Genomic DNA, 71,436 nt, shown 5'->3' with positions numbered 1-71,436 from the left:
TCAAGGGAGCAAAGAGTGTTCTTCTGAGATTCTGACTTTAGTCCACCTAATTCTAAGTATTATTCTGCAATGAATGAATTAAAACCATCTGATTTAGTCATATTTGTACAATGTTCTTATTAGTAACTCCTTTGAATGTCCTGTTTCTTTTTATAATCACTTAGTAATGAGCCACCCCACTTAAAGTTTAAATGATAAACTCAGATGTCAAATGAGTAATGTAAAAGATTTGAGCATATACAATGGCTTTGTGTAATAGCTGGAAATTTCCCATTAGATTCTTCTCAATGAGCTCCCACCCTGAGTGGCTGTGGATGGCTTTAATTATTTGTTCAAGAATACAAGTCTATAAAATATAACTATGATGAAATGGAGTGAATGTTTTGAGGCAGTTAGAGACAAAGCCCTGCCTCTCCAGAACATGAAAGGCTTGGAATAAGTTGCCTGGGAAGGGCTAGCCAGTCACATTTCCCAGTGCGGAGCATTTCTGCAGCTGATTGTGCAACTCACCGGCTGCTTAGCACAGGCACCCAGAGCCCACGGGTGACTGGAGATGTAACTGTGAAGTGTCCTGGGGCCCAAGTGCTGCTCTACACCAGATTGTCCTCAGAAAAACTACTTTTGCTCAGGAGGAGATTCAAATCTAAAAGTTCCCACAAATATGAACCAGCTCAGGGGGAGGGATTCCATGCCCTGATCAAGCTCAGGGTGACCTCAGAGGACAGAGAGCAGTAAGCATAGGCCACTTCTGTTTGGGCAGTTTTGGGGTACACAGTTTCACTGCAGTAGGGAAGGGTTAAAATGGACAGAGGAGGCTTTCCACCAAGTGAGGGTATGAGCTCATTCCCTAAGTGCCTGCCTCCACTCCGGCACTGCAATGACACAGAAACAAGGAATAAAATCAAACCATCCTAGGATAAAGTGTGACCAGGCTGAAGGCAGAACCCAAATGCAGTCAAAGTGCCAGTGCTAGAGAAAGAGGGAGAGGACCCCAGTGCTCCAGGCCTGAGCTTCTCCACAAGACAGCCTCGTAGCTGGTGGGTGGACACACACCATGAGTTCAGAGAGAGGATGAGTGCGGGTGACCAGCAGAGACACCAAGGTCACTTTCCATATTGAGTAAAAGTTGTCTTTACTTCTCCTCTTCTCTTTCTTGTCCTTATCTAAACTTTTGTCCTGAGATATTGGAGTAACCTGGGCAGCAGTCGCCCTTCCTGTGCTGTCCTCAGGGATGCTCCACACGTGAATGCATCAGTGATTCCTGGGGGTCCAAATCAGCACCAGGAATCCCAGCCCCGTAAGTTACTGCATCACTGCCTGGAAGGAGTAAGGTCTCAGGCTCCACGCAGACCATGAGTGGGCAGGAGGGGGCTACACAGATGTCCTATGGGGTGTAAAAGAGGTATGGACACTTGTTGGACAAACGGGGTAAGTTTAGGTTACCAGAAATGCACAAGATGTGGAAGATATAGGAGTTAGCAGCAGTTGGATAATCAGTGCAGCCCAGCTTGCTTGGGTTAGTTCAGTGATCTATGAGGAGAGCAGGGCACAGTGGGAATGCCACAAAGAGGCTCGCTGTCCTCCGAATGCTTGTGTCCCTGAAATTCACATGCTGAAGCCCTCACACCCAAGGTGTCGGTTTAGGAGGGGGCGTTTGGGCGGGGATGAGAGATTAGTGCTCCTATAAGAGATCCCAGAGAGCTGCCTTCTTCCTGTGAGAAGACATCATCTTAGTCCCTCACCAGACACCACATCTGCTCGTACCTTGATCTTGCACTTCTGCCTTCCAGATGGGGAGAAATGTGAGAATTTTAATGTTGTTCTGAAGCCACTTGGTCCATGGCATTTTGCTGAGGCAGTCCAAATAGATGAAGACAGGCACTTACCTCAGTGTTGGGAATAAGAAGGAACTTGCTTACACTGAGCCTTGAAGGATTGAGGGGCTGGTGTACAGGTGAGCAAGCACAGGTGGAAGGGATGTGATCTGGAGAGAATACAACACCAGCAAGGCCCAGGCATCACAGGGCAAGCAGATTCATGCCCCAGGGAGTGCAGCAGTGTTCCGAGTGCAGGTGACTGCCCATGCTTCTGACTGTGCCCAAACATTATTCTAAGAGATCTGGAACATCTACCTGCTGATGAAGGATCAAAAAGGACCAGATACATCTGTTTTGAAAAGGAGAATGAATCTGGCAGTAGGTAGCATGGTGAGGGGGAACTTACTCGAGCAGCTCCTTCACCTGAGGCTTGAAGACAACTGGTATCATTGCGAATTAAGAGTTCATCTCATTTCTGGCTGTGTAGCATTGTCTGTAGTTTCTGGTCTCCCATATGGCCTCCCATTGATCACACTTACCTCACCTCTGTCAAGGGAGAGACTCCAATGTCCAGTCTCTTCATAAACATGGTGGCTGTGATTGTTTCCTTTCTTTCTCCTTTCTTTCTTTCTCCTCTCTCTCTCTCTCTTTCCTTCCTTCTTTCCTTCTTTCTTTTTTGTACCAGGGATCGAACTCAGGACCTTGTACTTGCAAGGCAGGTAAACCCCGGACCCCTATGGAGGTTGTGATTCTTTTGTTTCAAGAGTGTGAGCTTTGCAGCTAGACAGATCAGAGTCCCAGTGCAGGTTTTGTACCTTACTATCCCTATGACTTGGTCAGGTGGGTTAAACTTTTTGATTTCCTAACCTATACATTTTGAATGACAGTGCTCAGCTCTTTACATTGTTGTGAAGGTTAACTGGAAAATGTTAGCAATGAGAATCACTCAGTTAGTGCCCTGCCTTTGTGTCCTCCTCCTGTGTGAGTGATGAGCACCTGGGCAGTGTGATCTCAGGGCAAAGACAGAGGCACAGATTTGGGGAGACTAGAACTCAGGCTTGTTGGATTTACAGTGTCGCCCTCATCCCAGAAGATCCAAGGGAAGGCTTAGGGAAGTTAAGAATGCCTTTTTTTCTTGGCTGAGTTGAATCAGAGGGACCAGGAGATATCTGGTAAAGGACATTTAGTGTGTAATTAGAAGCACAAATCTCAGAAGGGAGCTTGTTCTGTTGATACAGATTTGAGAGTATACAAGTGAACTCCAAGGTGATAGGAATAGATGACAGTGCACAGGAGAAGTGAAGACAGAAAGAGCTGAGGACAGCTTCCTGGGACTGGCAAAGTGATCTCTGAGGAAGGCAGAAGAGCCAGCACAGAGGCAGGGAGGACAGCAGAGAGATGGGAGGGACCACACATAGGAAGATGAGAAGCATGGAGATGAGTAGGGAGGCCAGATATCCCTGAGTGGGAGGAGGAGGGACAGGGAGGCTGCAGGACCCCCAAATGAGAGATCTCAGCCTGGCAAGCTCTGTGGCCAGGCTACTGCAGTACCAGATTCTGGGTCCATTACTGGTGTGGGTTAAGCTGCTCTCTTCTTAATCTGGTGCAGCTGGCTGGGCTAAATTAATTCTCTTGTGGTTACTTTAGATTTCAGCAGGATCTATTAGACCTTTTGTGTGAAATATCCAAGCCTACCAAGCCACTGGTGATCAGTTTCTTGCTTTGGGGATTTGAGGAAATAGTTGTGGCCATGTGAATTTAACTCTCCAGCTTTCAGTGTGATAAAATGGGTAGTGTTCTTGTTTTTTGGCTTTAGCAGCTAATCAGCATGAATGACCTGTGCTGACTTTTGTTTTTTACCTCTTTTATAACAGCATCTTAACTTTGAGAGCCTGGAGCAGGAAGGCTGTTCTCACATCACACCTCAATTTTGCAGGGTGTGAATTGAACGGAAATTCTGTTAGGGGCAAAAATGGACTGCTTGAAACTTGGCAAATTTAAGCATGTCTGTAGCTTTCAGGGTGGCAAGGGCAGGCATGCCTGGCTCATGAAGGCAGAGAGCCCACACCTCTAACTGTTTTTGATTTCATGCAGGGGTCATGTTCACAAAACTTTGTGAGCTCATGTGCACTGCCAAAGCCTGAGAAGTGGTCACTGTGATCCCTCACATGGGAGCCTGGGCTCAGGAGGCAGGAGCTAGTCACTGTTTGAAGTATCTATCAGGAGGAATTCTCAACAACCAGAAGGGTAAGGGAGCTTGGTGCAGCTCATCCTAGAGTACATGTGTAGGTGTGTACTTGTACCCAAAGCATGTGGGCTGGGGCATCAGAGACTGTTGTCTGCATGCTGGTCTGTGCTGATAAGTCAATCACCTAAAATTTGACATCTTAGTCTCCTAATTTGATCTTTAAAGGTCTTACTAGCTCTACATGGGGATGAAAAATAGCTAGTGCCTTGGTTGAATAATTATTGGAAACTTGTAGTCAATTGCTAGGATTATTAATAGGAATGAAGAGAACATTTAGCTCAGCCCCTCTTGCATTCTGTTCATCTCTCCCTGCCCAAGTCTCATCCAAGGTTCTCACAGACAAGAAAGATACTCCTCCCCCTCCACTTGAGCCAGCGGCACTGCTGGACTGTGAGTTAACACAAACATGCACTGAAGAAGGCAGTCCCACGGTGCCGTCCCTATGTGCTCTGTGCTCAGTGATACCACCTGTTCATGGACATGTCCACCAGCTCAGGAACCTACATTCCTCATTAACCTGAAACTTCTTCCTTTCTTCTTTCCATAAGATGCAGTCTGAGCTGCTGTTGCATGGCTCCCAGTGCAGAGGACCAGGCTTCCAGGCTGCCATTCCACCACTCGCAGCCCCAAGGAATGGGCTTCTGGACCACCATTCCACTGCTCCCAGCACAGGGGAGGTGAGCCATGATGGCATCAACAGCACCCCCACCCATTGAAATGGGAAGACATGTAAACAAGTCTCAAAACCAGACTTCCAGATCAACTACAGCAACCCCAAAGGGAAAGGAGATGAAACACTCTGATACTCAATGACCTGGACTCCCTGAACTGGCAACAAAAGAGGATCTGAAAAAAATGAAGTCAGAAGTAATTTCTCAGATAACAGCAGAGATTGTGCACATAGTGCAAGACATGATTAATAAATCTAGAGGGAGGGCCAGAGATTTAGCTCAGTGGTTCTGCTGCCTGCCTCGCAAGCACAAGGACCTGAGTTTGATCTCTGGTATGAAAAACAAAACAAAAAAACCAAATAAATATGTATCAATCATAAATCAAGCAAGTGTGTGTCAAACTATAGTTTTGGGCTGGGGATTTAGTTCAGTGGTTTCGGGGTCTGTCTCACAAGCACAAAGTCCCAAGTTTTATCCCTGGTACCAAAAAACCCAAAAACCAAAAACCAAACAAAAAAAAAACCCCAAAACAATAAATCTAGAGGGGACACAAATAAAAAAAAAATAGAGGAACTGAGGAACATGATGGAATCCAAACATAGAAAACAAATGGAATCCATAAAACACATACAAACAAATTTCCAGGAGATTAAAAACTCCACTGAAAGTCTACACAGCAGAAAGACTCAATGTGAGGACAGAATTTCAGATATAGGACACAAGATTCCAATCAGTGACCAGGAAAAGAAAAATTGCTTCAAAATTGTAAGGGACCATGAGAAATCAATCAGGCAGCTGCTAGACGATGCAAAGAAGAATAACATAAGACTGATTGGAGTCAATGAAGGAACAGGAGAGAGTGCAGATGACATAAAAAAATCTGTTCACAGAAGTAATGGCAGAAAACTTCCCAAGCAGGGGAAAAGAAATTGACATACAGATAAATGAGGCATACAGGACTCCAACAAGCCTTGATCAAAAAAAAATGTACACATAGACATATAATTGTTAAGATTCCAGAAACCCAACAGAAGAACAAAGTTCTGAAAGCAGTTAGAGAAAAGAAACAAATCACATACAAAGGAAAGCCCATCAGAATCACAGCAGACTTCTCAATGCAAACCCTCAAGGCAAGGAGAGCTTGGAATGATGAATTCCAAGCCCTAAAGAAAAACAAACTCCAACCCAGATTGATGTACCTTGCAAACTATCTTTCAAAATGGATGGAGAAATAAGATACTTTTATGACAAGGAGCACCTTAGGAACTTCATGAATACCAAAACAGCACTCCAAAAAATTTTAGATAATATCCTAGGAACAGACAATGAGGATCACAACCCCAGGAAGCAGAGCAGAATGAATCCATTGGGTGTGACAAGAAATTAAATGTAAAGGGGGAGAATCCAACAAAAAGAAAAAGTCATGACAATGATAACTCAATATGCATCAGTTATAACCATCAATGTTAATGGTCTCAATTCACCAATCAAAAGAAATAGCCTGGCAGAATGGGTCAAGAAGTAAGATCCAACAATATGCTGCATACAAGAAACATACTTAATTCAAAAAGAAACTCATAGACTGAAAGTGAAAGGGTGGAAAACAATACTCCATGCAAGAGGAACCAGAAAAAAAGCAGGAGTAGCTATCCTCTTTGCAGATCAAGTGGATTTCAAACCCACACTGATTAAGAGAGGCAAAGAAGGACACTACATCCTTGTAAAGGGAACAATCTAAGAGGAAGAGATGACAATCATAAATATTTATGCACCAAACACTAGTGTGCCCAACTATATAAAACAAATATTAATGGACACGAAAAGTCATATAAGCACTAATCCAATAGTAGTGGGGGATCTCAATACCCCACTGTCACAAATAGATAGATCAACTAGACAAAAAATAAGTAATGAAATACTAGAACTCAATCTAACTCTTGAACAAATGAACTTAACAGATGTTTACAAAGGGTTCCACCCAACAAAATTAGAATATACATTCTTTTCAAGTGTGCATGGGTTGTTCTCCAAAATAGACCACATGCTTGCTCATAGAACACTTTTAAGTAAGAGCAAAGGGATTGAAGTTATCATCTGTATATTATCAGACAATAGTGTGAGGAAATTGGAGATCAATAGCAAAAGAAACAGCAACAATTTCATAAACACATGGAAATTGAACAACACACTTCTGAATAACCAAGGGGTCACAGAGGAAATTAAAGAAGACATCAGACAGTTCTTTCAATTAAATGACTATGTCAATACAACATATTGGAATCTAACGGACACAGTGAAAGCGGCCTTATGAGGGAAAGTCATAGCAGTGAACACTCATATTAGGAAAACAGAGCAAGCCCAATTAAACAACCTGATGCTGGACCTCAACCTTCTAGAAAAAGAAGAGCAGGACAAACCCAAAGCTCAGACAAGGGAGGAAATTATAAAGATCAGAGCAGAAATCAATTCAATGGAGACTAAGAGAACAAACAAAAAATTAATGAAGCCAAGAGTTTGTTCTTTGAAAGATTACCCAAAATTGACAAACCCTTAACAATCCTTATCAGTAAAAGGAAAGAAAAGTCCCAAATCCATGCAATTAAGAATGAAAAGGGTGAAATTACAACAGACCCAGCAGAAATCCAGAGGATCATCAGTACCTACTTCGAGAACCTATATGCCAAGATGGAAAACACAGAAGAAATGGATAGATTCCTAGATATGTATGATTTACCAAAGTTGAATGAAGAAGACCTAAAAATTCTAAACAACCCAGTATCAACCAATGAAATTGAAAACGTAAGTAAAACTTACCAACTAAGAAAAGCCTAGGTCCTGATGGCTTCACTGCTGAATTCTACAAGACATTTACAGAGGAACTACTGCCACTACTGTTTAAACTACTCAATGAAATTAAAAGGGAAGCAATACTCCCAAATTCATTCCTGGAAGCAAGCATCACCTTGATTCCCCAAAGCAGTGAAAGACCCAACCAAAAAAGAGAACTATAGGCCAATCTCATTAATGAACGTAGAGGCAAAAATTCTTAATAAGACACTGGCAAATAGAATGCAGAAGATCATCAAGAAGATCATACACCCTGACCAAGTGGGATTCATCCCAGGGATGCAGGGATGTCTCAACATGTACAAATCAATCAATGTAATACACTATCAATAGAGCCAAGGATAAAAACCATATGATCATCTCAATAGATGCAGAAAAAGCATTTGGCAAAATCCAACACACATTTATGATAAAAACCCTACAAAAATGGAATAGACAGTCTCTACTTCAATCTGATAAAAGCCATCTATGAAAAACCAACATCCAATCATACTAAATGGTCAAAAACAGAAATCCTTCACACTAAATGCAGGAACAAGACAAGGATGTCCACAGTCACCACTCTTAATCAATATAGTTTTGGAAACATTAGCCACAGCAATTAGACAAGAGAAAGAAATAAAAGGAATAAAGATAGAAAATGAACAACTCAAACTGCTATTATTTGCCAATGACATGATACTCCATATAGAAAACCCTAAGAACTCCACCAAAAGTCTTCGAGACTTAATAAAAAAATTCATTAGAGTAGCTGGATACAAGGTCAACACACAAACAGCTTTCAATAGCTTTCCTCTACATGAACAATAGACTCACTGAGACAGAAGTAGGGCAAACAATTCCTTTCACAATAGCATCCCCCAAACTGAAATATCTAGGAATCAACCTAACAAAAGAAATCAAAGACCTCTTCTCTGAAAACTATAGCATTCTGAAAAGAGAGATTTAAGATGATATCAGAAAATGGAAAGACATCCCCTGCTCCTGGGTAGGAAGGATCAATATAGTGAAAATGGCCATACTTCCAAAACTGCTATATAGATTCAATGCAATCCCAAACGAAATCCAAGTAGCATGCTTCATAGACCTTGAGAAAACCATCCAAAAATTCATTTCAAATAAGAAGAGACCTAGAATAGCAAAAGCAATTCTAGGCAACAGAGACATGGCAGGGAGTATCACAATCCCCGACTTGAAGCTATACTACAAAGCTACTGTGATAAGAACAGCATGTTACTGGCAAAGAAACAAATGTGAGGACCAGTGGAACAGATTGGAAGATGCTGAAACAACTCCAGATACACTCAGTCATCTCATCTTCGATAAAGGAGCCAAACACCCTCCCTGGAGGAAAGATAACCTCTTTAATAAATGGTGAAGGAAAAATTGGGTTTCAACTTGCCAAAGATTAAAACTAGACCTATTTCTCTCACCATGCACTAAACTAAAATCAAAATGGATTAAGGATCTAAATATTAAAATAGAAATGCTGAATCGCCTGGAACAGCAGTTAGGTAGAACTCTTGAAGACACTGGTGTAAGAAAAGATTTTATGAATAAAACCTCAGTTGCCAGTGAACTAGCACAAACAATCAACAAGTGGGATCTCTTCTTATTAATATGCTTTTGCACAGCTAGAGAAATCACCAACAGTGTGAAGAGACAACCCACAATGGGGGGAAAATTTTCACCTGCTGCTTCTCGGACAAAGGTCTACATCTGAAATGTATTAAGAACTTAAAAAATCAGACCTCCCAAATTTAAAGACCCTATCTGAAAATGGGCATCTGAAATGAACAGACATTTCTCAGACAAAGAAGTAGAAATAGCAAAGAAACATATGAAAAAATGTTCAACATCACTCGTCATTTGAGAGGTATAAATGAAAACAATGCTGAGATTCCACCTCACTCCAGAAAGAATGGCTGCTATCATGAAATCAACCAATAACAAATGCTAGTGGGGCTGTGGGGAAAGAGGAACATTCCTCCACTGCTGTTGGAAGTATAAACTGGTGCAACCCCTGAGGAAATCAGTATGAAGATACCTCAAGGAACTTGCACTGGAAGTCCCATTTGACCCAGCTCTTCCCTTGCTGGGTATCTTCCCCAAAGAATTAAAAGAATCATACAACAGTGATATATGTGCACCCATGTTCATAGCAGGACAATTTTTAATAGCTGAAATTTGGAAGCAGCCCAATTGCCCATCAATTGGAGATTGGATAAAGAAAATGTGGTTTTTAAAAATAAAATGGAGTGCTACTCAGCCATAAAAATGAGAAATTAGAGACATTTATAGCTAAATGGATGCACATTGAGGTAATACTCTTAAGTGAAATAAACAGGATATACCTGTAAATATTGAATAGTTTCTCTACTGTGAGAAACTGAAAGTGTAAATAAGGAATAAAAGGTATAATAGATAATGTGAAATAGGAAGAAAAGGGGCAAAGGGGAAGGGGAAGTAGGAGAGTTAGGGGAAATTAAAGAAGGGAGTGGAATGAATATGAGAAAAGGAAAAAATGGAAACAAAGTCTTTGTAAATAGGGAGGGGTGGAGGGGTTGAAGGGAGGCCAGGGGAAAGGGAAAAAATAAGAACCAAGAGAGATTATTTAAAGGTGCAAATTTCCAATGATGAAAATCATTATGTTGCATACCTAAAATGTACCAATAAAATAAAAAATTTTTTTAAAAAAGATGTAGTCTTTAGGATGATGCAGGAGGATCACAATTTTGAACCCAGACTGGACAACTTAGCAAGACTCTGTCTCAAAATAAAAGACAAAACAAAAGCAGGGGCTGGGGATGTAGCTCAGTAGAAAGGCCCTGGGTTTAATTCCAAGTACCACTCACAAAAGAAAACAATTTAAAAACCAACCTGTCGCTTCCTTTGTGACTCTGCTATCATTTGGATGTGTTCCTGAGGGCCCCTGTGCTGGAAGCCTGATCAAGATCAAAGCTATGGTAGAAGATAGTGGGACTTTCAGAGGTACAGCCCAGCAGGAACTGGTGGGGTTGCTGGGGTGCTTACTCCAGAAGATTTAATATTGTTCTTGAGGGACCCCAGTCAGTTTCTAGGATAGTGGGTTGTTTAGAGGAGTAGCACTGTCCCCATGATCTCACCATGTGGACTCTCTCAATCCCGCCCAACTCATAATGGAGCCAAGATATCCTCATCAGAGGCCAAATTCACAGGACCACCCAACCTTGGACTTTCATCCTTCAAAACATGAGGTAATTGAACCTCTTTTCTTTATGAAGTACCCAGACTCAGGTAATTTGCTATAGAAAAGGAAAAATGACTTATAATACATTACCCATCATTACTATGCCAAAAATGTCCCCTGAATATACTTACAAAATTTCGACCCTTCTCTCCAAATAAAGTACATTTTATGGGGTTGTGTGTTGTGGCAGTGGCAAACACTGCTTGTTATTGTATAGTGACATGGAAACTGAAGGACTTCATGATCCTCCTCCAGAGCAGAAGGGTGTGAAGTCTTTTATTGACCCTAGTAACTAGCTAGGTCGACACACAGTTCTCCTCGGCAACTACACACAAGAGGAGAGGCCGGCCATTTATGTGAGGTCAACTAAGTTCCATGCTTTCCACTTCCATATGTATCTACTACTGATATATTTAAGTGGACTATTAGTCACTTTTGAATAGCTAATGTTTGGCTTTGATAAGCAATTTTATCTACACCAAAGAGTGTGCCCTCTTCACCTGCCCAGCAGCCTCTCTCAGAACTGGTCCTCCTAATCTGTATCTTCTGGTCCTGGGGGACCTCCTATCCCAGCTTGCTCTTAAAAGCAGTGTGGTGAAGAAGCTTTATTTCAGTGTTTTGGATTAAACCAACCACATAGGAAATGACCAGATTTCAGGAGCCAGTTCATCTGATTCAGAATGGGCCCTAGGAGGCTGTGCTGGGCCTGGGAAGAGAGGATGGCATGAGCACTGGGCACATCTCCTCAGGAAGGGACCCAGGGTGGGAGTAACAAGCAACTGGCCTGTGCTTGACTCAAGATTAGGACTTTGGAGAATTCATACCTCTTATTCAGAAAAGCAAACTTACAGTAAAAGATGCATTATCATTAATCCCCCTCATTTTAAAGGCACTTATTCCATTGTTCTTATCACTTTCTGAAGCAATTCTAAAAGTCCTCTTTTTTGAGTGTTTTTATGAAGCATCATCAAAGATATGATGAATGCTGCTGCTGAGTACCATCCAGTAGAAAGGCAGGCTCATAAAAACATTACAGTGTGTCTTCATCCATCTTATTCACCAAATCTGGCACCTTCACCAAAGTCAAAATGACCATGAAAGGGAAACATTTTGAATGGATTAGGAACATCAAGGCAGCCATACAGCTCAACTAAAGATATTTGGTCACACCTCGGGCTGAAGGCATATTTTGCTGCAGTCATGGAATTTCTGTTTTCCTCTTGTCCTGTACCATGTCCTCTAGTCAAAGGAAAAGTACAAAAGCACAGACAAAGCACATGAGCAAATTATTAGAGAATAAAAACACTTGTTTTGTAAGTCTTGGCATGCTGATAAAGCAGGGAGTTGTTTTTAAATTGTTATTTGCTCTGTGGAAGAACCAGGCAGTGAGTGACAAGGCTATGCTCATCTGGGGACAAAACTTCTGTGTAGAGGCCTTGGGTGAGAAACACCACCACAGGGGGCTGTGCTGACCTCAGGCCTAGAGCAGCTGTGGAGCAGCTGAGGTCAGAGCTGGGGTGGGCTAATGGCAGCAGGCTACACTGCAGGGCCAGCGTTTCCCGAGGACCCAGCCACGGGTTGCTCTCCTTGTCCAGCCCTGTCATCCTCCGGAAGACAAACATGTCGCAACTGTGTTAAAAGTCTGTTCCATATTTAGTGAATGACAGCTCTATTCTACACTTTATCTCTGCAGTGCCCTGAGTCATGGATATGTCACAACACTGATGAATCAAAGTTTAACGAGCATGCCCTGCTGTGACTAGTTTTATACACTCTGAACTAGGTCCCTTAGCATCTGCTGCTGCTCCCTCTGGCACTTCCTGCCCTGTGATAACACGCTCGTCTCAACAGCTCTCAAGAGCCCCTGGGGTGGCAGGCACATCCCAAAGGCACATGATCCTTCAGGGTGAGTGAACCACAAGTGACTGGGCTCCGTACACATCGCTGATGCCAGGGCATATTGTTCAGCATCGATCAAAGGTGACCCGGAATGAAAATTTTCATTCTCCAAAACAGGATTAATTACATCTTGAGTCACACTGCCTACTTGATAACCTTGCAGGCCTGATGACTCCAGATATTCATGGGGAAGAGACTTTCCTTTGTCCTGGAAAGTGGGTGGAAAGCAATGGGCACATGATCTCTACATCCTTACTCAATGAATAAACTGGAAAGCGATGAGGAAATCAAGCAGAGCAGAAGAGTGCTGTTATCAGTGTCTCCCGGCTGGAAGTGGCTGACTTGCTTTCTCTTTCTGTCATGAAGGATGGGAGGTGACTCAATTCACTTCTGCCTCCCAGGAAGATACCTGTGCTCCCTGCGGGCCATGGGTCCCTCCACCCACAGGAGGAGATGGGTGTGATAGAGCTGCTCTCCTGTCCTGTCAGAAAATGTCCTGTCTTTGAAGCTTTAAGGTCCTGTCGTGTTGCATTTCACTCTGGCTGGGCGCTTTCCAGCAGAGGATGGGTGCAGCCCCCAGACGGTAGTGCAGGCAGCAGACGACACACTGGGAAACTGACAGGATCGGGAGGGTGCTGGATGGGGCCCATGCCATCCTAGAATGTTCTCCCTCCCCCCAGAACCTTCTCACTTGCAGATTCTCACTGCAGAAAGAAGGCAGAAATGTGCTGTGCCGAGGGACTAGAAGGCTGTCTGGAAAGGCAGTTGGGGTACTGCCTGCCTCTCCCCTCATTCCACAGCTGCTCAGCCTCCATACTCAGAGGACCTGGGCTCTAGCTTTCTCTCCCTGCTAAAGATCGCTGTGTGCCCATCAGCATTCTCTCCTCCCTGGGGAACGCAGGCCCAAATTACCTCAGGGCGTGACGCTGGCTGAATGTCAGCCCCAAAGGTCTTCAGGTCCTGACCCTGGGAGACTGGGACCATTGCCTTAGTGGGCAAAAGACCCTAAGAGTTGTGGCTGAAAGCACTTCCATCTGAGAGACGAGCCTGGGTGGTTGGCGTAGGCCATGAGTACAGTAACCTGGGCCTGGTGCAAGGGGCAGAGGCACCGTGGACAGCACAGAGAGCAGGCTGTGGCCACAGCAGCAAGGTGCCAAACTCTGTGCCTGAAGGCAGAGAAAGGGACCACAGAAACCAAGGAGCAGGGGGAGTGGGAAGATGAGAGGAAAGAGACTTCCCCACTTGACTGTGGGCCAGTGTGGGAGATTCTAGACTTCTGACCTCCAGAACAGTGTGAGAATAAATGTGCATGTTTTTAATGCCACTGAGTTTGTGGTGATCTGTTATAGCAGCCACAGAAGTCTCACACAGTTGGAGAGCAGCTGCTAAGACTCAAGACTGAAGATGCACATGGCTCATCACCAGGGTCTGACCCGCGAGATGGAAGTGGAAACGTGGTGTCCACTTCTAGAACATAGCCATAAAGAGATGGATCTGTGACTCTCCTCTCTTCTCCTTCCTGATGGGTGGAGCATAGGAATGTTCCCTGGGGTCCTAGCAGCTGTCTTGGACCATGAATTGAGATTGGAAATTGAATCGTTCCTGCTGGGTCAGGAGGCAGAGCATCTGAGAGCAAATACTGCATAGGGTCAGGCGGTCTGGCTGACGTGTTATGAAGAGAAGGAAGGAGCCGGAGCCAGCTTAGGCAAATGTTGTGTGGTCTTTCCTGTCATCAGTTTAGGCAAATGTTGTGTGGTCTTTCCTGTCATCCTGACCTAATCATGGTTAACAGAAAGTGATAATAATCGTGATAAATGTGTCTTCTTTACTCTTTTCTCTTGGGGATCCCAGCTATTAACGTTTGCCTCTCTTTTCTGCTAAGACCATTAGCACAATACTGATCATACACTGATGAAAAAAAAGAAGATAGCCTAAGTGGATGAACTGTAGTTGGTGCAGTTGACCAAAAACCTTTTCATGGTTTACATTCTAAAATTAAGTTCTAAGGATGGTTTACATTCTAAGACATTTTAAATCAAAGTGACTCTGGGATGTGTGATTCAGAGTTCAGGATAAAACTGGAAGAGCAATCCTGAAGAAATGTCCCCTGTGCACACTTCTATCTTCAAAGTTCCATGATAGTAGACTGCAAAAGGTTGTACATGGATCTTGCTCCTAAGTTCTTTTTATTTCTCAGTGCTCGTGATTGCCATTTAATTTTCATGTTCACTCTCACTTGTTAGTTTTGATGAGTCAAGGCAGGTGTTTTTCAGGACAAGTCTGAACTCTGTGCAGTCTTGGCGCATCCTGTCCTAGATGTTGGGCTGTGAAAATCTGTCCTCATAGCTGGGGCTCTCCAATGTGCTCTGGATAGCAGCTTCTCATTTTTGTGAAATTCCTGACTGGTATTTTAAAAGCACAATAGCAGTAGGAGTCAGAAAGTGTAGGCCTCCTTCAGGCTTGTATTCTGTTTTGTTTATGGGACAGAGATTTTGATGGCTTTTGTAAGTAGGCTTCCAAATACTTTTTCTTTGAGAGGCCTGTAGTGGGGGGCTGTGAGTGCTGGACTCTGGCCTGGTCACCCAGCACGTGTCCTTCTTGCTTAGCATGAAAGAGGATCAGGACTGACCTCTCAGTGCTGGTGCTATAAAGGCTTTTTGAGGCATTCACTGGGAATAAAAGCACCCTTTGATTATGGACAGCTAGCTTATCATCCTGTCTAACAAAGCCTCAACTCTTGTGAAAACCGACCTTGCTGGCTGGTTCCTGGCCTCCTGTCTTTAATGAGGCCAGGAAAAGACATGTCTTTTTCTCTTTTCTCAACAGCTTGGCACCCTCACTTCCAGGTCCAGCCAAACTCTAGCAGTGCAGGGAGAGGTTACTGAGAATAGCCATTAAAAAATAAAAAGAGAAAAATAAAGGCCAGTATGTTTAACACTAAACAATGCACTAGCTTGAACTTGAAGTGAGTATTTCACCTGAACCTTTTTTTTACCAGAGCAGTTTCAACAGGCCTGCTGGCTGCCTTGTAGAGAGCTGATTGTATCTTCATCACACCCGCAAGAGGATATTTCCAAACTAATAAAGTCATCTGAGAGCACTGCTTATAACTCTTCAGAAACGCATGCAAGAGGGTCACCATTTTAAATAAAACTTAATAATTTAATTTTCAACAAAGTAATGCTTCCAAAGTGAAGTTCATGTGATTTTCATGTGATGTTTTGTGTTTTTGAAAGAAATTTTAAATATATCTTGAAATACTGGTTGAAGCCTATTTCTGGAAGTTTGTCACATGAACCATTTATAGAGAGACTTGGAGACTTACTCTATTTTCCAATGCTGTAACAAAATACTGAATTTGTGTGACTTACAAAAAAAGACTGGAATTCTTAGAGTTTTGGAGTTCAGAAAGTTCAGGAGCAAGATATCACCTCTGACAAATCCTTCTTGCTACATCATAACATGGTGGGGGCCTTGTCACCTGGTGAGACTTGGCTAGCATGCCAGCACTGTCTTTCTTCCTCTTTTTATAAGGCCAACCCCTGCCCAAAGGCACCACCTTCGAACACCCTTAACACGTGTACTTGGGGATTATGTTTTAAACACTGAACTTCTGGGGATGTGTTCATAACATTCCAGCAGGGAAACTATACAGTTCTAATAGCAGGAATTGGGGCTTCAAAATCAGAGTATTAAACATGAGTCTGTAAATATCAAAAAGCTGAGGAATATATAATTTTGAGTACTTCACATGGGCTGGTGCCTGTGTGGATGCGCAATGCATAGTGACTGTGGTATTTGTCAGCTCTGTTGAATTTTCCTCAGCTCCAGGGTGGGAGAGGAGTTCACAGCCCCCATGTGGACTCACCACCCTCTGTCCTGTCCTGGACCCATGTCCACATGTCTGTCCACAAGGACATTTTTCGTGCTTCATTGGGATGATGCCTTTGTGGGGCTCCCCTCCTGGGTGACAGAGGTGTCTCTGTGCTTGAGTGTCACTGACAGGCAATGGTGGCGGGTGTCTGAGTAAATGAAGACCTTATCATGTCGGAAGGAGACTGAGTTGTTCTCATACAAGTGGTTTCTTCTTGATGGCAATGACTGTATCATTCTTCAGTGCCCTGGAGAGATACAAGATTCACACAGAGACTTAAATAATTGTTAATGTTACCAAATTATTCATTAGTGTATGTAAATACTCATATTAGTATGTTTTGGGAACATCTTCTAAGTTTAGACCTTTGATGATGGGCTGGAAGGCTAGATGGGACATTTTCTGGTGTAGGACTTTCACCTGTGAGGCTTCCACAGTGTGGCTTTATGTCACTGCAAAAGACATTTTTTATAATTATAAGTGTAATTTCTAATTTTAGGTACACTGAAAGCTTATGTTTGCTTTGTCAGGGTCCTGGAGCCTCCTTTTCCATTTTCAATAGAGAGAAAATATCCATGACTTTGTGGCAATTATATCTTCACAGCAACAGAAGTGGTCTTTGCTGGTAAATTGGACAAAAGTGATGGTTTGTGCTATCTGAGATCCCAACACAAACTTCCAAAAGCAGGAAAGATTTAACTTTTTATTTTGTTTGAATAAATGAATGAATGAGTGGACCATCTCATTTAAGTGGGTCTGGGAAGTAGAAGTGTGAGAATTTAAGGAAACGGAAGTGTTTCAGTCAAAGTAAGCAAAAACTATCCCTGAAATACACACTTTGAAAAGAGCTTGGGGGTGCAGTCCTTCCCAGCATGGAGGCCCCAACCTGTGCTGCTGATCTCTCCTGCTCTGAAGTGTGAGATGGAGCCATAAGCCCAAGACAGTGACTGTGGAAGGACACAAGTATCCCCTGTTGTCACTCAAGGGCCTGTCACCTCATGTAGGCCTTTCTCTTAGACGTGGTGCCAGCATGTTTCCAGCCCAAAGCCTCTCTCCTGGGACCTTATGTCCCTTGGCCAACACTGAAGACCCCCTGCCCCCTGCCCACTGTCTCCATTTTACAGGAAACAAAGCAGAGACTGAAGTGAAAAGCACCAGGAATGACTGTCATGAAAGCGTCCCATGGAATGAAAGACCATGTCACAAATGGGACCCAAACTTCTGAAGTACCCAGACCCCACTCAGGAGGAAATCTGGACACTTACCTGATAACCCTATCTGTTTCCAGTCCAAGTGGGGAATAAGGAAAGAGTTGAAAGGAAGGAAACTTAAGTGCCTCACTAGAGGGGCTTAGCTGTAATTGCAGCCACCTTGACACTTTCTCCTCCTTCCCAGAGCCAAACTGCTTTGTCCCAGCACTTTGGAGCTGCAGAAGATGGAAAACAATATTTGCCATCTTGTCCCTCACATGATTTTATATGTTAGTGTTACGACAAAACACAGGCGAAGTGTTCGAGACACGACATAGTTGCAGACACGGAGGTGGTCATTCTGCACAGGGGTTAGAACACAGGGGAAGGATCTCAGTCCTAGCGCTCTTTCCATTTCTGCACCTTTTGCTTCCGAGACTCTTTTGAGAAAGAGATGGTTTGTCTCTTCTGCCTCAAACACCTGCAATGACTGCACATGGCTTCTTCCTGCACGTGACTAAGTCCTCCTGTCTTAACTTCAGGAAACCCAGGAGGGGTCTCAACCATGTTAATTACAGGAAACAAAGATGGAAAACAACCTTTCTTTCTGTCCATTCAGATTCTAGCCTCATATTGCTTACTTACTGTAGTGTCTTTAGATGTGCCTTTGTGGCTGTCTTGGTGTCCTAAATTGATTCCAAACGCTTAGCTTTCATGGTTATTTTTACTTCATGGAAGAGCCAGATGTCACACAGTACCAGAGCCAGTGAATAAGGTGGAAGAGGACAAAGTATAGTGTTTTAAGAGCTGTCTTTCCATTGGATGGCACTCGCAGCAGCGTTCACTATATGTTGTAACATAAAGGCAGAGAATCTCTAGAACTGCTTCAGGGAGTGGCAAGAACCATGAGACAGATGTGTTTGCAGAAAGGCAGAGTATCTTGAGGGGGATTTATGTGTCTTTTACTGTAACAATTTTTTTATTAAACTCACACTATACATTTTGATCAATCCTTGTGTGTTTGTGTGTTCATAAGTGTGTAAGTTTATGTTTGTCTGTATGTGTGCTTGCATGTGTGCAGTTGTATGAATGCTTGTGTTTGTGTGTGCTTATGTGTTCATGTGTATGTGACCTCTGGGGGAAGGGTGTGAAGACTGGTAGGTGTAGCTGCTTCTTGGGGGAGGAAAGCGTGGCCGCATGGATTATAGTTTGGGTCATAAATGTGCCCTCAAAGGCCCCGTATTATGGGCTTGGTCTCCAGGGTGGTGCTTTTGGCAGGTGGTGGAACCTTGAGGGGAGGAAGTCACTGTGGGTATGCCCTAGAAGGGAATTCTGGGACCCAGGTCCTTCTGATTCTCTCTTTTTACTTCTTGGTAAAGGGTGAGTGGTTTTGCTCTATCACATGCTCCCACCATGATAAACTGTGTCCCTGCAGGCCCAAAGTCAAGGGTCAAATCAGGGAAGGACTGGATCCCCCAAAACTGTGAGCTAAAGAGCCTTTTCTTTGTTCAAGTAGATGAGGTGAGGCATTTGCTGTAGTGGCCTGTGCTGACTGACACTCCATGAACTTGGAGGGAGACGCAGGCCTGGGGGAGACTGACACTCCTTAGAATGTCCTCTGCGTGTGCTGTTCATGTTTGCCATGTGCACTTGTTTTATTGCACAAGTGAAGGACAGTGAAGGACAGCAGAGCAGACAGGCCGTGTGTCCATGTGTCCGTAGGAGTAATCCTGCCCTGACTCTCCTTCGCCTGACACTGCCCCCACACTGCTCACCTCTGTCCTGCAACAGCAGCCTGCTCTCACCTGTGCCCCTGTGTACCTGCACAGTCCCCCCCTCCCTGCTCTGAGGTTTCCTGCTGTCACCTCCCAGGGAGGTCATCTCCTCCTGCTGTGGGTCGTTTCCACTCCTGGCATCTTTGAAGCCATGCTGGTCACACCCTCCAGAGTCCGCTTTTCTGCCTTTTCTAATTCTTTTCTCTTTTTTTGGTTCCGGGGATTAAACTCCTTGTGCTTGCTGGCCAGGAGGCAGAATCACTGAGCTAAAGCCCCAGCCTTCCTTATCTAATTCTTAGGAACCTCCCTACACTCTGAGGGCAGTGTCTTTCTATTTTATTTTAAGCTGTAAATAAAAACATTATATTCTTAACTTTTACCACACCATACCATACGTAGCAGGCCCTCACTAAATGCTGAGGGAATCCAATTTGCTTTTATCTTCAGGGAGGTGACATGTGAACGAGAGAGACCAGCTTCAGACTGCAGTGATGAGTGCAGAATTGCTATCCCACATGGTTGGCAACAGAAAATGTAGGTGCAGGAAGTATGTGTAGGAACAATAGGATGGGGACATGTGTGAAGAAATTAGGACTACAGATACTAGGGTATTTTTCACTTAATTATTCAAATCATGCATTGTGGTTTAATGCTTTTTTTTTTTTTTTTTTTGGTACCAGGGATCGAACTTGGGTCCTTGTGCTTGCGCAGCAGGCAGCGAAACCACTGAGCTAAATCCCTGACCCTTAATGCTTATATTTAAAAAATATAAATATCCCTTCTTTTCTGGAAAATAATTGTTGGGAAAATTAATGCAAAATAAATAAATTCTAGTCAAAATTCTAGTTTCCTGCATTTCCCCAATTTTCTGTAATAATCATAATAGAGGAAACAAACTTTCTAGAGGTACATAATTGAGACACTACTCAAGGTCTGCCTGCAGCAGCCAGATCCTTAACAGAAGGGCCAGGTAGCTAAGCAGGTCTGGAGGGCCTGGGCATGTTTCAGTATTTAGTAATTCGGGGCCCTGTGCCATCCTGTGTGTGATTTCTCTCTACCATCAGATTCTGAGCCCCTGGAGAGAACAGTGTGAGCAGAGTTTGGAGGAGGGCAGGGCCTCCCATCTTGTGCCATATGCTGCTTGCTGAAGGACCAATGCTCATACCTCCTGTCCCCGGAGGGCCACCAGCCCTGCCAACACAAAGGCAGAGGAGGACATCACCACGTCTGCTGTGTCCAGCATGGAACAGCTGCTGGCAGTTTAGGTCAGGCCTCAGGGAAAGCTGTGCTCTCATTCTTTCATTCTTTCTGGGTTTGGTGAGCAGCCTGGCAGGTATGGATCTAAGGAGGAGGAGGAAGAGGGTGAGGTGGCCTGTTCCCAGCCTGGCCACGTGAGAGAGGGAGTGTGCGTGTGCGTGTGCGTGTGTGTGTGTGTGTTGCAGGCTATCCTGGCTTTGAGTTGAGCAGTGATCCAACTCAGGCTAGCACGGTAGTCAGTTATTCATCCAGTTCTGTACTTCCTCTGAGTTCCCTTATGGCCTCACAACCCATTCCAAGCACTTTGTATGTATATGGTTTTGGGGATTGAACCCAGGGTGTTCTACCACTGAGCTACCGCACAGCTCTTTCTAATTTTTTGAAAAATTTTGAAACTGGGTTTTATTAAGTTGCCCAGGTGGGACTCACACTTTCAATCCTCCTGCTTCAGTCTCCCTATGCTGGGATTACAAATGTGTACCACTATGCTGGACTCAGGCATTTACTGTAGAAATATTTTCTAACATGCAATCTTTGATTTTCCCTATCTTGGGATGTTTGGGCACTTTTTGTTGAAAGTGGCTCAGCTGAATTCTTCTCGGGAGAATGTGGGCTTGTAGACACTGCTCAGGTAGTACCTTCACTCTAGCTCTTCTTGGGTAGCTCTTCCCTTTGGTTAAAGGGAGAATGTCATGCAATTTCAGGACCAAATATAAATTCCCCAACAGGTGACCAAAGGCACAGTTTTAGAAGGGAAAAGTCACTAGCACTTTTTCTCCCCATAGAATGCATATTAACAACTCCAAAACATATTTCAGCATTGACCTTGATCACATTTGTCATAGCAACAATCCTACTTCATTGAAATGTCTTTTGAGTGAACTTAAATGTGAATTTTAGGAGACAATGTAATTATTTTAAGTAATTATATCAAATTCATATTTTCCCAGGGAAGCCATAACTGTGGTAGAGTCACATTTGTCAGCCAGCACGCTGGGGAATGATGGGCCCAGCCTGATGAGGCCAGCTCAGCATCAGCGTTGCTTTAGACACTCCAACAGCTGCTGACACAACATGACTAAACTGAAAACTTTTCTAATTAGGGAGTAATGATGGCAGTGTCTATTAGTTACACGAACTTTGCTGGCGTTAAGTACTTGTCACCATTCCTGCGTAAGCGCTGCGTGGTGAACACCATCCGGCCATCTGTGGTGAGTCCTCAGTCCCCACAGGAACGACATGGAGGTGGAGAAGAGTGATTGATGGGCCCAGCAGGGGTGACAGTGCCAGACAGGCTGCAGGAAGCACCATGCTTCTTTCCGTCACCCCCAGGTCTACAAAGGGCCCAGTCTTGGTGTGGTGTGAAAGCCCCACAGCACTGGGCTGCAGCACATCACTTCTCAGACATCCAGCACTGGAGGGGAGGTGGCGAGCACTGCTGCTCTTTGTATTTCAGTAAGAGAATGAGCACTCAGGACACATGAGGGAGACGTGACACGCCTGGGCTATGTCAGTGCATCCCTGATGAGGCCTCCAAGGGAATGACAGGGCATCACCTCCCTGCCTGAGTGGATGGTCACAGGAACAAACTGAACTACTTCTGGAAAGTGAGTGAGATTCATTCCTCCAGGCACAAACTCCTTGTTTCCCCGGGGAGACTGACTAGGTGTGGGGCAGGACCAGGCCCAGATGGCGAGTGGTATGCGAGGATACAGAGTCTGCAGGCCCAGCCTCACTGCTCTTCGCACTGCCACTGCAGGGATGGCATTTTCTTTCCTTAACACATTCCAGGATCCATTGTACAAAGAATTCAAGAAATGGAATAGGCCAGAGCTGTGGCCCCAGATCAGGAAAAGCTGGCAGGAATGGCAGGCAGTGTCATTCACCTGGGATCCCTGGTCCAGCATCAGGAGATCAGAATTTCACCCCAATCATCCAGATGAGCACAGATCTGGGCTCCCACCTTTGTGTGCCTGAGATCCACAGGTCAGGCTGAGAACAGAGGTTAGCTTAGAGCTTATCATCCCCTAGGACTCCACTGCACATCCAGTCACATTTTGCAGCCAGGTTGGGGGCAGTGTGTCCTGTGGATAGAGCCTGGCTTCCACATGTGGAAGTCTGCTCTGAGGAGGGTGGGCGGAGCACTCGAGGGGACCACCCACAGGCCCCTGTGTTCTCCCATTTGGCTCCTAGGAATGCTCCCTGCCTCCTCTCTAGGATTTGGCCTGAGCCACTGCACTGGGGCATCCTAGGCTCCATTGGCATCTAGGCCCTGGCTCCAGGCTGGATGCTTCAGAGATCAGCTCACTCTTTCTCCTCTGTGGGCCTCTCCATCTTTTGTAGCTGATGTCCAGAGTCCAAATTTGTTTCACATACAAGAGGTGATCCAAATGGAGAGGCGGGCTTGTAAGAACACTGTGGTGTGCCCTCATCCACCTTATTCACTAAATCTGGTAACCTGTGACTTCTGCCTTTCCCCAAAGTTAAAATGACCATGGTAGATAAATAGTTTGAATATATTCAGGATCAAGACAGCAAGGACAGCACAACTGAAGAAACTCATGAAAGAGGACTTCCAGAACTGCTTCAGAAAGTGGCAACAGTGATGCAATAGTGTTTTTGAAGCAAGCAGTAGGATATTGAAGGTGATTAATGTTAATATGTCTTTCACTTAATACATTTTTTAAAAGTTAAATATTCACTGTGCCTTTCAATGACACTTGGGTTTTTCTGTGTAGTTCCTGTGGTCTGTTTCCTTCGCTGCTTTAGATAGGAAGAGTGGTTGCTACAATTTAATGCTTCTTGGGTGTGAAAGAGACACTTCTGGCTTTTTGTATTTGTGATTGGCCTTGACGGAAGATTGATACCTTGTCAGGCATTTTTGTAAGTGGGAAAAGAAATAGCTCCAACCAATAAGAGAAAAGCATGAGCTATTTCCTGCACATCTGTCTAGTCCACTGTACATTGAGGTGTCAGTGCACAGCCCAGGGCTCCACTGTACATTCTGTCTCTTGGGAAGTGTCTAGTGCTGCCTGGCTTAGCCCAGTTGCACTCTGCACAGGTATGCAGACATACTGATCAGAGAATGATCTTTCACCCGTTAAGGCATGCAGAAAGGCACTCAAGCCCAGTGCAGGTGGTGTAGACAGACACTTTATTGTTTAATCTTCAAATCACCTGCACTGTTATATGATTTCAGAGATTTTTGGCTTATAGTGGTAAGAAAGCTACTGGGACAAGAAGCTGCAGATCAGGCTTAAAGATGTGAAACCGCCCACTGGCAGGCGCAGATCTTTCTTCTGTGAACAAGGGTTTGACTCATAGTTTTTGTTTCCAACTTCATTGCTCTCACATCTACAATAGTCTCCAACTTTTAACTTCTTCTCTAACTTTAGCTACTTATTCCGGGATTCCTCTGCTGCTGTGAACTCCCAAGTCAGAAGCTGAGTGCTTCTTTCCAATTTCAGCTCCAGCTGAAATCTTCCTGTCCGCATCACTTCCCACTGGCCGTGTGGACATGGGCCAGAGCCCCACTGCCTTTGCTCATTATCCAGTTGAAAACACAGCTGAATTGTGTCCACAAATGATGGGATTGCAGGCATATCACTTTGTAAACACTGCCTTGCTGTCATGGCAGCAGTGAGAGGAGGAACTCGGCTGTCAATGGTACTGGGCTGGGGGTCTGGCTGTGTCTAGATTGGAGTTCCCACAGCCCAGCTTCTCCTCCATGGCCGGGTCACCCATAACTTCATCTCAAAGTCATCAGAGGCTGACTGGACATGTGGGAAAGCAGCAGGACCCTGGCCTTGCAGGATGACTCTGACAGCCTGGGCTCCTGTGATTTTTATTCCTGACAGGGCAAATGTGAGGGTCGGAGTGAGGACTCCACGTGGACACACTGCCCCTGGCTCTTCTCTGCCAAGCCCTCTTCTAGCTCTTGGGTTACAGTCATGGACAAAAAGAAGCAAAATCTCCTATTTCAATCTAGTGGAAAAACTTCAGAGACTCTGGAATTCTGGGTAGTTCTAGGCAGTAACATTTAATCTAATTAAACTCATAAACCTTTGTGATAATCTGGTAGGGATCCAAAGTCATTCTCTCCAGGAAAATATCCACACCTTTACATCTGTGTTTTTATGTATTATCAACAGTTTTAGATGTTCCATTGTTCCATTTCTAAATTAGGAAGCTCTGGAGTTTTTTCACTACTAAATACATAAGATAAGATAATTTATAATACTAAGCTCAGAGAAAATTTTTTATTTTTCTAACTTTCCAGAGCTTCAGAAATCACAACAAAATGAACATAAGAAGCGCTTTCAGGGCCAAAGGTTTAGATTGAAAGGGCTCCTCATGAGGACCTTTCCATAGCATCAGCTCATCTGTGAGCAACCCGCACACACTCACAGAGGTTCCTAGGTGACTGTGAGGAATAAGTTCACTGTAAACATGAGCAAGATTTACACAGTTCCTTACTGACCCCAGAGAAGCTCCTCTCAACAGAGAGTTCCTTTGCTTTCCCCTCTTTTGGCCTTGAACTTTTCCCATGCAAGGTGCCCAGGTTTGTTTTGTGTCAGCTTGACTGTGCCAGTGAACATCCAGTCATTCATTGGGACATTTTTCTGGCTGTGTCTGGAGTTTTAGGTGAGACTGATAATTGGATCAGTGGGCTGGGGAAGTATATGGTTTTCCTTAGTATGATGGGTCTTATGTGGGTCAGGTGATGACCTAAACACGACAAAAGGCCAAGTGTCACCTCAGGAAGCGGGAGCCCTCCACATGTCTGCCTTAGAGTGTTAGCTCTTCTGTGTGTTCAAGCAGGACCTGAGAGACTGGCTCTTCCTAGGTTTCTAGTCTGCTGGGCTTTGGACAAGAACAAAGCCCTCCACTCTCCTGGACCTGCAGGTCAGGGGATCTCAGCCTCATTAATCATGCGATTCCATTCTTTACAGGTCCCTTCCTGCACACATGTAAACACACACACACACACACACACACACACACACACACCATTCAGTTCTGTTCTCTGGAGAGCCCTGACTAATCCTCACGCTTTGCCAAGCACTTTCCGAAAGGCTCCAGATTGAGAATGAAAGGCCTGAGACCTCTTTATGAGTCATGCGGTTAGGACATCTGGCAAGACTCGGCCTTATCACTGGCTTGCAATGACATTGAGAAGAAAAGAGACTCTCCTAAACCCTTTCCTATGGCTGTACTTTGCAAAAGGTTAAGCTTGCTCAATTTTGGGAATCATATTTATATCCATCACGTGGGCTGAAATTCTCTCCCCTTTTGGTCTAAACAGTGGCTCAGAGAATCAAAAGGTGCACACATGCGCAGCACACACCAGGGAGTGTGGAGCACTGTGATCAGAGGCCCAGTGTCCTCCACTCAGTTTCCACGTGCAGATTCCTGTCTAATTACAAAAATGCTGTAAAAATGTCTGTCACATGAATCTGTTTGTGTAAACCTTAAGGCCATGTGCGCATTCTCCCAGGTCACCACACAATGGATGACTCAGCATCAAGATGCTTCCCAGGACAGGGACACCTCTGAGCAGGACTGTCCTGAGACTGGACACAGAGGGTCAAGGCTAAGCAGGACTGTGCCTAGCCCTGCAGCATTGTGGTGTCCATGCTCCTGCTCCACTATGTACTCACATGTGATGTTATCAGGGCCCCCTCTCCCATATCCAAGTGACCATCTCAAGACCCACCTCTGGGTTTTATGGACTCCCCATTTCCTCTTCATAACATAGAAAAGAATGACTGCTCTCAGGTTAGAAATGGATAAAATCATCAGAGATCTCAAGGAGTTAAATGGCATGAGTATGTGTGAAGAAGCCCTTGTGGAGATGTAATGCCCACATTGTTGCTAAACTCTGCCCTCTGTGGGTGTTTCAGACCCATAACCAGTGGCTCCCACTGGTGCTTTGATGTGATTGCTGTTGGTTGATTTGTTCAGATCTGGTGCCTGTGGCCAGCTTCTCAAGGCATGAGCAGAGGCCTGTGAGTAGTGTGTTGACACATACCTGGGGTCTCAGAGAATATGGGCTTCCTCCCTCCTGAGGAAGAAGATGTTCCTACTAAAGTCAGACAGCAGGCCAAGTCCTGCAAATGCTCCAGGTCCATCTTAAGTGCTATCTTCTTCCTTCCTCTCTGTGTTCATTCCATTTCCTCCCAACTCCAAGGGCCTTCTGGACCTGGGGGTGGCCCAGATACTAGCCCTCTTCCCATTTTTGAGTTCCTCCTCACCAAGAAGATTGTGGGTCTTCAGTTGCAAGCCAGTCCAGGGACCACCTGGCTGCACACTCATGATTCCACAAACAATCCCACTTTGAATTTTCTCTCTTGAACTTGGCATCTGTTGTGGTTCAGATTTGAAAGGCTATGTGCTAAAGGCTCAGTGACTGCTGATGGGCTTCTGGAAGGTAATGAGTCATGTGGACTAATTCCCTCTGTCTGCCTCCTGGCCACTATGAAACAAGCAGCTTTGCTCCACATTGCCCTTTGCCATGATGTTTCTGCCTTGGGTCCAGCTAACTATTGACCAAACCCAAGGAAACCTTGAGCCAAAAGAAATTTCTCCTCTTTTAAGTTGATTTTCAAGGTGTTTTTCACAGGGACAGAAAGCTGACAGAGTGCTCACTGAGTCTTAAGCCCTTTCTAGACCGGCAGTGGCCTCTCAAAATCCATACTTGGTGGCTTTCATCTTTTCCCTGTTTCTGGGGGCCAGGGTCCAATTCTCATATACTCTCAGATCATTGTTAAAAATCCTAGTATTCCCTCACAGCCTCCATAATTCCAGTATGACTCTGAATGCAGTCACTTTATTTTGAATACAGTTTTCCTTTTTTCTTGAAGTAACAGATTAAGTTCATTGAGCAGGCTGAATATGTCACACCAGTAAGCTAGTTTTCTGAGTCATTCTGTGTCACTAAAATTTCTTGCCAGTAGTGACTTTTTCTGAAAGAAATCTCTGGAGTGGCTCTCATAAGTCAAAATCTCTGACCAGTGATCTCCCTTTAGAAAGCCATCTCACTTCTGTGTATGAAAGAAGACTGGTGTGCTCTGTATCCATCTCCTCACAGAGCTGCAGATGTGACTTAAGGGCATGTGCTTTAATGTGGTTGATAATTTTAATCACATGGTTCAAAATCACGTGGTGACATTTTTGGTCAGGCAGCATTTCTCTAAAGGTGACAGAACGTGTAGTCTCACATTCAGAAGAGACTACTTTGACTGGAATAGTGAAGTCAGAAAACCATCCAGTCATGGAGCTGCTCTGTCCATGTATATATTGACACAAAATGACCTATTCAGTTTTTCTGATATATAAAAAGACATAAAAAGCTCTGTAGCTGTGGTGTTAACAAGTGTCTGCAACATCCTCATGCACATCAACCTGAAAATAAATCACAAAGTAAGCATTGTTGCCTTGTTTTCAGCATTGGTAGACTTGTCAATCACATTAATCCTCTCCCACAGTTGTGTTTCAATATCCTCTGATATTCATCAATTTGTGTAGTTGTGGTGTTAGTTGAATGAGGAACACATGTCACCTTTTGAACTGTAGCCTCTCCTAAAAGTTCATGACCAATGTCCTCAACAGCAGGCAAGACCAACTCTTCACCAACAGTAAAGGGCTTTTTAGCTTTAGCAATGCAGTTAGCCACTAAAATGATGCTGTCAGCACAGACACATTTGATGAAGTGGTAGCTTTCCATAACTGCTCCTGTTCTTGTGTTCACATCTTTAAAAAAAACAACCTCCAAAGGCCTGTCTTTAAATGCAGGGTGCTTAGTCTCCATGTGGCAAAGCAATTTGAACATTTCATATCTTTAGTAGATAGCAGACTGCAACATATTATGGCATATGGGCTTGGAGAATGCGAATAACCTGTGACAATGAACCCATAAGTCAAGCAGGACACATGGTATTTTCTTTTAAATACAGCTTTGTTTTTGTTGGCAGTCTTAGAGTCTTCTGCTCTCACACCACTGTGTCTTGCCCCATTTTTCAAAGAAGCTCTCCAGTGATTTTTTATTTTTTACTCATTTTAGCTAGGGTTAGCTTGGGGGCTAAACAAATCTATGACTGAGATTAAGTGCATGGTGTGGGAAAGAGTTGCAGATGGATGTGGTAAATAAAATAATGGGTGGGTCACATGTAGACTGAAATGTCAGTTTTCACTTAAAATCTGCTTCCAGATGCAGCTTAATTGTCATTTGGCTCTCACTGACAGGGTGTGATCTGAGTCTGCAAGCAGTTGATTTATTATGGGCTCTGTGCAGTCAGAGCTCTCTGTGATGTTAATCTGTTTGTAGCTGCTCTCCAGCACTAGCATCACTGCCTCAGCTCCACCTCAGGTCATTAGGCATTAGATTCTCATAAGGAGAGCACACCTAGATCCCTCACATGCACAGGTCACAGTAGGGCTCATCTGTTATGAGAATCTAATGCTGCTGCTGACCTGACAGAGTGGGAGCTGAAGTGGTGAAGTAAGTGATGGGGAGGCTGTAAATACAAACAAGCTTCACTTGCTCTCCTGCCCCCGTGTGGCCTGGCTCCTAGCAGGCCTTAGACTGGTACCTTTATGTGGCCCAGGGGTTGGGGACCCCTGCTGCTAAGGGCACTGGCTCCCCTTCCTCTCAGGATGAAGCTGGTCTATCTTGGACAACTGGTAAAGCTACTTTCAAACTGGTAGAGGTTGGACTTAGATTTATGACTCCCACCCCTTCAAAAGCAGGGGTTCCTCTGCATCTTCAGATTCTTACTCTTCTTCTTTAGTCTCTCTCCTGGCAATTTGAGAGATCTGTGGGGCACTGAGTTCTGCTTCTTTGGACAATGTTCATCCGGTATTGGGAAGTGTTTCCTCAGTTCCTGCACTGGGAACACAGCAAAGGAGCATTACGAGGAATTTCTTATGCTTGGGGACTCATACAGACACCTTGCAGACACATGGGAGTCAGGCAGGGCCAAGTGTGAGTGCCATCACCCAGTGGGAGGCCAGCTTTGCCACTGCCTGCTTGTGCCAGCTACTCAATCCTTTGATTCTTAACTGGCCTCCTCACCTCCTCATGGGAAGCTTGGTCACACACCTGCTCACTCTTTCTTTGAATACTATAGCTTGATTTCTGAGAAGCCATGAATGCATCCCTGCACTTCTTTACCTCATCAGAAGGTTACAGCATCCTGGGCTGGTGGGGAGACTGTGTCAGGCAGGAAGAGTGGCCCAAGGTTGCTGATGATACAGAGAGCTGCCTGGGGAAAGGCAGCCCAGTGAGGATGCAGGCAAGGAGGATAGGGTTCACTGGGGCTTTCTGTAGGTGGCTCCCAGGGGCTTTATCTACACATGGGTCAAGGGTTCTGTGTGTGGGAGGGGCTGCAGGAGGGAACAGGTGGGTGGATGGGAAGCTGACCAGAAATTTGGGGAGAGACAAGAACCAGGGAAATAGTGGCTGGAGCATGTTTACAGAATCTTTGGTAATCTGGGTATCAGTGTGGGGCAGCCTTTAACTCAGGGTCCAGGCAGTTGCTGTGCCAGAGAGTGGGGATACTGGGTCAGAGGCTGGGTCGCTGAGTCTAAAGGCAAACAGGTCATCTGAGGGGGGGGGCATGATGGAGGCTGGAGGAAGGTCCCAGTGGGCAAGGTCAGGTTCCCCTGCACCTGGTCTTCATCCCCCCAGCTTTCTCAGGGGTGCTTCTCATGTTAGCAGCCCCAGCTACCCACCAGGGCTGCCAGACTGCTGTTGTCCTCTGTCACTGCTCAGGGCAGAGCTAGTTCCCATAACTCCCACCCCGAGGCAGCAAAGAGGCCCCGAGCTTACTCACTTGCCCAGGGCAGACTAAGAGGAAACAGATGACTGTGGCTGTGAGTTTGCTTCTCAGCAGCTTCTGAGTACACTGTGCCTGCTTTCTGAGCGCCAGCACTGGCGGCTGTCCCCAAGAGGGGTGTCAGCACAGGAAGGTGCCCTGGCCCTCGCCTCTCTCATGGGGAGGGAGGGGAGGCAAGATCAGCCCCTGCCTTGGAGTGTCCCCCAGAGCTGTCCACCTTCCTGTGCTCCCCCAAACTTCACATGAGGGGCTCACACAGAAGGTGCGAGCAGTCATTTTGATTATTCATTTATGAATCTGTTTGTTCATTTTCTTACTAAAAATATTTTTAAGATCTACACATAATTCAGACCAGACACCATTCTGTGAAGCTGACCTGGGTGATGAGTGTGACCTGAGTGTGTCCCTGCCACCCTGGGGCTCACATCTACCTCACACCCAAGACTCCTGTGGCTTGTGGTATGGTCAGTGGTGGCTAGCAGGTGCATCCCAGGCCACCTTGCAGGTGCTGCCAGGGGGAGCCCTGTGAACAAACCGTTTCTGCTTCCTCCAAGCCCAAGACTCCTGCTCCCATCTGCCCTGCAGCATTTGAATGGCAGTGGCTGAGTCTCTAGGCATTGTTAGGCCCATGGGTTGGACATCTGTGCCTGTCACCTCCCTGGCCCTGTCCTTCTTCCTGGTGCACTGATAGCCAAGTTCTTCTTAATCCTGTGTCTAGAATGAAGCCCCTGCCCACCTTGGGCATGTTGGTGATGAAGGCTCTGCTTGCCCAGCTCTGAACGAGGCTGTGGGTGCCTCCTGGGCAGCAGCCCCCATCTCCCGGACCCCAGGCACAAGGAGTTAGTGTTGAATCTAAATGAAGATTCCTGTCCACTCTGTGTAATGAACTCCGGAGTGCCCTATTTGCCCTCCCTCCCCACAGCAGGAGCCCTCGTTTTCAGTTTCCAGACTCAGAAGTCTTCAGCTGACTGACTCCGGTCCAGAAGCTGGGAAAGCCCACTCACCAGCTGCTGGTGCTGATGGATACCAAGCCTGGGTCCTAACTCTGGAGGCTGCGTTATGAGCCGGGCTGGTCTCTGCTCCCATTTCTTTCCCTCATCTCATGGTCGCCACACTCCATCATTACCGTTCCTGCATTCAGTCAACCCTGGTCTGAGCCCTGGATGGATGGTGCACGTAGCAGTGCAGCCAGCCCCCAAACACCTCAATACTCAGTGGAGACTGAACCCCTTCTCTTCTTACCAAGGTAAACTCCCTTGCACCTGGTGTCATGAGGCCCCTTGCTACCTTGTGGGCAAGGCCCCCCGACATCCTTAGACCTCTTCTGTCTCCACCAGCCATCTCCCTCTGAGTCCACACTCCTCCCTCTCCTGTCTACTCTGCTAGTGTAGAACAGCACTGGAAATAGGCCTATGACCCCCTCCTGTTTCACAGGTCCAGAGCTCTGGGATTTGGATCTCCCATTCCTTCATCTGGACTCTGTGTCCTCTCTCCTTCCTCCTAGAGCAGCTCATCCTGGCTCCTGGTCAGCTCAGGCAGTGGCCGGAGGAGTCCTGGGCATGAGACCGTATCCCACTGTAGGTTCTGGCTGGCTCAGCTGCTTGGCTGGACTGTGCTGCCCCTCAGGGGAACTCACATGGGTCCTGGCCTTCCTGAACATCTTCAGGTCTCGGGCAGAACCTGCCACATGGCAGATGGTCAGTAAATTCCCAGGATGGAGCCAAGCTAGTCACTGGGTGAGGCCTGATTCTCTAAGCACCTTCTCTGATGTGAGACCAAGGCCTGGGAAATCCCCTGAGAGTCCTCCCTGCCCACAAGCATCCCCTATTCCTTGAGGGTCCCAGTAAGTTTGTTTGAGTGTCCTATGCTGCCTTCCTGCCTGTTGTGGGCCAGTCGCTCCCAAGACTTGCCCTGCTGTGTGCTGCTGACTGCTGCCTGCTCACCACCACTCTCTGCCTCTTGCGACTCTCTTGCTGGGGTTCTTAGTCTCTAGATCCAGAGTCACTGGTCTGGCGCAGTCTCATGCCTGTCAAAGGCCTGTTGACCTCCAATTCTGGCTGGGTGGTGATGTGGACTTCTGGATCAGGCCTGTCTCCATGGCCTGCCCTGCCCTCTTCTCCATGTCCTGGTCAGAGGTATGACTTGTGCTGTAGGGATCCCTGTGTTGGGGTGCACAAGGTTACCTAGGTAGTTTTAAGTAACATCTGGAATGTTGTGTCCAGACAAGGTGTCTGTTTCTTGGCACTGCCACAAGTGAGGTTCCACACACCAGGGGGCCAGAAGTCTGAAGTCAGGGATGTGCTCCCTCTGCCTGTTCCTGGAAGAACCCTTCCTGCATCCCACACCTTCTAGTGCTGCTGGTGACACTTGGCAATCCGGTGTTCACAGCCCCAGGCGCTGCCTGCTCCATCAAGGGGACTCTCCCTGGAGCCCTCCTGTTTCCCTCTGGGTAAGGACACAGTGGAGGAGAAAGGCTGCCTCCTCCAGGAAAACCCTGTCTCTGCTCAGTGCCATCTGCAAAGACCCTTTTTCAGACGTTCACATTCACTGGCCCTCTGGATATGACTTCTAAGGGGTCGCAACCCAGACACAGCCTCTACGGCTCCTCCTCTTCTGCTCTTCCTGCAGATGTACCTGCTTCCCCAGCCTTATGTGGTATTCTACTTAATTATCCACAGGCTGGAGGACCTGGCAGGCCCTCATTCCCTATGGCCTCCACTGGCTTTGTGGTTTTACCATCACAGCCCATGTCCTTCCCTCCATGACACTGAAGGAAGTGCTGTGAGCCTCGGCCTCGACGCTGCAGTGGGGAAGCAGTGTCTGCTCTGCTAGCTCCATGACCTCTGGCCTGGGGGAGTACACATAGACTGGGGCCTCTGTCCCCTCTGCTCAGTGCCCTGTGCCCTAGGAGCTCCTGCTCCTCTGCATCCTGCCTAGGCCGTCTCTGCCACCAAGGATGCTCCCTGCACATGTCATGTGACGTCAGTGTGTGTGCCCTCCTCTAGGAAGCCTCCCTGACACTCCCCACTGGACTCTGGGAGCTGCGTGAGTTCCTGCCAGCTAAGTGTGCTTGGGGGCATGGAAGATGACAGGAACTAGCAGGGTCCAGGAGAAGTCAGAACAGGATCCTGCATGGTCTCCCCAGCCTGGGTGAGAGCAGAAGGGGCTAAGAGCGATCTCCATGAATCTTCTCATTAATGTTCTTTACTGAAGAGGTGTCCACCATCACACATCGCCAGGACCAAGTGCCAAGACCTTCAGTGTCCATGAGCCAGTGGAGAGTGAGCAGGCAGTGCTGAGCCTCTCCTCCATCCACCTTCTCCCCCAGGAAATGTCCCCTCCTCCTCCACCTTCTGTCCTCTCTGGGTGATATCCATCCTCCCCTCTGCCCACTCTGACCTGGGTGATGGCTCTGCTCCTCCTCCTCTGTCCCAATCCACCTGGTGAGGGACTCACTTCTTCATCTGTCCCTGAGGACCTTGGTGATGGGAGCCGGGCCGTGCAGGAAGCTGGGTGGCATAGCAGGTCTTTGGAGCCCCCATCTCCTGCATAGGAGCCTCCTCTACCCGAGGCTCCTTCCTCTGATTGTGGATCCCTAGTGGACTTGGACTGCTGGTGGACATCTGCAGGGTGGTTTGTGTGGGATCTCGACTGAGCAGATGGTCAGGTGTAGGTTGAAGCCAGTTCTCTAGCAGAGGCAATACTCTCTCTGTTTCCAACTGCCTAGAGTAAAAACATGGAGACTCTTCTTTAGAGTAGATTTTTGCACGTGATTAAATTAATCTTTCTGTGCATCAACATCACCAATGCAGAGAGCAGTCATGTATCCCTACTGGTCTCTTTGTGCCTTACCTTTTGTTGTTTGCTTACTTTACAAAGACTAGTTTCACATTGGGTAATTTGAAACATATTTAAAGTAGAGAACTTTCACTTTTTTTTTTTCTCTTAAGTAGAGTGGAAGTTTCAGCCCAGCCAATCTTACTAGTTTTATTTATAGCATTTTATTTTCTGAGAAAAGACAGGAAAAGTGAGTCCCTGCTTTCCCCCTTTGCCTCTGGTTCCTCCCAGTCCCCTCTGGAGGCCCTGGGTGGAGATGGAGGAGGGGTGGAGTTCAGCACAGAGGGGCTGGACTTGGACGCTGACTGCAGGTACTCACAGCAAATGGCTGGAGCAGAAGGAGGAGTTATGTCATTCTTCCGAAGGAATGAATTAAACGTGCGTCCTCGAGTGCCTGATTGACAGGGCTACTCCAGGGAAAAAGCATATAAGGCACCAGCTGCTGTCTGGAGCTGTGTCTACTGGACAGCTTGCCGGGGACCTCGGGCTGTCCATGTCCTCTGGATCTGACTTGGAATACTGAAATCAGACATCACCGCTGCTCTTTAATATACAGGTAACGATGCTTTTAAATTGCTAAGTCATTTCACTGGCTATAATTTTCAGAAAAGGCTCTTGATTTAAAAGTGGACAGAAGAAAAAAGTGTAATAGAGATCCCTACTTTAAAAGGGGGGTCGCCGCACACCCCTAGACAGCTAAGGCCTCTTCACGTGGAGTTTTCACCATTGAGCTAAACTGCCAGGTACTCAGCTCGAAGGGCCAAGCTGTGCCTCCCTAGCCGGCTCTGTCCCTCGGACCTGGATGCTTTCCTGGGGGTACCTGCAGGGAGCCTGGGCAGACACTCACCTTTTCAGCTTTGGAATAAAAAATTTCCACGCTGAAGTTTGTTACTGAGGAGGGATCATGAGAAAGGAATTATAAGCAGTCCCCTGAAAATGTGAGAACTCTTAGAGATTATAGAGACTGCAATTCTAAATGTTAGGAACAGCTGAAAAAGTGTCCGCGTGCTATAGTAATTTACAGTAAGGCTGTGGGAAGTATCATTCTGCCAGGGAACAGAGCTGTTTGTAAGTTTGGGACATAATTTGCATATGAAAAGGGAGCTGGCCGCTTGCCAGGGACTGGGGACAGCGGTCTGGGTCTGGTCCCCAACCCGGGAGGCTGGGCTCAATCCCGGAGCCCCCACGATTCACCACACCGCTATTCATGGGGCTACACAAATACCTCTCAGCAAAGTCATTTTTCCACTTTGCTCATATAAAAAGAATTTTAAGATTCTTTGTAAACATCAACTCTATTCTGTTGTAGAAAGGCTTCGGAAATGCTCAGGAAAACATAACCACAGACACAGGATGAATCCAGTGGGGAGAAAGATTGGGCACAGGAGTGACAAGCGTGCCCGCTCAGCGTGGTGCCGCTCCCCAGTCCTGCACCCCTGGGTGTCACCGGGTCTCTGTGCCATCTACTGGGACCAGCCTTCATGCCTGTGTCCCCAAGATGAGAAGGGATTGTCGGGTGACAAGCGGCAGACCTCTGATTCTTTGTGAAACTCCTATTGTTTTAAGTATCAGCCTTACTTAGAGATAGGCAGACAGAGTTTGAGTTTGTCAGAACAGAGCTCAGTTTATGCCTCAGCCAGGACTTCTGAAGCTAGGCATCCTGAGCTGTGGAGTGTGTGTTTCCGGTGCCACTGTGTGAGCGGCAGAGAACGGGCTCCTGGAGCAGGGCTGGGGGTCGAGGATGCCTGCAGATGTGCCCCGGTACTTACCCTAAAGCTCTCTGAGGAGCTGACTGTGCGCAGAGCTCATTCTGTTGTTGAGTCCTGTAAGAGCTCTTTATAAAGAGGCCCTACCTTGGACTCTGTCACTCCTCCTGCCCTCTTGGGAGGTGAGGGCAGGAAGCACTCACCAGTGCCAGTGTGTGCAGTGCTGAGCAGCACACAGCGAATATTCAATGCCTAGTGCGTTCCTCATAACTACCCAGCTGGGCAGTACTCTTTTCCGATCTGCAGATGAGGACGCTGAGACAGAGAAGTTAAGTGGGTGGCCGTGGGGAGCACAGCTCTGCCTGAGTTTGCTGAGCTGTAGTTCATGTGTCAGACCTCGCTGCTTCCTGCAGAGAGCGGCGGGACAATGCCATTGCTGGCCTTGGGTCGCGCTGTCTGAGCAGGACTCCAGATTCCAGGAGGAGACCCAGGGCTCCTGTCAGAGATCAGGGGACTGTTCTCCACTTCCAGCTCATGGAGTATTTCTAGGGAGAGAGAGACTCCTGGATTTCTTTTCACGGTGATAATAAGGAGCTTTGATATTCTGAGTATGGGAGGAATCGGGGGCATGAGCACTGCAGAAGATGCTGAGGACCTTGGCCCCACACTAGCCTTGGGGCTCTGGGAGACTCAAAAGGAGTTAACAGCGGGCTGGGCTTGGGTCCAGGCCTCCTGACTTCTCATCCAGTGTCCACTGAAGCATGCCAATTTAGAATCCCTGAGAACGGAAAAACAGGCCTACAGGAAAATAGTAAAGTAGGGTAAAAACTGTTGCTAAATAAAATCTTCTGTTTTTCATAAAAATGATGTATCAAGTTGTTTATTTCTAACTTTTATATACAGTTAATATTGGTTCTGCTTAATTAAATTATGCATAATTGTTTTTTTCCTTTGGATATTTACACCAAATGCCTTCACAGATTATTGCACCAGCCTAGATATTTTCCTGAATTCAAGCTTCCTGGATCCAAGTCCTTGCTACATATCTTATTAGCAGTTACTCCCACAAGCATCACCCTTCCTGTTCTTCACTTGCTCACCTGCAGAGTGGGCTCAGTGATGGTGATAGTCACCCGCAGGTCACCAGGAGGACTGAACACCAGGAATATCTCGGATGTCCAGAAATATTTGCCCAGTGAATGTTAGCTGTAGTTAGAGAAATCTACTTTGGAAAGAACATTTCTCCCTCATGTTTAGCTCCCACGAGTCCCTTTGCTCCTGATCTGTGTGGTCAGAATGTCGGTAGGTGACACAGGGTGACGTGGCAGTCAGCACCAGAGCTGTGGGTGTGCACCTCACTAACACAACTGCTTTTCTCCTAGGTGGACCGGCACGAGGCAGGATGCTCTGGGGGCTGGCTCTGCTGGCTCTGTGCTCGTGGCCCAGTGCTTCCGGTGAGTGTGACGAGCCATGTCTCAGCTCGAGTGGCCTAGCCACAGGTGGGAAACCAGGAAGCAGCAGGGGTGGTATATTAATTTTTGAGCCTTCTGACTCCCTACCATATAGGTATATTTATTTACTTTTAAGTCATACAGCATGGAATGATTCATTTTTGGAAAATTTTAGTGTTAGGGAGAAATACCTTCTCACTTATGGGTAGGATTCTTGCTGTTTGAAACTCAGCTTTTCTGTGCCCTGTTTTTATAACACCACACATATCTTCTTTTCTTCCTGCTTTTTTCTGCCTGAATTATTTTTACCTTGAATATTTCTCCACGTATTTACTTCTTGCAACACGATTTTTACTGACTGTATAGTACTCCATTGCTGGTAAACTTTAGTGTTCTCAGAACAGTTCTCTGTGGACTGTTACTTTATTTTTGTTCATATAAATTAAGACACAAGGAATATTGTTATGAATGAATCATTACTGGGATTTGCCATTGCATCCTTTGGATAAATTATAAAGATAGAATTGTCATTTGAATAGAGTAGTCAAAAATTTTAATTATTTCCAGTGGCTCTACTGAAAGTGGTAAAATTCACACTTCTATCAGCAGTGGTGTGTATGATGTTTTAATGTGCCAAGGATTAGCTGAAAAGTTACTCTTTTGTAAAACTTTCTATTCAGTGTATTATTTTGAATTATTTAAACTGTTTTGATTTTGGCAAGATCTGATAACTTCTCCCCAGTAGTTGGACGGTAACTTAGACCCACCATTGTCTCAGATCCTCATGCATAGTGTGTGCTGGGATTCAGAGATTATATTTTCCTCAGAAACAAAATGATGCTCCCATAATTTGTCAAGGGTAGAAGACATCGAGGAAGCAGCGGATTCTTCAGTTGCTGTCCTGATCTCCGTCCCTAGCAAGGCTGCAAATCTGGGCTTTCAGGCCCTGCCTCCCAGGCTCTGGTGGTGGGGAGAGGGGCTGCCCAGCAGCTCAGGCCCTGGAGGGCAGGAGTGCTGCAGGTCACAGCACTGCCTCCTGTGTGAAGGGCTCGGAGAGGATGGGGCATGGGCTGGGGGGTGCTGGCTGTTGGCTCCCTGTGCCTGCTCCTTACCTGTCAGGAGGAGATGGCCCTTCTGCTTGCAGCCCTCTGATTCCCCCTCTACGGGGACAGTGGCTTGCATCACATGTGGCCTCGGGACCCTTGTAGAAAGGGTGAAAATCCTGGGAAGTCTGGGAGTTTCCATGCTGTAAAGTTGTGGTTTGTCACCTGGGTCCTGGCAGCTGGTGACCCTCCCACTATGGTTCCTTTGACAGCTGGTGACCAGGACGAGGACACTGTCTTTGACCTTTTCAGTATTAGCAACATAAACCGGAAGACCATAGGCGCCAAGCAGTTCCGAGGACCTGACCCCGGGGTGCCAGCTTACCGTTTCGTGCGGTTCGACTACATCCCCCCAGTGAATGCAGCCATGCTGGACAGGATTGTTGGGGCCATGCGGAGGAAGGACGGCTTCTTCCTCACAGCCCAGCTGAAGCAGGACCGCAGGTCCCGAGGCACGCTGCTGGCACTGGAGGGCCCGGGGGCCTCCCAGAGGCAGTTTGAGATCATCTCTAATGGCCCAGATGACACCCTGGACCTCACCTACTGGGTAGAGGGCACCCCGCACGTGGTCTCCCTGGAGGACGTGGGCCTGGCAGACTCCCAGTGGAAGAACATCACTGTGCAGGTGGCCAGCGAGACATATAGCCTGTACGTGGGCTGCGACCTCATGGACAGCTTTGTCCTGGATGAGCCCTTCTATGAGCAGCTGGAGGCAGACAGGAGCAGGATGTACGTGGCCAAAGGTGCTGCACGGGAGAGTCACTTCAGGGTGCGTACTCAGTGGCGGCCATGGGGTGGCCACCTTACAATACAACCTTGATTGCAGTTTCTGAGTGACACAGGTGGAGTCCCACCTTGGGAAAAGTGCACAGAACGTACATAGCGCATACATTCACATGTGTGCATACATGCACACCACCCACAGGCACACACACTTACACAAGCTGCATGAGCACCTTCATATATCACACATGGCCACACACTTGTAGCAGCCACATGAGTACACTCTTACGTGTACTCACACCACTCCTAGACACATATTTGTACACACCACACTTGTGCATGCATGTGCATGTACTTGCACAAGTGTGAGTGCACACCACACATCACACACTTGTGCACACAAAACCATACAGGACTGCAAAGCCATTTGCCGTCGTCATTTATATGCACACACCACACCCGTGTGCACGCATGAGCACCTATACACTCCCATCAGGCACCCAGAGGCACAGACACGCACACACTGCCACACCTGCATACACACACAGCACACACCTCCCGCACTGTGGGAAGAGTGCCTAGTTGCTCCTCCCTGCCCCAGGGGTCAGCGGCTGGGCTGAGGGCTGTCTGAGGACCCAGGTGTCAGTCTGTCATGGGTTTCTGGCAGCCCAGGGATTGTTTTGTTGGGGCTGAGAGCACTCTTGGGTTCTTGCTTTGGAAACAAAATGATGGGAGAGCTAATTAAAAACTCTCCTAAGCTAAGAGCTGCTGTTTGATGAAAGAACAGCTCTGTGTTGCTTCTTGTTAAGTTTGGAACAGGATCTTCCTACACCGTGTGTACTGAGGACCTACAGCTGTGTCTGTACTAGTGTCCCCATTGACTGCTCCCCTTTGTGATGGTGTGAGAGACACACCTTCAGAGCACCACACTTCAGAGCTAGAGTTTGGATCTCTCCAGGTCTCATGCTCTGTAGTCTGACTGTCTCACCAGGCTGGGCAGCAGCAGCCACAGTGTCCGGTCAGCCACTGGCTACAGGGGACCAGGGCAAGTTGCAGGGCTCTGTCCTCAGCATACATTCCATAGGGTAGGAGTGCTAGATGCTTCTAGCCTGTGCTAATTTTACTCACAGTGGGTGTATCCAGATGAAGCTCTGTGGTAAGTCCAGGGGCATCTGTGCAGTGCTCTCCTCCAGACAGGCACATGTTCCTGGAGATAAATGCAGGTTAACACTCAGCTGTGTGAGGGAAAGGGCGTCAGACTCATGCCTGGTCAGTGGTTGCCTCTCTGGTGGCATCAGGGCACTTCCACAGCTGTCTGGTGCCACAGAGTGCTGAGGTCTCAGCCACAGGAAAGGATACCACGGTCCTTGTCCCCCGCAGTAAGTGGCCTGGAATGTCTGTCTGCGCGTGGCCAGATGACCTAATTCACTGCATTCCCTGGAGCCTCTTCTGTTCTTCTCTGTGGAGTGTTTGCTTATGGTTAGCACATTTTTCATGTTAAAGTTATTTTTTTGTGTCGTGTCTAAAAGCCAAGTTTCCAGAGTAACAGATACAGAAAAAAGCTGATTATAAGATTTCAAAACTCCCAATTCTAAACCAGAGAAGACAATATAGTGTTGGAAAACCTTTTCTTGTATGTTAAAAACATCACTTAGCTTTGCATCAGACACTTCCTGTTTGTGTTTTCTCAGGGTTTGCTGCAGAACATCCAGTTGGTGTTTGAGAACTCTGTAGAAGATATTCTCAGAAGGAAAGGCTGTCAGCAAGGCCAGGGAGGTATGTGTGCTGGGCACAGTGCATCCCTGTCCTGCTTCAGTGGGTTTCTGCTCTGCATGGGCACAACAGTGGCCATTCAACTAGAGATATTTGAGTAAAGTATTCTTACTATCGGTCAGGGAGGTAGCTTGTCTGTTTAGACATGTGATGTCTGAAAATGACCAGTTATCAACAGATTAATTTTGAATAGACTTCAATAATTAAAACAGAAATTTTACAAGCTAAAAAGTAAATTGTTAGTATTGTATTGTGATAAACACAGGCAGCCTTTCCAGTATTGATGTGTGAAAGTCACCCACACACTGTGACATCACAGGTATTTGTCATACTTTTCTTTACCGTTCAGTCACAGTGAACTGACTCAGCCACACTGAAAATCAGTGCTGCTCGGCTCACTGAGAGCTGACAGATAATCCTGCACAATACCAACTCTTCCCTGGCATTTTGTGTTGCATTTCCGTGGTTTTCTTGAGCATTTAACTGGTGAGATTTGTGCACTGGGTTCTTTAAAAACAGGCTCATTATGAATGGCCTTCAGAATAACTTTATGAAACAGGCACTTTCATTGCTGTTGTTTTACAAACAAGGAAGCTGAGCCCCAAGTTGGGTGTGTCAGTTTCCCAATTCACCTGGGTGTGCTCCCTCAGGCCAGTGGTCTCCTGAGAAGAAATGCACCTGCTATGTGATTAGGTACTGTGGCGTTTTCCACTAGACCACTTCTTCCCTTCAGTTCGAAGATTAGGAAAACTATAAATTGCTCTTTAATGGATCACGTACCAGGAATGAATGTAGGCCTCTGTCTATAACTTGGAATGGGGCACCCATTGCCTGATTCTCAGTGAAGCGAGTACTGAGCCCTGCAGGTTGTCTGGGGCAGCCCTTCACTTGGGCCTGGCAGCATCCAAGCCTGAGCTGCGTGTGTCAGCCCAAGACCGCACACTCGCTCCTCTGGGTGGGTGAGGCACAAGGCAGGAGGAGTGTGTGGATATATATATGCTAATACATTCCCGGGTTGCTTTTGTGAAGAGACAGTGTGCCCTTAGCAGTGCCTGAGTTACAGAAACTCCTGCGCTGGACTTTGGTGTGGCTTGAATTAAGACGAAACCACCAGCAGCATGGTGGGACAGCCACCATGGCCATTAGAGGGTCAAATTAACGTCCTCAGGCAAACACAGCTACAGCTTTGTGTCAATAAATGCTGTTTTCTTGTTTCTAGCCACATGTGTGCTAACAAGGGTAGCTTCCTATAATTCCTGAACACATGTTAAACAGACATTTACAAATTAAGCCTTTCTTTAAAAATCAGACTTGCACAGAAATCTAGATCTATTCTTTCAAGATGAAGAGTTAGTATAGACCTAAGAATTTATAATACTCACATCCACATGAACAGCTGACTGTTATATCTCATGGAGCTGGTGGATCTTCACAGAAAGACTTTCCTGCTCCTGCACTGTTCTGTCAGACTAAAGAAGCCTGCTCTTACCAAGACAGCCAGTTCCTGCGTTGGTGCTGAGCAATGGCATGACCTCTTTGGCTGTTTGTTAAAAATGAGAATATCTCAGCTCTGCCAGGGGCCAAGTCACTAAAATTTCATAAGGGAAAATACTGGTATAGACAGGAAGGATGCAAAATGGATGAAAGATTTTACTGCCAACCAAACCAATTCATATTGCGGGTAGCGTGGTAAATAATACACATGCTATTTTTGCTTAAATATTAAAGAATGGAAAATGAACACTCCGAGTTAGTTAAATATATTTAAAATTAAAGTCAATTTGCTGAGTAAAATACACCTAGAATTAGTGTAAGGTAACGTCTCTATTAGGTACCCATACAGCTACTTACTATCTGTGTAGTTGGACTATGTTCTCAATTACATGGCTACATGTGTTATAGCATAATGATTTCAGGGTAGCTTCCAACCTTAGTTTGAGAATTGGATTGAGTGTTTATAACCAAGTCACAAAAACGTAATAATGGGATGGCTGACAGGACTGTAATGTACACATGTAAGGACTCAACAATGGAATGTCTGAAGGGAGTACATCTGTGGCTGTGGCCCCAGAAAGGAAGCTGCAGCCTGGATGTGCATGGATGAGGCCTCCCTGTCGGGAACCCTTGGGTCAGGCTTGCTCAAGACGCTGGGTTCTGAATCTGCCCTGTGTGAATGTGTAAATGATGTGTTTACCCACACATGCCCATAAATCGTGGCTCCAGGGAGTTTGTGCGATTTCTGGAGTAGTGAAGGCAAATGCCCACGGTCAGGCTCTCACTACTGTGAGTCTCCAGCCTCCCCTTCTGGAAGAACAACTGGTGGCAGGAAGGTTGGGAAAGGAGTTGGAGTCCTGAAAGCAGAGTGTGTGGGCGTGGGGAAGACTGCTTTCCAGGAAAGCAGGCTTGTTCAGGGTGAAAAGAAAGCAAGGGGAGATTGGAGAGTAGCTGCCAGGGTGCTCAGGAGCCTGTAAAGCACAGAGGACACCTCCAGGGAGCAGGGGGAGGCTCCAAGGTGTGCAGGTGCCTCAAGGGCATAGTGTGAGCCTTGAGCATACATGGGGAACCTCTGGGGTGCAGGGGGAGGCTCCAGGGTGCACAAAGTTGAAGATCAGATGTGATTGGGAGGTGAGGATATGAACGGAGAAGGCTGAAAACTGGGACGATCCCTGAGCTTATTTGACTCAGAGGAGTAGCGCAGCACATCTGCTACAGATATGTGCGTCTCCGTCTCCGAGCTGCTCTGCATTTTCTATTGGTAGGCTGCTCTTCTGCTTATCTGTGAAGCTTTTATATGCTAAGCTCATTGTTACGGTGTGGGAGAGTCCTTTCTGTTAAGTGGGATCCTAATGGGAAGCAGCAGCCTCCAGGTTCCTTGTACCTTGTTACTATGCAGCAGAGGTCAAGCAGGGTCACCGAGGGCCACGCAGGACAGGCTCACACTGAGCACCACTTACAGCTGGGTGAGAGGCCACAGTGGCCAGGGCCCTGACCTACTGTGCTTTCCCTTAGCTGAAGTCAACGCCATTAGTGAGCACACGGAGACCTTGCACCTGAGCCCTCACATCACCACGGAGCTGGTGGGCCACGGTGTGGATCAGAGGCCAGAGGTGTGCGAGCACTCGTGCGAGGAGCTGGCTAACATGATTCGTGAGCTGTCCGGGCTGCACGTCCTGGTGCGACAGCTGGATGACAACCTGAAGAAAGTGGTGCGTGCTCAGGGCAGAGTGGGTCGTGGGGATCCTTGGGGGGTGGCTCCTTCTCCCCCAGCTGGTCCTCAGGGTGGCTTAGCACTCACTGGTCTGGAAAGAGGTTGACTCCAATTAAAAATCTACTATTGGCCATGCATGGTGGTACACACCTGTAACCCCACTACTCTGGGAGGCTGAGGCAGGAGAATCACAACTTCAAGCCCAACCTGGGTGACTTAGTGAAACCCTGTCTCAAAATTTAAAACAAATTGTTGGGGATATAGCTCAGTGTGAAGTCCTGGATTCAATCCCTAGTACAGCAAAAAAGAAAAAGAAATAGAGTGATAGGATGTACTTTCTCCAAAATAAATTCCCAATTTGAGGAAGTTCATCTTTCCTGCCAGTTGAAGGGTACCTACAAAACCAGAAATGTCTTCTAAGGGCTGCCTGCAACAGGTTAGAGAAGAAGTGCTATGCCTGCAGACCAGTCACTGTGCAGTGCACAGGAGGCAGTCGGTGCTCATCACAGCACAGGAGGACCATGGGCTGTGGATGTTGACTAGCGGGGAGTAGTGAGCAGTGGGTGGTGGTGTCTTTGGCTGCATGCCCTGCAGGGAGGGTTGCATCTGGAACCAGAGTCCAGAAGTAGAGGGTGGTGACAAGAAGCGAGGGAGGGAGTGGGCAAGAGTGTGAGGCAGGAGGGGTCCGGAAGGGCATGCTGTTTGTCCAGGGACAGTGGTGTTGGTGGGTCAGTCCCCAGAGGCTGTGCCCACCACTCTGTCCCAGCACGAGGAGGTCCTAGTGTGCTGTTTTGCTGCAGTCCAGATGTAAGGGGACCAACAACCCCCACTCCTTTGACAGTGGGTGAAGGGGTCCCCGGAAGCCCACTTACGGTGAAGACCGTAGTGCTGGGGCACCCCAAGTTTGGAGTACATGTTCTGGAACCTTCCTCCAGGGATGTGGAAGGCAGATGTGGAGTGGATCTCACCTGTCCATCCACTCACAGACCTCCTGCTTCCTGGGGAGAAGTTACCAGCGCCAAGGCCTCTGATGGTCTTCATGATGGGGCTCCTTCCTGCTGCAAGGCTACCTGTCCTGTCATCGTGTACTCCTTGGGCAGCACCATTCAGCCTCGGGTGTCTAGGGAGAGAGTGACCCAGCTGGGTAGAACCCTGGTGATGCAGACTGGGCCAGACCTGGCCTGGAAGGTGGGACCAAGGGTTGTGCATGGCCTGAAGCCCCTCACTTTCAGAGGCAGCCATCTCTAGGACAGGTCCTTGACTGGCAGGCAAGGACCAAGAACATTTGTGGACAGAGAAATCGGCATCGGTGTGTTTCTGTGCATTTGTGTATGGGAGGGTCCATATCATTCATCAGAACCCACAGGCCCTGTAGTCCCCAAATGAGGAATGGCCACCAGGAGAAATAGCTATGTACAGAGAGTACAGAGGAGAGCAAAGCATTCCTGCTTAGTGCCTTTTGCTCATATCTATAACCTTGAGACTGCTAGAGTCACAACCCTCAATACCTTGCCTTTGTATTGTCAGAATAGCACCTATCAGATCTGGTGAACAAAGGAAGAATGAGTGAATTCACAAACAGCACGTTGGTGCTGGCTGCAGTGGACAGTGGCCTCTCCTCTCTCCCCAACCTCTTGCCTTCAACCACGAGGTGTGCTCAGTGCAGAGGACCCATGTCAGGTCTTAAGAGTGGAGAAGAGGTTGGAAGCCCCCGTGAGGGTGGAGACAGTCTGCTTGGCTCTGGGCTCTGGTGTGATTCTACCTCAACAGAAGGTTCCTGGGGGCCTGCGTGTCCTCTGCCCACCTCCCCTAGGCTTTCGTGCCTTCATAGTCACCTGCTGGTTCTGTTTCTTGAGTTGAGAGTCCTCAGTTAAGGAGGGATAGGCTCCTTCACCTACAAGCACCACAGCCGGCTGTGCTCAGTTCTTGCCTGTACCTAACGTTACCTCTATTTCCAGTCCAGTGATAACCAGTTTCTCTGGGAGCTCATCGGGGGCCCTCCCAAGATGAGGAACATGTCAGCCTGCTGGCAAGATGGCCGATTCTTTGCAGAAAATGAGACATGGGTGGTGGACAGCTGTACCACCTGCACCTGCAAGGTGAGAACCCAACATCCCATTTTCGGGGGCAGGAAGGCCAGGTACAGAGGATGGCTTTTGCCACCGCTAAACATGGCATATCTTACCTACCTGGGTGTGGCATCACTCAGGGACAAATGTAGAATGTGTCAGATGCACAAAGAGGTTGAGCAGAATGGTCAAGAAGTGGAAGAAGCTGTGAATATGATTTGAATCAACCTCTTTGTTTTGCACACAAAGAAATAATAACCCACATGGTGGCATGATATGGCCAGTGCCACCAGGTGGCTAGATACAGCTGGCATTGGCTGTGTAGACTTTTCTCTGGTTTGTTTGCCCCTGTTCAGTTCCCATGAGCCACTGATGCTTAACGGAAACTCCTGCAGTGACAGGAGTCATTGTGGCACATGCTGGAGGTGCTACAGCTTTTTCTCCTCCCTCAGCCTAGGCCCAGGGATTCAGGCATTAGGTTGTGTTATTCATCCTTTCTCCTCTCCTGCCAGAACATGGGAAAGTATTGCTGTAGTCTTGTTGCTGGATGATGGGAGAACAGAAGCACCTGGTGGGATTGGGGTGGGGAGCAGTGTTCATCTCTCATTTACGATCTAAGCTGTGACTTCTGTGAATCTGTGCGTTGAAGCCATCCAGTACACTTCCGACACTTTTCTGTTAGCCCAATTCCCAAGGACTACTACTTGTAGATGTGTTTTCTATAATCATCTTTTTTACTTTCAGAAATTCAAAACTGTGTGTCATCAAATCTCTTGCTCACCAGCAACATGCGCCCACCCGTCCTTTGTGGAAGGCCAGTGCTGCCCTACCTGCTCTCATGGTAAGCCTGCCACCCATGTCCGGGGTCCACCTGCTCCAGAAGGAAGCTGATGGGGAAGCAGAGGGACATCTCAGGGCTCTGGCTGCCCACTGGCAGCTGGAGTCTTAGGAGATTAGGGACCAGGGCCAATCCCCGCCGTCCCTGCTCAGATGCGGAAATGGACTCCTGGGGATCCGCAGGAACCAAAGACCCTGGAAGCTTCTGATCCAGATGTGGTCCAGGTATAGACCACTGTGAGTCAGTGACCTCAACTAGGTCTGGGGTGTGTGAGGACAGTGAGTTCCTACCCCATTGCACCATGAGAAAACAGACACATGGAAACAGAGGCCTTTACCCAAGCTATGGAGTCAGAGGTCTGTTCCAAGTGGCAGAGGCTGAGATTCAGAGAGGAATTGTGCACTGGGCTGTCTGGGGCCTGGCATAAGATAGAGAGAGATCAAGCTGACCCCAGAACTTGCTATGGGCCCTGTGCCCTCCACACCTCACTGGAGGCAACTGTTGTTTTCTCCCAGAGCCTGGACCCCTGGGCTCCCTGGTGCCAACTCCATTGTAGTGCAAGTGAGGTACATCTGAGACTCCTGGCCATTTAGAGTGCTTTCGGCTTAGTTCCTATCCTGCACTGGACAGAACCTCATCACATACCCAGAAGCAATGGTGGTGCTGCCACCTGGGATGATTCCCTGCTCTCATCTGCTTTCCTTGCAGGACTGAGAATCCTTTGCAGGACATTCCCTTCACCTTTAAGAGACCAGTCTTGGAAAGCGAGTGCCCTGTAATTTGGGCACTAGATCTCATCTGCTTCCCTTTCTTGGAGTCTCAGCAGAACTGTACATGGCTGGACTCAGTGTCTGACTTGTTCCTATGCTGCCTTTGTCCTCATGGTCTAATGCATACCATGAGGTCAAGGGCTCAAGGCTTGGATGTACTGCCCCACTTGTGTGGAGGTGCATCTAGTGCCTCCTTCCATGGGGTGCATTCTCCCCCATTAGGGACACAGACAGGGACTCAGGCTGACCAAGGGATGCAGACCAAGAGACCCAGGCAGAGGAACCCAGAGGGGGTGCCCAGAGGGTAGATGCATTCTCTTCTAGCCCTAGCAGGGGCACACTGGAGGCAGAGGAGCCCCTGGCTGATGGCCCCAGGACTAAGTGTGGTCCTCAGGAGGCTGAGCACTGGATATACAGAAGACAGGTTTGGCAGAAGCCAGGCTTTGTCACTGTGATCTCTAGATGTGATCTCTCTGAGGTTCAGAGTCATTATCTGTGAAGCACAGAGAAACTATCCCCAATTCCCCAGTAAGTCTCATGCTTGAAATAAGCCACACAGTGAGCAGGCCAGTTCCCAGGACTAATTTAGAGTCAACCCACTGGTTGGGCAGCATAGAGATACATGAAATTAGTTCTCTCCATGATTCTGGTCACAAACCAAGTTAGATGAGAACTGAATCAAATTCAATGGTTAGGTTCAATGTTGACCTGTACTTCTGTACAAGGATGACAATCTCAGCGTCCAGCCAGATAAGGGGGTGTTCTGGGTGTCGAGGCCACAGTGGCACAGCAATTAAGGGCCCCCCACATGAGGGTCTCTCTCATCTTGCACCCTCCTGTCCCATGTTCTTGCTTCCTGGAAGCTTTGGTCAGTGCACATGCAGGGCTTTGTACTTATGTTCACTGGAAAGCTCTCCTGCCCTAAGTTACTGCCTTTGCTCTCATTTAGGGAATGCAATCACTTGTGCAGAATTTCCCTGCAGGAAGCTGCTTTTTTATTTAATTTCTCTTGATTTGAATTATTTGGAAATGAGTCATGTGACCTCTAATTTCAACCAACAATTGCAGTGTAATATTAACATATGGAAAATAGTAAGCAGCAGGTTAAGTCTTCCTGCAGATGTGAAACCAGTGCTGTCTTTTTGAACTGTTTTTTAAATCTTTTGAGCATCTTCCCTGGATGCACAGAGCAAGCTCCTCACTCTGGCTCTGTGGTGGGCTCAATCTTACCTTGGCAGGAAGCTGAGTCCTGGTCCAGGCCACAAGCCTTCACACTGCTGGGCCTGTTTACTTGCAGGCCACCAACACCTCCATGTCCTCGGCTAGGTGTTCACCCTGCCCAGGCTCCTGAACCCTGAGAGAGAACTCGGCCTCAATGTCTATCCGGTTCTTCCCCAGCTTGTCATGAGGGATCTGACTCCCTGTGCTTTCCTCCCTCTCTAGAGGTGGACGGCGAGGAGGGCTGGTCTCCATGGTCAGAGTGGACTGAGTGCTCTGTGACATGTGGCTCTGGAACCCAGCAGAGGGGCCGGTCGTGCGATGTCACCAGCAATACCTGCCTGGGGCCCTCCATCCAGACTCGGGCTTGTAGCCTGGGCAAATGTGACACACGCAGTGAGTGTCAGCTACCTGTCCACACCATGTGTAACTCTGACTCTTGGCCATGTGGGTTGGAGGGACAAAGGTGCCTCTGGGTTTGGGAGACCTTAGCTCTGAGCTGCTATGTCCCCGGGAAGGTGGGCTCTCCCTTCCCGTTGCCAGCTCAGAAGCATGGCACAGCCCAGAAGGCAGCCTGAGACCTGACCTCTTTCTGTTAGTCCGGCAGAATGGTGGCTGGAGCCACTGGTCACCCTGGTCCTCCTGTTCGGTGACCTGTGGAGTCGGCAACATCACACGTATCCGCCTCTGCAACTCCCCGGTGCCCCAGATGGGAGGCAAGAACTGCAAAGGCAGTGGCCGGGAGACCAAGCCCTGCAAAGCTGACCCCTGCCCAAGTAAGCATCACCCTGGGTCCAGGGGGTGGGAGTGGGTGGGGGCACAGAGCTCAGAGCTGGGGGCACTACAGCCAGGGGTCCTGGCCACCAGGGCCTGTCCCTGCCCATGGTAGCCAACACAGCTCCAGGTTCTGTGGCCCCAGGCTTCATGGGGTCACAGCCAAGGCCTAGCTCACCTGAGTTCAGCACAGGCTGCAGTCCAGTCCCCAGTCCCCAGTCACCTGTGCTTGAAGAACAATAAGCCAGAAGTGTGGATTCAGATTGGGAGGAGCGATAGATGTGCAGAGCCTGTCTCACAGAAGGACCTTCCCTGAGTCTGTTCCAAGTCAGAGCTGTGGCTTCGGGAACACATGTGGTTCACAGCCCAAGGGCTTCTCCCGGAAGCTGGTCCTCAAGGCACATGAACATAGCATGATGGCTTTCATGCAGGTTTATGCATTTGTGCAACTGTGGGTGGCCACCATGGACAGCGAGTTTTCATCTCACAACGTAGCATCTCAGACCCCACCTTGGTTAAGAGCCCTGGACTTCTAGCTACGGATAAGAGAGTGTTCACTCAGAGATACAAACGAACCATCATAATTCTGTCATCTGTGTCACTTGCTGATTGTGACCAAGGGAGGACCTTAGCCCAATCAGTCCTTCCTACCTGTAACTCAACTGTAGGAGAAGGAAAGCAATTCCTTTTGCCTTGTAGGAAGCAGCCCACACTGCTCAGCTTGCCCTCTGTGCCTCACAAAGCTGATCTTGCTGTGTACTTTGTTCACCCCATCTGAGCCCCTTTCTTGGCTCTCTCGGCAGTTGATGGCGGATGGAGCCCCTGGTCCCCATGGTCGGCCTGCACGGTCACCTGTGCCGGAGGAATCCGCGAGCGCGCGCGAGTCTGCAACAACCCTGAGCCGCAGTTTGGGGGAAAGGACTGCGTGGGGGATGTGAAGGAGTACCACATGTGCAACAAGAGGAGCTGTCCTGTAGGTAGGTACACAGGCTGAGGGGTCACACCAAGGAGGGCACAGGTTGTCTGAGGAGCTGCCCACACTGAGTGGATGTGTCTGAGAAAACAACTGGCTTTTATTTGGATGCACAGTGTATCAGTTAGATTTCCTGTTGCTGAGACACAACACCTAAGACTTGCAATGTAAAGAAGGAAAGGTTAATTTGGCTTAGGGTTTCAGGAGATTTAGTCCATGGTCAGCTAGCTCCAAGACAGGAGCATCACAATGGAAGTAAAGCTGCTTAGTTCATGGTGGCAGGAAGCAGAGCAGAGGAACTGTGCCAGAGAGGAAGAGGAGATAGAGGGACTTTGTAGCATTCCCAAAGCCATGGATCCATGCCCCACCCAGACACATGCAGGAGTGTGCTCTACTAATCTGCTCAGAGTTTCCCAATCTAATGGAGTTGACATGTCAGGATTAACGGTCACACACAGTGTAAGTATTTGTGGAAAACACTTGGAAACATAGAGGAAAAAAATATGTTTGAACAGCATAAAGACAACTGCTTTTGGGCTCTGTGTTCTGTTCCTTCCAAATTTTTATGTGAAAGCAGAAAACGTGCAATACAATGTGGACGCTGAACAGGCAAGGATCCAATGTGTGTGTGCCCCCTGTTTTTGGTCTGTATTTTTTGATTCTGGGAATTGAACCAAGGCCTTTGCACTGAGCTACATCCTCAGCCTTTTTTATTCTTTTACTTTTGAGACATTGTCTCAACTCAGCTACTTTCTCATCACTGAAACACAATACTCAACACCACAACTGTTAAGGAGAAAAGGTTTATTTGCTCACAGTTTGTAGAGGTTTCAGTTCAAAGTTGGCTGACTCCAAGGCAGAGTTGCATGGCAGAGGGGCATCACAGAGGAGAAAGTTCATGACATGGTGGAGCCAAGCAGAGAGAGAGAAGGACGAATGGGGAAGAGATAAACCTTCTGGGCCACACCCCCGGTGACCCACCTCTTCTGATCAGATCCCATCTCCTAATAGCAAGCCAGCTATGAACTCACCAGTGGATTAATCCTCTTATGATTATGAGGGGTCCAATATCCAACCACCTTCCAACACAGGGCAGGTGACAGGTGCAGGGATTCACTTCCTTTTGCAGTGCTTTGAGCTGAGCTGGGCAGGTGCCACCACACCCTGGCCTCATCTCTGCCTGCCTCTCCCACAGATGGGTGCTTGTCCAACCCCTGCTTCCCTGGGGCTGCGTGCAACAGCTTCCCAGACGGGTCCTGGTCCTGCGGCTCCTGCCCAGTGGGCTTCCTGGGCAATGGGACTCATTGTGAGGACCTGGACGAGGTGGGTGCCCCAATCTTTGGGCAACAGGGCACACTGTGGGGATCAGAGGGCCATGGCTCATGTCTTCTCATCCCCGCAGTGTGCTGTGGTTGCAGACATCTGCTTCTCTATCAACAAAGTTTCCCGCTGCATCAACACTGAGCCTGGCTTCCACTGCCTGCCCTGCCCACCACGCTACAAGGGGACCCAGCCCTTTGCAGTGGGCCTGGAAGCAGCCAGAACAGAAAAGCAGGTGAGCAAGGCTGGCCTTTCCTGGATATTGGCACAGCTTAGGGTAAAAAAATGAACTGAGAAATGGAGGTGGGATAGGGAAGGGGGGAAGTTGCATTGTTGGGGAGATCTGGGGAGGTACCTACCTCTCATAAATGAGGCTACCAGACCCCATCCAACTGGGCCCCGTGATGGCCCCAGGGGAATTCAGATCTGAGTTTTTATGCAGGAGTATATGAGCATTGAGGTAACAATTTTCTTCTCTATGTCAATAAGGTTTTAGTTTATTTTGTGTTGCTATAGCAATTTATAGGTAATTTATAAAGAACAGAGACTCATTTCTACAGTTCTGAAGGCTGGAAGTCTTAAACGTGGGTCGGGCGATCTGGTGAGGCCCCCACGTTGTGTCTGTCACCAGGCAGGAGGCAGAAGACAGAAAATGCAGGAGAGGTCAAGACTGAGTTCTCGGCCACAGCCCTTGCACAAACAGCAAGACTCTTTCACCAGAGTGAGATCCTTGTGACCTAGCACTGTCCCTTGGGCCCCACTTCCCATCACAGTCTTCTTGGAGATTTCCTTTCTACACATCCTTTTCAGGGACATGGTCAAACCATAGCAAGCAGCACCACGTGCTGAGCCACAGGCAGGCTCGGAAATGGTCCCCACAGCTCAGGGACCATGGAAAACTGCCTCAGGACACTTTTTGCAAGGATAAAACTCCCTGTTTCTAACTCACACCTGGCTTTGATCTCCCCTGCACCCTGGGGGTCACTCCAGGGCCTGTGTCAGTCCATCCTGTATTGTCTGGTCTATAACCCGTGTGCCCCTGGGTCCCCAGGTGTGTGAGCCTGAGAACCCTTGTAAGGACAAGACTCACCACTGCCACCGGCATGCGGAATGCATCTACCTGGGGCACTTCAGCGACCCCATGTACAAGTGTGAGTGCCAGACGGGCTACGCGGGCGACGGGCTCATCTGTGGGGAGGACTCAGACCTGGACGGCTGGCCCAACAGCAACCTGGTCTGTGCCACCAATGCCACTTACCACTGCGTCAAGGTGAGGCCTGCAACCCCATAGGCTGACATAGACCCACACTTTACCTCCTCCCATAGTGGAGAGGACTCTTAGTCAGGAGAGATTGGTCAGCTTTTGTCACTGCTGAAATATCCACGGAAACCGACTTAGCAAGCAGAGATTGACCGGTCACATGGCTCTATTGGGCCTGTGGTGAGCAAGCACAATGTGTCAGGACCATGAGGCCAGGGAAGCCAAGAAAGGAAAGGGCTAGGTCCCAGTGTCCTCTCCAAGAGTACCCCTAGTGACTACATGCCCTCCCACTAGGCCACCTGCTTAGGCTGTCCCTTGCCCTATGGTGCTGGAGGCTGGGACAAAGCTTTCAGTATCTGGGTCTTTGAGGAACACTGCAGGTCTACATCATGGCAAGGAATTGGAGCCCACATAGCAAGAACCTGTTGGTCTAAACAATGAGAAACTACAGTTGCTGGTTTCCTCCTATGTCCCACGTGTGTTCTGTATTTTAGACAACAGTATGTTGGTCAAAGATTTTCCCAAATTACGGGATGAAGGATATGTGGGTTGGACTGGCCTGGCTCTGTCCCCATCATGCAAGCGTCTGGCCCAAAGGGTTACAACAGGTCTGAGCCCCTCCTTTAGCTCCCCTGTGTTGCAGGCCTCTTACTACAAGCAGTCTTCCTCCCTACCTGTGGCCAGGACCTGGGGGTCCAGGTGCATCTGAATGTTCACATTCTGAATTCATGAGTTCAGCATTGAGCGAGGGGCAAGGCAGCAGCCTCATGCACCTTCCCGCAGTTGGGTTGGTGCACTCAATTGAGAGCAGGCTTCCCACTTCCCATTTGCTTTCTATGAGGAGGAAATAGGGGGTGGTTTCAAGTTCTGAGCCTCAGTTAACAAACAGGTCATACACACCCACAAGGGCTCCTTTTTTTGAAGACTTGCTGGCTGGCTCTGTGTTTCTGGAGGAAGGGCTGGAGCTTCTGCGTGGCTTCTCCTCTTGCAGGAAGTAATAGACTCATCCCCCTCCTGTCTCCGCAGTCCTTTGGCAGCCAGCATCCCTGGACCAGGACTCAGAATGCAGTGCCTTTGTCTCAGCTCACTGGCACTGGTGACAGGATTGCTAAGTCAGTATCCGGACAGCAAAGACAGCCCCGGCCCAATGGCATGGGCCTATTTCTCCGCTTCCTATTGAGCATAGATGTCCCACATTCACATCTGCAGAGCCACACTTCTTGCTTTGTTTTACCTTTATGTGGAAAGAAGGGGCTTTTCTGAATGTTTTCATGATTATCATGCCTTTTGTAATTACAGGACAACTGCCCCCAACTCCCCAATTCTGGACAAGAAGATTTTGACAAGGATGGAATTGGTGATGCCTGTGATGAGGATGATGACAATGATGGAGTGAGCGATGAGAAGGTAGGGCACAGTGCCCTGTGACAGCTTCCCGTGAGCTCAGGAGCAGAGGCCACAGGAAAACAGGGTTCTTTTCTTCTTCTCCTCGCTTCCTTTCCCTTCCCTTCCCTTCTCTTCCCTTCCCTTCCCTTCCCTTCCCTTCCCTTCCCTTCCCTTCCCTTCCCTTCCCTTGCCCTGCCCTGCCCTGCCCTGCCCTGCCCTGCCCTGCCCTGCCCTGCCCTGCCCTGCCCTGCCCTGCTCTTCCTTCTTCTTGCAGTACTGGAGGTTGAACCTAGGGACCTTCCCACCAAGCTACATTCCCAGTCCTTTTGTATTTTCTTATTTTGTGACAGGGTCTTGCTAAGTCACTAAGTTGTCCAGGCTGGGTTGGAACTTTTGATCCTCCTGCCACAGCCTCCCAAAGTGCTGGGATTAAAGATGTGGACCACCATGCCCAGATGAGATTAGTGCTCTGCACCAAGTAGTCCTTCCAATGCCATTATCTCAATGTGTTTTTGTGCACAAGTGATTCCCAAGTCAGGAACAGACAGCAGGTCATTTACAACAGCAGAGCAGCTGGAGCATGGCCCCCTAGGGTGCTTTACAAGAAAATGTTCTCAGTTTGGTTTACTTTTAATTGTGCATCTATGTCGCTTCCTTACGCTGAGGTGTCAGAAGTTGGTGCTCCCCTTGGCCCTGAGGATTGCCGCATACAGGCAGTGTCACGAGTCAGCACATGGTGTGACACCGGCCAGGGTGGATCGCCTTGATTCTGTCCCAGGCACTCACACACCTGACTTTCATCCGTCCATCCACTCATTCACTGGGAAGCAGAAGGAATATCATCTTTGTCACAGGAAACCTCAGAACTGTAACCAGAGAGCAGGTGGATAAATATTTATAAAAGGATTGAGGGATCACAGGTGTTAGTGAGGGCTGTGGTTTTTATTTTCTTTGTTTTCTTTCTAACTTATAAATTCTAACCCCTTTTAGCAGTGACCTTTTCCATGCCCTTTCTTGAGTCACTTCTTTCATTTTTAGGACAATTGCCAGCTGCTGTTCAACCCCCGTCAGTCTGACTATGACAAGGACGAGGTTGGAGACCGCTGTGACAATTGCCCCTATGTGCACAACCCTGCCCAGATTGATACGGACAACAATGGCGAGGGAGATGCCTGCTCTGTGGACATTGACGGCGATGGTCAGTGCCCCACCAGGGCTTCTTCTCAGGCCCCAACTCACTGTGGAAGAAGTCAGGGGGCTGTGTCTCCTGAGTGTGCACAGACTGGGTTCTTATTATTTGGGGTTTGGCATCTGAGGGGTCTTGGACCAAAACTGCTGGGAGTATTTGTGAGGGTTGCTTTTTATTCTGAATTTTGGGGAAGGCTCTTCTTCATCTACCTGCCCATAGGAGGTGAAATGGTTCCTTAAGTAGCTCAGTGTGCACAGGGGCCCACAGCCCGGGTCTCCTCTTCTGGTGCAGCCATTCATGGCCTCCTCTGTTCTGAGCCCCAGGAACCCTGGCCCCTTGCCTGTTCAAACTGGCTCTGAGAAAGGTCTTAGGGGACTTTCTGGGACCTGGGGCATTTAGGTCTGTGTTTGTTGTTCAAATCCTGTTGCCCAGCTCCTGCCTCTGGCGGAATGTGAAGGTGTGCCATGCGACCTCTGCACCTCTCCAGGTTGACACTTTGCCTGAGACCTGCTGGCCTCCAGGATGGAGCCCAAGGCCCAAAACCATCCCACCCCCACCCCTGGTTGTTCTTTCCTCAGGAGTTCAGGGATCAGGCAAGCCCTGCATAGGCAGCAGCTGATCAGGCCTTCACCTGTCTCCTCTTCCACAAAGCTAATCGTCTTCACATTCTGACACAGGTTTTTAAATTATTATTAAGCGAAAGTTTGGCTGTATGTTGTTTAACATGATAGGAGAAGCAGCACCCCTTTCCTAAACCCAGTCTATTGCTGCTGTCTTTGAATGTCAACAGATGTCTTCAATGAGCGAGACAACTGTCCCTACGTCTATAATACTGACCAGAGAGACACAGACGGTGACGGCGTGGGTGACCACTGTGACAATTGCCCTCTGATGCACAATCCTGACCAGGTGACAGGGCACTTGCAAGCAGGCCAGGTCCCGGGTTCTGGGCAGTTATGTAGAGGAGGTGCCTTTGTGACTCCCATCAGCTCAGCCAACACATCCTGGCTTTTCAGTAATCTCAGTTGGAAACATTTATGTATCTCACATCTTAGCACAGTTCTGGCATCTCAGTGGCCACAGGCCGGGTGCCTCTCATCGTCTACAGGAGATTGGGTCTCCAGGTCGTTCTCTGTTTTTCCATGATGTGAGCACAGGTGTTTGCCTCGCCCCTAGGTCTGCCATGGAAGAGACAGGGAGAGCAACCTACCACAGGATGCTCAGGGTGCATCATGGCAGCTATGTAAAGAAACTGCCCTGTATGCTATTCACTCTTTCCTGGGAGGAAACCAAACTCTCTTAAGTGAGGAGCTCCCTGCTGGGAGGCAGCACAGGCTGGGAAAATCAGGCCCAGTGCTGGTGAGAACAGTGGAGTGAGCTTGGCCCAGTGGCTTCTTTGCTGAGGATGAGGGAGGTGGCTGGCCAGTCCAGCCAGCACATCCTCAGGGAAGGGCTTACCTGCCTTTCCCTTTGCCTCTGTCTCCCAGATGGACCTGGACAACGACCTCGTGGGAGACCAGTGTGACAACAATGAAGATATTGATGATGATGGCCACCAGAACAACCAGGACAATTGCCCCTACATTTCGAATTCCAACCAGGCTGACCATGACAATGATGGCAAGGGTGATGCCTGTGACCCTGATGATGATAATGATGGGATCCCGGACGACAGGGACAACTGCCGACTGGTGTTCAACCCTGAGCAGGAAGACTCAGATGGTAAGTGCTCGCCCTGGGCTCCAGCCCTGCAAGGGCCCTAAGCACAAGGGTTCCCAGCCTACCCTACCCCTCTGTGTCATGTGGTGCCTGTCTGTGCATGTTGGAATGAAGAAAAATTCAGGATCTTTATGATTTTCAGGGCTTTGACAATGTCTTAGAAAAAAAATTTGAGTGTATGAGGCCAGAGAGGGAACAGGAAGGAATTAGAGGTAGAGAACACAGAATGGAGGGGAGTGTGAGTAAGGAGTAGGATCCATGTGAATAAGTGGTGCTCAGCTGTGTAGGGTCTTGAGGACACACTGTGCTCCTTCCTGTATATCCATATCTTCGAGCAGTGAAGAGCACTTCTGTGACAGCAGGGGGCTATGTGTCGGTGGCTGACAGGACAGATTTGCTGTCCAAGCCCTTTAGTGGGTGGAAATCAGTTCTGGGTGCTGAGCCAGCAAGACTCAGAAGCTCTGGGAAGTCTCACTGAGGTCCGATAGGAAAACCCCAAGCTTGGCTGGGCGGGAGAGCAGAGGAGCACAGCTTCTGCTGAGGCCCTGTGTGGAAGTGGCTTGCAAAGAGAAGGAGCTCAGTGTTTCCCAAAAGTCCTTGTATGTGGTCATGCCCCTCCAGGCAGTAAGGGAACCATGTGATATTGAGCACAAAGACATCAGTGTGAAAAAAAGGACTGGGTAGCTAGGGTGTCAAACTTGAAGTTAGATTTGGTATCTTTTCCTTTCTGTGAAACAAGTGGACATGCAGGGGCAGGTTGACCACACTGAGCTATATGATACCCAGGGAAGTAGTCCTAGAGGTCCCACACACCACAGTCCTCTGAAAACTGGTGCCATGTGGCCATGCAGCCACAGCCCCCCTGGGGATCCAACCAGAAGTCTCCTAAATGAAGGAGTCCAAATTCCTCTAGAGAAAACCAGTTCAGGGTAAGAGTTCTAAATGCCAAATAGACTAAAAGGGGGTGAGGTTTTTAAAGGTGGCAGAAGTATCTACAAGCTCAGCTGGACATTGTGTGATAGGTCTCCTCCCTGGTCTGAGCTCAGGATGAAGGAGTAGTGGGTCCTGAGGGTTTCACTGTGAGGTCCCTGCTGGGCATTTGCCATGAGCAGACATGGGGTGGATGGCATGGCAGATGTGTGGAGACCCCTCGGAGCACTCGAGATGAGTGCCTCAGAGACTAGAGTATCCGTCTGTGCATCACTGCCAGGGCTCAGCCACAGGCTTCAGAGACCATGTACTCTCTGGTCTCACACTACAGAGGCAGATGACAAGCCACCTGCTCTATCTCCTGGCTTTTGCTTATTTCTTGCAAATAGGTGATGGGCGAGGTGATATTTGTAAAGACGACTTTGATAATGACAACGTCCCAGATATCAATGATGTGTGCCCTGAAAACAATGCCATTAGCGAGACTGACTTCAGGAACTTCCAGATGGTCCCCTTAGACCCCAAGGGGACCACTCAAATCGATCCCAACTGGGTCATCCGGCACCAAGGCAAGGAGCTGGTTCAGACGGCGAACTCAGATCCTGGCATCGCTGTAGGTGAGCCTGAGGCCCCAGGAGGTGCCCCTCAGAGTCCACAGAGGTCTGTGGGACCATGCCAAGGGGCTCAGGGGCCTTTGTAGCACTTCATCCTTCCTTGCATGTGAAACTGTCAGCCTACATAATCTCGGCACTAGAATCAGAGAGCTTGTGCCTGTCTCTCAAGTGTCACATTCAGCTAGCTGTTTCACTATGTGGACTTGGGCTACTCAGTGTTATTTCAGACAGTGTAAAGCTCTAAGTGGAGTCTAAAAGCATTCTGTAAGTTCCATCCCTCTCTCAGTAAAGAGCTTGGGTTAGGTGCAAGAGAAGACCACTTTTCCCATAATCCAGGGTCCAGTCTGGGCTCCTCTGGGGGGTCCTACTGATGTGGAGGCCACATGTCCCTTGCACCCAGGTTTTGACGAGTTTGGGTCTGTGGACTTCAGTGGCACATTTTATGTGAACACCGATCGGGATGACGACTACGCAGGCTTTGTCTTTGGCTACCAGTCCAGCAGCCGATTCTACGTGGTGATGTGGAAGCAGGTGACCCAGACCTACTGGGAAGACCAGCCCAGCCGGGCCTACGGCTATTCAGGCGTGTCACTCAAGGTAGTCAACTCCACGACGGGCACTGGCGAGCACCTTCGGAATGCGCTGTGGCACACCGGGAACACCGAGGGCCAGGTGAGGCTGGTAGCTGCCACAGGCCTGGACACTGTTCTGCCACCCAGCTCATCCCAGCAAGGCTGCCTCTGCCCTCAGTGGTTCTAACTCAAGCAGCAATTGTTTAAATTATTGTTATCGAGCACCTATTTATTAAAGCCAGCATGCTTTGTGATTTTATAAACACAGTTGGAAAATATGTCTTGCAGATTACACATATTTCTGCTCTGTTCTAAAGATAGGGGCAGCTGGGTTTCAAAAAGTTTAAGCTTTGCCTGTGATCATGGATTGTGGGAACCGATGGTCTTGACTCTGGACCCTGTGTCTGGGCCAGGGCTGCTCTCAGAGAGCTGAACCACGGTCCCACTGATCATGGACTTCGATGGCCATGTGACAAGTTCACGGGGACAAGTCACACAGTGCTGTGACAAGTTCAGAGCATAGTTTGAGAGTCAGAGTCTGTATGTGCTGTGTCCATATTACCATGTGTCAGAGGGCCAGGTGGCTGAATGCAGGATGACCTTGCAGAATCATGGTTAGTTTATACCCATGTATAAACTAACAGGCTGTGGTGGACACTTGGGATAAAATGATTCCAGGGTGGTGCTTTTCCTCAGGTGAGGACATTATGGCATGACCCCAAAAACATTGGCTGGAAGGACTACACCGCCTATCGGTGGCACCTGATCCACAGGCCCAAGACAGGATACATGAGGTAAGGGAAGCTTAATGCCAACCACATCTATACTAAGTGATGTCTTCCCATGGGAGGGCAAGTTTGAGCTCTAATACACAAATTCTGACTTTGATGTTCTCTGATTCTTCATCTTCTAATGGGTTCCCTTTTCTATCTTGCATCTCTACTATGAATGACTTATTTAAAACATAAAAACTGCTGAAAAGGAGAAAATACAATTTGTCTTGTGGGGGCAACATTGACGGTGATAGGCACCTGACCTCCTCAGGAATGCTGCAGGGTCAGGGCAGAAGCCAAGGTGGATTTACTGCATCCTTGCAAAATCCACCTGTGCTTCATCTGGAGAACAGATCCTTCTTATTCCTGATGTGTAAGTGACTGGGCTTGCAGTCACATGTGTGACTAAAACTGTTACAAATACCAGGCAATGGAGTTTTGTGACCTTGGCCTAACAGCATTTGTAATTGATTTTGATTAAAACAAAAACGAACAATTTAAAGACTTCCCTTCCCTTCTTCCTTCTCCCTTCCCTTCTCTTCCCTCTCCTCCCCTCCTTCTTCCCCTTCCCTCCTCCCCTCCCCTGGCCTTTGCTCTCTCCTGCAGAAAGTTAATAAGATTCAGTTGCACCAGTTGAATTCTCTCTCTCCCTCTCCCTCTCTCTCTTCTTCCTCTTACTAGTGATTGAACCCAGGGCCTTGCATGTGCTAAGCAAACACTTTATGTAGCTTTTCTTGGCTTCCTTATAGATGCCAGGAGTGTGAGGTTGTTGTAGATAGAGAGTGTGTGAGTTGTGGGTGTGATGTCCCTTGGACAGGCCCCATGTGTTCACTCATGAGCTTGGCTCCCTGGAGTGTTCCCACTTCATACTGAGCAGGGCAGGAGGGCAGACCCCTGTCCTCACAGAGCCTTGCTTGTGAGGAGGACATTCCTCCAGGAAGAGGAAGGGAGCCTGTCCCCAGAGGCCACAAAGGAGTACCCCTCACTGTCCACTCTGTTCCTTGGCTCCTTAAGGCAGAGACTGCTGTGAGCAGCATTGATGGTTGTCCATACACCCCGAGTACAGAGTGGCAGGGATTGGAGGAAAGAAGGACCCCTCAGGTCAGTGCTGTGCAAGGCTTGTGAGGGGAGAGCAAGCCCAGCTAGGCCTCACAGAGCCTGAGTGAGGGGTGAGGTTCAGGCCCCTCTGTGATGGACTGGAAGTGTGGCTTTGTGGCAGAGCGCTTGCTTAACATGTCTGAAGCCCCGCACTCCATCCCCAACACCAGGTAGAAAATTCAAGAACCCTCTTGGCCAACTTGGCGTCCTGCACAACCTGAGTAACCTGCATCCCTGATTAATGTGCTTCACAGAATTCAAGCTCTCTCTTCCCCACCCCATGTTTTCAGAGTCTTAGTGCATGAAGGAAAACAGGTCATGGCTGACTCAGGACCGATCTATGACCAAACTTACTCTGGTGGGCGCCTGGGACTGTTTGTCTTCTCTCAAGAAATGGTCTACTTCTCAGATCTTAAGTACGAGTGCAGAGGTGAGTACAGAGGGGGCTTGCAGCTTGGGCCTCCTTCCTGAGGTCTGGACAAGGACCCCAGGTGTCACCCCATGAGTCACAGCACCTGCCTCTTCCTAGCAGAGGCTGTGTTTGGGCATTACACATTCTATTTTGTTTGTTAATTTGTTGTTTTAAATTGAAACTGAATGCTTTTGAAAGAATAAACACTTTCTCTTTCCTTTTTTTTTTGAAAGTTTTGTTTCTGTAACACACTTTGCTAACAGTCTAAAAACATGATAGCAGACCATTATTTCTAAATCACATTGCAACTTCAGCCACAAATTTGATTAACTCCAGAGTGGTGAAATTTAATGCTTCTTTTGGATATTAAACTATATCGTCAAGTAATTTTCAGAACACTGATGTTGGTTGTGACAGACTTAAGGAAAAACAGGAACAGAAAACAAATTGAATCACTCAATGAGCCTTCTCCAGAGTTGAGAAATCTTAATTTAAAGAGAACTTGAAATTGAGGAGAGATAGGAAGAAAGAGCAGTTCAGAAGGAGATGGAATGCAGTAGAAATAATAAATAGATTGCTCAAGGTGGCCTTCTATCAGAATTCATGGGGCTCTAATTTCTACTTACCATGTCCTTCTACTTTGGGGGTTACTCTACCTGGTAGTTTTTTTTCTCATTTTTTGATTAGTACATGTTTGCAGTACATGAAGTTTACATTCACCTTGGGAGTGGGTACAGGTAAATAATATAGCTCCTTTCTTTTTGTAATTCTTTTCCCCTTTCTACCTATAGTACTGCCCTCCCTGTTCCTCTAAATTCCCTTTTCCTATTTTCATTCTTATTGTTATTACTAATCTTCTTTCTTTTTTTTGATACCAGGGATCGAACTCAGGTTCTTGCACTTGCACAGCAGGTGGTGAAACCACTGAGCTAAATCCCCGGCCCTTATTTCATTTTTAAAACACATAGTTATATTTGTTGAAGTTATTAGAATCCTGTACATGGCATAGCTTAAATCTACTTACTGCCCCTCCCCTCTCCCTCTGTCTCCTGGATCCCTTCCCATACGTCCTTTTGATGTCTTTTATCTGACCTTTATTGTGCTCTTTGTACTTTGCCTTACTCAAATGAGGTATACTATACATTATTTAAACCAGTGTGTCTGATTTATTTCACTCAATATTATATTTTCCAGATGCATCCATTTTCCTACAAATGTCTCACATTTATCCTTCTTTTTAGCTGAGTAGTATTCCATTCTGTACAGATACCACATTTTCTTTATCCATTTGCATGTTGATGGATATACTGGCTGCTTCCAGCATTTAGCTATTATGAATTGTGCTGTATAAACACTGGTATGCATATATTGGTGTAGTGTGATGTTTTAAGCTCTTTGGGGGATAGCTGGATCATATGGAATTTCTAATTTCAGTTCTTTGAGAAATATCCATACTTATTTCCATAGTGGTTTTACTAGTTTACAGTACCATCAACAGTATAGTGAGGCTTCTTTTTCAACACAGTGTTTCTGGCATTTGTTATTCTTTGACTTCTTGATGATAGCCATTATTTTGTGGGTAAGATGGAATATTAGCATTGTTCTAATTTTCATTTCCTTAATGACCAGAAGGGTTCAACATTTTTCATATGTTTATTGTCCATGTGCACTTCTTTTCTGAGAAGTGTCTGTTCATTTCACTTGCCCATTTCTTGACTGGGTCTATTTTATTTAATGATTGCTCGTTTATTTCAGGTGGTCTAATTTTTCTTTTTTGCATTCTTTATGTATTCTCGATATTAGTTCTCTGACTGAAGGATAGCAGGCAAAAATATTTCCCATTCTAGAGGTTGTCTCTTCACTCTACTAATTGATTCCTTTGCAGGGCACAAGCTTATTAATTTCATGTAACACCATTTGTTGATTCTTGATATTATTTCTTGTGCAATTGGACTTCTGTTTTAAAAATCATTTTCTACACCTATTATTTCAAGTGTTTACCTATTTTCCTTCCAGTGGGTTAAATGTTTCTATTTTAATGTTTAAATATTTGATCTATTTTGATTTTAGTATAGTGCATTGTGAGAAATATGGGACCTGCTTCAAACTTTTGCAAACAGATGCCAATTTTCCCAGTGCCATTTGTTGAATAGGCTTTCATCCAACACATGCTTTTGGCCCCTTTTCAAAGATTAGATGGCTGGATGTGTCTGGGAGGGTTTCTATGTCCTCCATTCTACTCCATTGATAAACAAGTCTATGTCAGTGCTGTGCCAAACAAACACTTTCTGATTATTTATAGAACACATCCTACTTCACTAAATTCTACAGGTTCCTGTATTTTCTATACCTTCATAGAGTGATGGGGACAGAAGAGTTCCTTTTCAGTTATACTTCTAGGAATATATTTGAATCAAAGTATTATAATCCTCAAAGAGAGTTTTACTCTCACCTAGTCTGATGCTATGTTTTCTATAGACAAGGGAAATAAGGCTCAGATGTGATTTTCAAAAATCATACACTGAAAATCACAAATAAAGTTTCATTTTTCCTTTTGTTAGGATACCTTTCAGTACATATCATATTTCCATCTACCCACGATCCAAACTATTCATCCATCCAAAAAGCCATCCATCCATCCATCCATCTTTGCATCTTTTCATCATTTCATTTATCCTTGAAACCGTTCTTCCAAATATCCATCCATCGGCCCTTTCATATTTCCATTCATCAGTCCATCCATTCATCCATCCTTCCATTTGTTCATCCCTCCTTCCATCTCTTCTTCTATTTTCCTCCTATCCTCCCTCACTCCTTCCTTTCTTCCCCTCCTCCCTTCCATATAGCCTTGTATGCTTTCATCTATCCACCCATCAGTCAGTCCTACCATCCTTTCATTTGTTCATCTGCCCATTTAGCCTTCTATCTTTCCATTCATCCTTCTTTCCATCCATCTGTCTCTTCATTCATCATTCCATTCATTCTTTAATCCATCTTTTCATCCATCTTTCCACTCTTCCCTTCATGTTTTCATCCATCCATCCATCATCCACCCATCTTCCTATCCATCCTTTCAGCTAACTTTACATCTATCTATCCTTCTATCATTCTTCCCACCTTGCTTTCTTCCCTCCCTTCCTTTCTTCTCTACCTTCCCTCTTCCCATAATTCCTCCTTTCCTTCCATTCTTCCATACTTTCATCCATCTATTCAGCCAGCCAGTCTATTGATGCCATTTTTTAGTTCAAACAATGATATTCAGGGCCAGGGATTTAGCTCAGTACTTCCACTGCCTGCCTCACCAGCACAAGGTCCCGAGTTTGATTCCTGTACCAAAATAAACAAACAAACAAACAAAAAACAATGATATTAAGATCATAGGTGAAACAATAAAACAAATCCTATAGTTCAGTCATCTTAATTCTGTTTATTTCTTTTCTTTTAGATGCCTAAATAAGATGTGCTGGATTTCCAGAAATGTGCTACAAATGCTGTTGCTTAGACATCTCAGTGCACCTGGTACTTGTAGCTTTTCTCTTTTCTGTGGAACTCAGTGCTCCTTGACCTTGACTACGAATGGCTCTTCAGTTCCTTCATCAGCCCCAAGTCCAAGTGCCTTCAGATGACAACCATGAAAGGAACCCAAAGATGCACATCCAACCTTCCACCGGAAAACAGTTTGATGATGAAAGATATTTTATATGGAGTGAAAACTGGGCATGAAATTGCATTCCTTTTGCTTGTTTGTTTCAAAAGGTTGATGTTTACGTATGAAATGTAATTACTTATTGTATTTATGTGTATATGAAGTTGAGGGGAATATTGTGCATAAGCCATTATTATAAATTAAGCATGAAAAATATTGCTCAACTACTTTCAGTGCTTAATGTTTTCACTATTCTTGGATTAGTGCTATTTTATAATAACACCCAAGTCCTGTCAGGTCAACCATAAGGAAGAGCCGAGTAGAGTTTGAAATAATGCCACAGCAAGGACGAGGGTAGGAAATAATTATCATGTGAGTCTGGCCCAATAGGGAATGATGGGAGATGTAAACTGACTAACTGGAACAAAGAAAATAGTGAGAAAATTAACAGAATGCCCTTCCCCTTTTTCCTCTCGTCAAGCAATGGAAGGCTCATGTTTGGTAGAGATGGAGTTCTATTAGAGAAAATATCCTACAAAGTGGACCTCTTGTGGCCCTGCTGTGGGCTTGGTGCAGCCTCGGAGTGAAGGCAAGCAAGTGACAAGGTTTTGTCTCAGCTGGCGGCTCCTGTGGGGAGGGCTGCGAACATTCCTGGCTGCAGACCTCTGGCTCTGTGTAGTCATCTCAGTGATGCTTGCTTTGGGCTTCTTTCCTGATCTCAGTTCCTGGAGAGCAGCCAACCTGATAAATGAGGCTTTGGCAACTATGAAAAAGTTGCTTTTACTTAATTCAGTAACACATTTCACTAAGGTTCCAGTTATAAGTGTTTTGTTAATATTTATTTAAAGAATAGAGAATGCAGCTTCACTCACCAATAACTTACTTTAAACATGCCAAGTAACACATATGTAGTGTAATTTTTAGAAATAAATATATAACAAGGATATAATAATATGAAAATATAGTTACAGCAAAATATCTGCCTGTTGAAACACAAGGCTTTATAATATTATATTGCCATGATAAAATGTGCTGTAAGATGTAATAGGGCAAATAAATAATAATGAAGAATTCATAATGGAACCTTAATATATTCTGTTGCTGGTGATTTTAGTTCAATTTTTTCATTGTTATCTATCTGCTGTATATAGTTTTTAATTTTGAGAGCTGAAGAACAATCAGCATTTGGCCTTGCAGGCACATCCAACAATCAGTTACACAGTAACAGACTCAAGTTTGGCTTAATTCTGGCTTGAAGCTGCATGGTGTGCAGGAGATTTTAGTTTCTCCCATTCCACATGGAGGGTTCGTGGGTTAGTGGAAGTTGTCTCTACTGTCTGACATGGGACAAATCTCTTCTCTCTGTTAATTGCAATAGCATTTCTATGTCAAATAGAAAGAATTTATAACTTGTCTTAATTTACATAGTATTTCATTTTGATGCAGTTATTTTTGTTGCTTCCTTTGAGGTTGGTCCTCTTTTGTCTTGCTGCACTTTTCATTTTTGTGGAACTGTATTCCCAGAACCAGCAAGGGGTAGGGAAGCTTCATTAAATGTGACAATTGTGAAGAGTGTGTAGGCTTCTGTTTTGGGGGCGTTTGGTCCAACAGTACAATGGGGATGATGATGTGAATACTTAGAATGTACCATAATTTTTTGTAAATTATTTATGTTTTTTAACAAGGTTCTCATTTAGCTGAATGAAACTTTGTTTTGCCAAAGATTGTTAATATTTATTTATTTGTTCACGTGGTCAAAATTTCACCACTGAGACCCTGAATTTAGCTAGAGCTTCATTTTTATACTTTGAAGATTAATACAGGAAATAAATTATGAAAAGGTTTTCTATAAATGAATCTCTCTCCCTTTTTTGAAAAGAATTAGCAGGGTTTCTGCTGGGGGGAAGGGAGAAAACTCTGAATGGAGAGAACTGAAATTTTGCCCCCTGAAAGGTCCCAAGCAGGCCTCTTGGTTACTGATTCTCTCCCACCCCTAGCCTGAGAACAAGTGGAGGCCTTGAGAGAGCAGCTCTGTTGTCTGGGTCTCTGCTGCCAAGGGCCTTGCTGTGTGCTTGACACCATCCTTAGGGAATTCCCACTCCTGGGTGCCTACTGTCAGACAGGGGAGCAGGCTCTTGTTGTGAATCTGGCAGGCATCTCTGCTGCAATCCTGCAGGCAGGCAGAGAGAGCAAGGCCTCTGCTAGCTCTGCCGCACCAAGGTATGTCAGATAGGGTGCAGCTCAGACTTTTCTGCTGCACCAAACCAACAGCCCCCGGGAGGAGGAGGCAGGGAGGGTAGCAGCAGTCCCAGCTGACCTGAGATCTCTGAGGGTTATGGCAAGTCAAGCACAAGGGACCAAAAAAAGAGTGGAAGGCAAAGGGAGAGAAGCAGAATGAGCGGGGGGAGAGAAAGAGAGGGGGAGCAGGGAGAGAACATGTATCTGACTACAGTCAGCTGGGGTGGTCAGACTGGGCAGCAATGGATGCAGAAGCCTTCTAGGGTGACAGGATGTGACCTGAAGGTACTGGCAAGGGTCCAAATGGTGGAATAGGTCTCTGGTTCCTGAGCAGGAGGGAAGCAGAGAGCTCATACACCCTGCATATATGAGGGAAACTCTGAGAAGCTTAGAAATGAAATACCAAGGGACCAAGGGCTGTGATTCTGGCTGGACTGTGGGGAGCTACTTCAGGAAGCTTAATTTGTATTTTATTCAGGAAACAAAAACACTTTCATTATGCTAATAGTGCTCAGCAGCTGGGCATTAACAGAGATGCAGAGTTCTCATACATGCAGAGTTTTTCCCACATCAGGTCCTTTGTGGGCACACAGACACATCCTGGCATTCTGACAGCCCTGAGCACATCAGTTGCATGTCCAGGATGAATATCCACTGTCTCAGTGACCTGCTTGGGCATGAGGTACCCTGGAAGCTGCCAGTTATGGGAGAGAAAGACTGCGTGTGGCTCCACTTCCTGCTGCCCATGGTCACCATGCATCACCCACACACCTTGGATCTGTGGCCGGCTGAGGACTGCAGCAGAGAGGAGGCTGGAGATGCAGGAACAATGGCATTCAAGACAGTCTGGAACCAGTGCAGTACCATGGCCAGTTGAGGTAGAGGTTCCAGAGCAGAGTCATAACCTTCATCGTCTCTCCTGGCTCCTGATTCTCCCAGCTGTGGCCAAAGTGGATTTTCTGTGATTTCTGAAGGTTTTAGAAGCTCAGACAGGTTTTTCTAGGTTAATTTGAATTTAGGGGAGTTTTTGGCTCTGGGGGAAGAGTGATCCTGGGTTTATAGGGAGTTGGTGTTGGAGATGTAGGCCATTTTTCATCAATGAGCCATGAAGATCTGGAGATGGAAATGGTGACAGCTAAACAGGATGAGGGTGCTCGGGGGAGGCACCAGTGTTTATGTGGATTCTGACAAGCTGGGACCCTGGGGAACACCTGGAGAGGACACTGCTGCCTCTCTAGGGAACCATGCCACTTCAGGGAAGTGAGCTTGGCAGGGCACTGGGTTGGAATGAGAGCAGCTTCACTCCCAGCACCCAGATGTCTATGCCCTTGCTCACATGGTGGCAAGGTCTGCCCTTGGCCCCTTCTTGACCTTGCCCCACATGAGTCCACACAAGGTCCTCTTGGTCACAGCAAAGGCGATGGTAGCCATGGCAGCACTGTCATTCACAGGCTTCCCTCAGGAACTCACCTTCTGCCCATTCCATTGCTTGATGCCTTTTGCCACTGTTCAGGTTATCATTTTATGCTTTAATGGCTTTTTCACCCCCCAAACACACCAAATGCATTATGAAAAGGGTTACTTTGACATTTTGGCTTCCAGCAAAGATGGACTTCACACAGGCCTGGGCTCCAAAGCTCCAGTCAGACTCCTAGAGATTGGAGTTAAGCTACATGGCTAGTGGACGGACTCAGGATGTGGCCCTGGTGCACTTTTCCTTGGGGCTGTGAAGTGTTCCTTGCCACTTGCACACAGCTCTGGCTCTAACACACCCTCAGTCTCTCTGAGGGTGGTGAGAGATGGTACCTGGGTGTATGTTAGCGCTTAGATCTAGAATGCCTCCCCCCACCCCGAAGCTCAGGTATTCAGAGGTGGGGCCTTTGGAAGGTGATTGGATTAGGGAGCACTGTACTCTTCAGTGGATCCATCCATGGGTTCAGAGCTGAGTGTACTCTTAGGGGGTGGGGCCAGACAGAAGAGGTGGGGCAGGACCTGGAAGGGTGTATACCCCTCCTTAGCTCTGCCCTTCTCTCTCCTCTTCCTGGCTGCCATGACGAGAGTATTGTGAGTAACAAGGGGAAAGTGACTAAGATATTGCATTTGTTCAGTTTTCTGGCTGGTAATTCTATTGCTTCCATTGTTTTTCACAGGCTCCATGACCTGAAAATATCAGACACAATTATGTTGGACAGGCTGCCTCTTGAGATACTATAGCACATAACCTATGTACACATGTGTGTGCCTATGTGTGCATATGTGTGCTGTGCTGCATGCATGTGAATGTATGCACATGCACATGTATGTGTGTGGATCTGTGCTTAAACATGTACATGTGTGTGTGCATGTGTGTGCACCTGAAAACTTGCATGTGTGTATTTGATAAGTAAAGACTGCATGCTCTCACCCTGAGGAGGCACCACATGCAATATACCAAAACTGGCATGCCAAGGGGTCATCTGGACCTTTTGATGAGTAATCTCATCCTTTTGCCAGTTCAGAGTTTGGAAGCTGATCTTTTCTGCCAGAATAATCATGCTTTTCTTGGTAGGAAATAAGGAGTGTTAATGTCCAAACTGGCCTTTGGGATGGAGTGTGACTGGCCAGGGCCTGCAGAATGCTTGGTAGGATTGGTGATGGTGTAGCCCTCTGCCTCCTGCCTGCCTCCTGCTCCAATCTTGGAGGAGGGTGGGAGCTTTTGGCCTCATGGAAGAGCAAGGTCAGGTCCACCGGGAGAATGTAATTCTTCCCCTGGAACTCTGGTGTGTCTAAGCATGGTGCCCTCACTTCACCCCACATGCAGCCCTATGCTTTTCATCTGGAAAGGGATGGGTGCAGGAGCAGGTGATGGAGGTCATGTGAGCTCTCGGCACTCAACTTCCTCCCTGTTGAGGAGAGCTGCTCGTTGGAGCACTGCCCAGCCATTTCCTTGTTAAAATGGCATGATGGGCGGGGGCAGGGGTTTAGCTCAGTGGTTTCACCCCCTGCTGCACAAGCACAAGGACCCGAGTTCGATCCCCGGTACCAAAAAACAGGGCATGATGTGTCTGGAGCAGAGCCGTTACTGGCTATCTACCCCTGGAAAATTTCCGGCCCATTCTGAACTCCATTTTCCTCATCTACCACATACATAGCAGAAATGACATATCTCTCAAGGGGATTGTTGTGAGAATTGTCTGAAATTAGCAATAAAAT

The 71,436-nt window shown here is 47.2% G+C and overlaps 1 protein-coding gene across 1 annotated transcript; it reads left to right on the top strand.

Moving 5' to 3' along the window:
* The first annotated feature begins 34,851 nt into the window (after positions 1-34,851).
* Thbs2 (thrombospondin 2) lies at positions 34,852-67,576 on the top strand. The gene is made up of 22 exons (XM_004868838.4): positions 34,852-35,036; positions 37,569-37,640; positions 38,953-39,509; positions 41,155-41,239; positions 44,246-44,442; positions 46,403-46,543; positions 47,258-47,354; positions 49,565-49,735; positions 49,939-50,115; positions 50,917-51,090; positions 52,282-52,409; positions 52,489-52,641; positions 53,458-53,676; positions 54,967-55,074; positions 56,092-56,251; positions 57,033-57,151; positions 57,730-57,964; positions 59,281-59,508; positions 59,906-60,177; positions 60,774-60,871; positions 62,239-62,378; positions 65,806-67,576. Exons 2-22 carry the CDS (start codon positions 37,589-37,591, stop codon positions 65,811-65,813), a joined length of 3,519 nt encoding a protein of 1,172 aa, XP_004868895.2. The 5' UTR covers positions 34,852-35,036; positions 37,569-37,588; the 3' UTR covers positions 65,814-67,576.
* Positions 67,577-71,436: the final 3,860 nt, after the last annotated feature.

Source organism: Heterocephalus glaber, unplaced genomic scaffold (genome assembly GCF_053883595.1).
Source record: "Heterocephalus glaber isolate CG9 unplaced genomic scaffold, H.glaber_assembly_v1.0 deba00001610, whole genome shotgun sequence".
Lineage (NCBI taxonomy): Eukaryota > Metazoa > Chordata > Mammalia > Rodentia > Bathyergidae > Heterocephalus > Heterocephalus glaber.
This window is presented reverse-complemented; position numbering and strand designations above follow the sequence as displayed.

Excerpts from the sequence above, each read along its gene's own strand:
- Thbs2 (XM_004868838.4), top strand. The coding sequence starts at position 37,589 with ATGCTCTGGGGGCTGGCTCTGCTGGCTCTGTGCTCGTGGCCCAGTGCT. Across the intron at positions 46,544-47,257 it reads GTACCACCTGCACCTGCAAG|AAATTCAAAACTGTGTGTCA; the intron begins GTGAGAACCCAA and ends TTTTACTTTCAG. Across the intron at positions 60,178-60,773 it reads CCGGGAACACCGAGGGCCAG|GTGAGGACATTATGGCATGA; the intron begins GTGAGGCTGGTA and ends GCTTTTCCTCAG.